Genomic DNA, 71,661 nt, shown 5'->3' with positions numbered 1-71,661 from the left:
ATCTTTTGTCTACCTCAGTCAAGGCCTCCTTGGTCTTTTATAATATGTGACTCCCCAGGCGATTTTAAGTACCTGAAAAGACCGGTCAAGACCGATCGGCCAAAAAGCGGTAGAAAAGCAGCTATTTAGCGGCCAAGATTTTACTTTTACCGGTCCCGCCTCTTTTTCTATCGGCTATGGATCGGCCACTCTCGTTTCACTTTAAAGCGGCTTTCTAAGCGGCCTCTGTCTTTCACGGCCGCGGCCAGCCGCTGTCGATCAGGCTGAAGTCCGGTAAAAAGACCAGTCAATGTGTTTGCCGGCAACCGAAAGAAACAAAACAAACTTTTTGGAAGCTTCATTGACAAACAATCTCCAAAAGTTTTTCCCCAGGGATTTACCACCTTTTTGAGTTCTTCCTTTCTTTCTTTCTTGCGTTCATTCATAAAGATAAAGTTAAAGACCTGAATTATGTTACCTTTTAATAAAATTAGACAACTGTAATAAAAGGGCTGATCCAAAAAAAGCCTCTTTTTATATTATAAACCATCTATTTTTCTGAAGTAAGACCGTTCCTTGTCTTTGCTTTGTGGTCTTCATTTGTGCTCAAATTATTTTCTTTTTACTCTTTTCGTTTTAACGAAAACGAAAAGACTCCCTGCCCCAATACGCCCTCCTCTAATTGTATTTTCCTCGTAAAAAAAGACACCCCTGTCTCAGTTTGACCTCGTCTATAATTTCAATTTGACCTTCGTGACCTCCTCCAATTTTGAATTCTCTCGTAACAAAAAGGCACCCCTGTCTCTCTTTGACCTCCTTTATATTCTCAATATTTAGTGCGACCTTCGCAACTATAAGTTACCCCTACCTCAGTTTGACCCGCCTGTTTAACCCTCTTCTGTTATACCAACTCTGTTCTTTATTTTATATACCGTTTGCTTACAGCCTTCTTTCCTCCTAACCAAAACAATATAGAATAGAAATTAATTATCTTACCTTTCTTCTTTGTCTCTGACAAAAGTGCCAAGTCTTTTTACTCATCATAGTAAATTAATCTCACTTTGCAGCTAACAATAACTACATATGATATAAACAAAAAAGATAAAACCCATCACTACTCTTCAAACTTTTTTCTTCTTCCTCCTTTTTGTTTTGATTTTTTAAAAAGTCTGTCACAACATTCTTTAAAATTTCGAATGCTTTTTGTCTTTATTCGAACGTTTTGAAGAGATTCGAATGTTATGATAAACATTCGAATGTCAATATTCTTGACATTCTCGACAGTCAATAAAAAGTAAAGACACCAGATAATAAAACTTTTTTGCAGTCATACATAAAGCCGGCAAACAATAACAGAATAAAAGCGGCCAGCAAAAACAGCAAACCGGTAACTTGGCCGATTTATAAAGCCGTTAAGGCCGCTTTAATAAGCTGCTTTCTGTAGCGGACTTTTATCGGCCTTTTATATGGCCCAAACGACCTAAGCGGGCAAAAAGTCGGTCACGGACCAGTAAGAGAAAGTGAGGTCTTTGGAAAGCCTGAACTGATAAGAAAGAAAAAGGAAAGAAACGCGAAGAAAATTAGTTCCCGCTTTGATGTTATTATCGAAACAAAAGGATCAGTCACGCCGACATTCCACACGTCAGCAATCTAGTTTTTATAAATATGAAAACTAGATTGTAAGGAAGATTCTAAAAAATAATAGCTATTTTCTTAGACAACTACGTTTATTTCTAATCTATAATTATCATTTTTTAGACCAGCGTCCGAGATTCAAAAAAGGCCTTAAAAATGGTTTTCGTAGGGCACCCCTTAGATCAGGGCAAATTTTTGATATTATGCTCCCAATAGGGTGTAGAATTGACAAAAAAAATTTGCCCTTCGAATCTCCTGCAGTTTTCGAGTGAATCGATTTTTAGTTAATCCATTGAACTTATCACACCTTTACTAACGGTTTTTTCGAAGTCTCAAAATCAAATATCTGAGGCTACCAACGGATTCAGCGTGAAAAGTAGATAAAGAAAATGGGGTTATCTTTTAAGTTTCGACCACCTGGTGTCGAGAAATGGCATTTTTAGGTTATAAAATCAACATTTTGGGCGTTTTTCGATGACGTCAGCATTTTCCTTGGAGTATTTTTAGAGAAAATCATTCTCACAGCTGGATAGCCCTGAATTAGTAGAATCCAAAAATGGTATGGTTTCGATGTCTAGATCTCGAGATATTTTGGTTTAAATATTGAAAATTATCAATATTTTTTGCTGAGTCAGCAGTTTTTCAGATATTTACCCACCTTAAAAATGGATTATCTCGAGATCTAGACGTCGAATGTTAACAAACCATACCATTTTTGGATACTACTAATTCAGGGCTATCCAGCTGTGGGAATGATTTTTTCTAAAAATGCTTTTAGGAAAATGCTGACGTCATCGGAAAACGCCCAAAACGACGATTTTTCGCCTTAAAAATGTCATTTCTCGGCACCAGGTGGTCGAAACTTAACAGATAACCCCATTTTCTTTATCTACTTTTCACGCTGAATCTGTTGGTAGCATCAGATATTTGATTTTCAGACTTCGAAAAAACCGTTAGTAAAGGGGGGACCCTTGATAAGTTCAATCGATTAACTAAAAATCGATTCACTCGAAAACTGCAGGAGATTCAAAGGGCAATTTTTTTTGTCAATTCTACACCCTATTAGGAGCATAATATCAAAAATTTGCCCTGATCTAAGGGGTGCCCCATAGTTTCCTCCCCCCCCTTTATAAAGGGGGGGATTCTGATTTTGGCCCTTTTTTTAAAGTATGGGGGAAAATGAAAAATTGGAAATTTGCTGGGGGAAAATAAAGAGGGGGGAAAACCATAAATTTAGGAGATTTTGACTGGGGGAACTTCACTGATCTCAAGGTGATCTTGTTGCAAAACCTGTTTAAGCAATAAAAATCAGCAATCTTTTGGGGGTTAAACAAACTTTTCATACATTTCATTTTTCCAGCACTTTCAAGGCTATTTTTTCAAGCTTTCCAAAATTTCAAACTTGATTTAAGGCATTTTTATGTTAACCATATCGCCGTGTCAATTCAAGACAGACTTAAGTCCATTTTTTCGAAAATTGAGTTAAGACCATAACCCCCTATTTCAGCATGCACGTTTTTCCAAAAATGGCCTCAAATCCAAGAATTCTTATAGGAAAGTGGTGTATTTTTGCAATTCAAAAAAATAAGAATTAGAATGTTCCATAATATCAACCATAAACAGCCTTAAGTCCTGAATTTTAGGGTAAAAAGTCTTGGGAAGCCTTATGTCCAAATTTTATTTTTCTATGAAGCATTGACATGAAACGTGTAGCCTTAAGTCCAACACATCTGGTTAATGGACTTAAGGCATTTTAAAGCTCGATTTTAGCTTGAAACTTGCTAAGTATGAAGATTTTAAGTTCAATTCAATACAGCCTTAAGTCCAATAAATGCCATTTTAGAACCTCTGGAGCAAGCTATTAAAACCTCTTTTTAACCACAAAAAGATAACTATAATGCCCCCATAATATCAAAAGTATGGACTCTTGGCAATATTTCTTCCTTAATTATCAGCAAATGAAACCTTTAAAGTCAATTATCTCAAAATGGAAAAAATGGACTTAAGGCTGTCTTGAATTGACACGGCGATATGGGGAACCGCAAAATCTTCAAATAGCTGGGGGAATTCAAAAAAGAGGGGGGAACCGAAAAGTTTTGAAATATGGTGGGGGAAATAAAAGAGGGGGGAATGGAGAAAAATTCTGATTTTTAGTGGGGGGAACCAACCCAGGAGGACACTATGGCTGCCCTACGAAGTGACACAATTCACTACCTCGGCCGCTGGTCTATTTTATGCTGTTGACTATTATGGAACACTGTTGACCAAAAAGTTGATTATACAGTCTAAATTGGTTGTCTGTTCCATCATTTACATCAATAAAGTCTTCTGATTTGAAAAAAAAAAATTGGTTATTTTTTTAAGCTCATTTATTAAAAATACAAAAAAATCAATCAAGTTTTTTGGATGGATCCAGACTATGAGCAACGGCTTCTGCGTCAAATCAATGGACCGAAAACACCAACAAAAAACAGTCCTGCAGTAAGTTTCTCATTTTTTTATCGACCAAAATCAATTCGGACCTTATTAGGACCCCCCCGTTTATTAATCTCTAAGAATATTTTCAGCTGTCAAAAAGAAGGCCCACTTATTTTGCTCTAAATAGCCTGATTTTAGCCTAATGTTACCTTATTTTGGGGTTTCAGAAGTACAATTTTCAACCCCCCGGCAATTAGGTCCCCCTCGTTTATTAAAATCTAGAAAATTTTCCAACCCCCCTGTTTATTCGAACCCCCCCCCCCCCCCCTTCGTTTATTTGGAACCTAAGAGTAGTGTTTTACGCAGGCGTTTAGTGTTTTACGCAGGCGTTTAGTGTTTAAACATCTGTAAAAAATTTTAACAACTAAGGCTCAAAAACACCTCAATGTGAACAAGGTAAAATCTTTTCAATTCTTTGGTAAATTTTGGTTTTTACTTTCGATTTTTTTTCTTTTTTTCCCCTATTTTCTCTTTTTTTCTATCCCTCTTTGCTAAAAAGCTTCCTGTTGGTACATAGAGGGTCTGAAAAGTTAAACGTCTGCTATTAACATTAGACTTGTGCGACAACTCTTAAAACGCCAATTTACCATCTTCAACAGGTTTATTTATTTTTTCAGAATTCACCTTTTCGTGGAAGTCCACGACAGTTATTGAGCTCTCCTTCACGAAGTAAGCAAGACAACAGCATTGACAGGTATGATCATTTAATTTTTTACCCTTTACCCCTGAGAAAATTATGTTCTTGTTTATAGAAAGTATTAGGAACCATCATAACTTGTAAGTAATGACTCTACGACATCAAGGATCATTCCTTCCTTTACAGATGAATTATGAAAATATATCAATATTTAATTATATATAAATATATTAATCTTTTCCAGGTTTATACCAAGTCGAGTTGTTGTTAATTTGAGCAAAGGGTTCCTGTCATCTCCATTGCAGGTAAGTTCTTCCTTGTCGCAAAATTATTCCTTTTTTTTCAAATTTTAGAATAGTCCACTCATTCATTACATCAGTTACATTTTGTTTGTTATTGATTTTTGATTAGAAAAAGTTGATGAATGAAAATATTATTCTTCCTTTCAGGAAAATTCCGATCCATCTGCACCATCAAACTCAAAGTAAGTTTTGTTCTAATTGAAAGTTTCACCTTGGAAAATGATTGACAGGGCCCAGCTACTAATTCTATATCTTCATGGTTTGTGCAATGTTATGTGTCATTATTAATATGTTTAGCCTGGATTTAGTTTGAGGGCTTGTGCATCAGGGCTTATGCTGTTTTCAAACTATATATATGATAAAATTGCCTGATAACAAAAATCAAAGGAAAAATATTTGGATGTTTGACACTGTTATGTTAAAATTACTGAATTTTGAATGACCTTTAGTAGTCTTTACCTTCCATATAATGGTGAAAGAGTTTACTAATCATTTTCTTTCATTTTAGAGAACAAACATCAAACACTGAAAACAAAGGTATTTGCTCTAGATTTTCATAATTTAAAAAAGTTTATTCCCCTAAGAATGATACAGGCACTTTTTGAGCTCTAATTTTTAAAGCATTTTGACTCTTTTTATAGCCATAGATAATCCTGAAAAATCTGAAACTTACAATCACATACATAATAAGATAACCCTTCTGTCTGTTCAGAATAACAAACTGTACTGTTACTGTTTAAAAAGATCTAACCTTAGAATTTTTGTTTTTATTTAGAATCACAACTTTATTCATCATTACTACGAAATGAGCTTCTCAGAGATGAAATTGACAGTTTAACGGTATATAAAAAATAATGCTATGTTAATCTAATATTGCTTGATATCAGTTGGTATGATATTATGGGCCTAAGTTTGGCTCAATTAATAATTTTAGTCACTGACTAAGTCTGTTTAAATTATCCCTTTTCTGGGATTTTCTGAATGCTAACAAAAATTATCTTTTAAATAGACTCTCAACGAAGAATATTATTATTAGGTCAACTTAGATCTTTGTTTTAGAAACTTTTTTTAATATTATAGGAAGTTAATGATGATCGTCAACCCTTATCGACACCAAAACACATCAAACGAAACCTCTTCAAGGTAGAATATTTTTACACACTCAAAATAAGATTCGCTTGTTGCCTATTTTAGGTCAACTGTAATTTTGACAGGTTGTGTTGTGTTTTGCCAAATCTTTCATGGGCTTCATTGCCTCGGCAGAAATTTTATTACCAATTCTATAATTGCAGAATTAAACAATGCACAAAGTTCTCTGGTTTCAACATAGTACAAAAAGAAGCTTTTCTGTCTCAAGATTCTTCAAAATTTCTAGATTACTGACTAATTTGTCGTGTAAAGTCCATTTTCTGTTTGAGATGACAAATTTTGTTTTTTAAAAAGTTTTTTTTTTTAATTCGCAAAAATTAAACTTTCACAATTTTTCCATGTTTGTCTCCTGAAATTTCAAACCCTTAGGAAATTGAAAGAGAGTAGTCAAAAAGGCATCATCTCGCAAAAATAAGTCATAGAAAAAAATTCTTTTAAATTTTCTCGCAAAACTAATTCCCTTAAAGTATTTAAAAAGCCATCTAATGTTCAATCTTTTTTTCAGTCACGTCAGAAAAGAAAACTTTCAAACGAATCATTGGATACAACCAGTCCGTACTCACTTTCCCCAATCAGCGCAGACAGGTAACTAACTAAATTGATTTGTAATTGTGTTAATTTATGGCATATATTTCAATAGACTTTGCTTGTTTTTCCCTAAGATAACTGAAATTCCTTTCATCACATTTTCCCATTCTGTTCATTCCTTATTTAAAATATGTTCTACGAAGAGTATTTTTATTATTGATTTTCCTGTCTAGTCACAAACTTCTACGGTCACCCAAGAAAGTTGTCAGAAAAATATCGAAAGTTCCATTCAAAGTTCTTGATGCTCCTGATTTGCAGGTTGGTTCATTTCTCAATTATGCCTTTTACATTACCTTATTACACGAATATTATCAGGCAAGTATTCAACGGCCTTGAAATTTGGACGATCTGAAATTAACGCAAGTTCTTTCAAGGAAACAGCGGTTGGTTTTAATTAAGGGGGTTTTGATTAACAAAAAATGTTAATAAAATGACTAGTAATATTCGTGTAATAAGGTAGCTATTTTCTCATTATGTCTGGCTACAAAAATTAAAGGGCAAAAGCCCTCCCCATTGAGTCCAAAGGCATCCTTTTGCATGCAAATAGAAACTTTAAGATTTTTGCCATATTTGGGACAACAGATTGAATTTAGTTAACTCTTTATTTGTATTCACAGGATACTTTTTGAAATTTGGTGATAGATTTTATTCAAAATCAAACCAAAAAAAATCTGAAGATAGATTTTTCTGGTAGCACGTAATTAGGATTGGAAATAAGTAGCTTATTTCTTAGCAGTACCACAACCTTTGTCATCCAAGGTTGTTTTTATTATTTCTGTAATGATTTTTTTAATTTAAATTATTTAGGATGATTTTTACCTGAACCTTGTGGATTGGTCAGCGCAAAACATACTCAGTGTCGGTCTGGGACATTGTGTTTACTTATGGAGTGCTTATACTAGTCAGGTGAGCGTTTTGCCAGTAATAATATTTAGAAATTGCAAAACCTTTCCAAACTTTGTATACAAAGTCACCTGTAATTTGTTTTTGAGAGCGCAGTTCTTTTTGGGCTGAATTGACATCTTTTTAACTATGTAAGGAAAAATCATTTGCCTACTATTTTTACAATCATAGGTAGAAATAGAGAAGATTTTTAACCACATTTCACTGATATACCGTAGGTCGGTCTAAAGTCGACATCCCTCATCTAATTCTGTCACCCTTCTTTTTCTAACTGAAAAGATGTTTTCTGCCTTGGCTGCCAAGCTGAGTAATAAAGTTTTTATCCGTGAATCAAACCGTCCTTAATTCCTTTCTCTAAAGAATACTGATGGAATTAGAAGGGTATTGACATTATACCAACGGATATAGTAGTAATATATTAGTAAAACTAAGTTTAATAAAATTTTCCTCCGAAATAATTATTGATTTTTCTTTACCAGGTGACAAAGCTTTGCGACTTAACATCAGAAGGAAATCTTGTCACTTCAGTTGCATGGACTGAAAAAGTAAGTGTTTTTTCAAAGCTCGTAGATAATTTTGACTGTTCACAACTATTTGGTTCGCACAGAAATGACCTCTGCAAGGTCTCAGTGGTAAGAGGTATTTGTATTATATGGCAGATTATATTTAGCTTGGAGATGTAAGGTTTGACAAGCGAGGTGATCAATCTGTTATCTCCTGCTTTTTATCGGGACGCCAACTGAAAAAAATATCGTCCAATTTTTCGGTCAATAGATTAAAAATTTGACCCACAATTGTCAAATTTATCACCTCAACAAATCTCAACCAAATTTGTTTGCATTTTTGGACCTACCCCGGTGGGGTGGAGGTCCTATAAATTAACCTTTGTCCGTTCGTTCGTTTGTCCGTTCGTTCGTTCGTTGTTCGTTCGTTAATAGCCTTCCTCGAGATTGGCTCTTTAATTCTTTATGATTTTTTGCACAAAGATGCATAACTATATAACTATAAACCCTCGAATGTGACGGAGCCCGACTTTCAAAAAAAAAATTTTTGGCCAAATTTGGGCCAACAAACGGCTAAAAAACGGGTTTTTTGGAGTGAAAAATTGGGTCATTAACTAGGGTACCATCAAAGGTAAAAGATGGCTCAAGCAAATTTTTTCAAAAACATTTTGTTGGCTCAAAAAACGCATGTTTACTATAAGAATCACTATTAATAAGCATACATCAATGTTCTTAGCCAAATTACTCAATTTTTTTATGAGAGATGTTTTTTTTGCTCATAAAGTCTTGAATAATGAATATGAAAGAACATTTCAAGAGCATGAAATTTTGGTTTCTAAACGTTTTTTTTATAAGAAACAAACGACTAATTTTAATAGATCGTCACTATTTGTGTTCTGAATGATTGTTTAATGGTCACGCTCACGTAGATATCAATTATATATGTGTTAAATGCATAACCAGGTAGGTCCATAAAAGTATCACTTGTTTTATCCGAATTTCCTCATGTCAGCTTTACTCATTTTTTCATCAACTTTTTAGGGTAACCAACTAGCTGTTGGCACTCACAAAGGAACGTGCGAGTTATGGGATACAGTGGCAAATAAACGAGTAGCAGAGCTAGGTGGACACAAAACACGTGTGGGCTCCTTAGCTTGGAACAACGACCTTCTTTGTTCTGGAAGTAGAGATCGCGTGATCCTAATGAGAGACATAAGGTCAGTGAGATAAAATGAATTCTTCAACCGATTTTGAATGAATAATTCGTTTTCTTTTCGAAGAATTGAAAGACTTCTAGCCCTTTTATTCGAAAAGTTTTTACTGCAAAGTTGGTACTGTCAAGACACAGAATTCCACTAATCCAACACACTGCAAGATTTTCAACAATTAAAAATCACCCGTGTTGGCTTGGTTTGGTACATCAGCTATCCCTGAGCTAATTTTTTCTGCGATTTTGTATCGGATTAGTAAAATAAGAAAGTGACAGTTGTCCTAGTTAAAAGATGTGTCACTGCAAGTGTTTGGTTTATTAAAAGTAAGTCTGTCTGATTTTAACTTATAGATGCTTTTTACACCTCAATACAGTTTAGACAAGTTCCTAATAATTAAATCATAATTTTTTATTTCTACAGGTGTCCATCTACGTCACAAAAGGAATTGGTGGGCCATCGACAGGAGGTATAATTTACTCTTAATCAATCCTTGAATAAGAAAGCAAAACGTATCTAAACAGTTGCGCTCCACTATTTTCATTGGAACGGGACTGTTCCGTTCTCTTGCTTTGAAACGTTCCTAAACCAACATGAACACTGCTTATCACTAATAATACCATGATGCCGAAGCGATGCTAAATTGTATTGAACATTGTCTTAGTCTTTCTAGGTTGATTTACAAAGAAAAGATCGAATTAAATTATATTAGCATAAAACCTAGAGAAATTGTCTTTACTCTCAACATTTATCGAAATAGTGTTCTTCTCAAGTGTTAGTTGTATATAATAATGGCTCCTATACGTTTATCCTTCTAGGTTTGCGGTTTGAAATGGTCGCCAGATAAGAAACTTCTTGCCTCTGGTGGCAATGACAACAAGGTTCGATATATGTTTTTTTTATTAGGATATTCCCTTTTGTTAGTTTCATTGTCTTGTTAACTTAAGCGCTTCCACACTATTATACTTTTGGACTGATTTTGTCTATTCGTGAGGCAATCATAATGTGCTTCCTGATAATAGAGTAACAAAGATGTAGAAATATAAGACTAAGTACTGCACTAGTACCAGTTTTGATTTAGGAAAAATGGAAAGTTTTAAGTCGATAAAACGATCATTTTATCACTATTTTTACTATTTTTGTCTAGCTACTAGTATGGAATTTATCGAGCACTACGCCTTACCAAAGTTACAACGACCACTCAGCGGCCGTCAAAGCCATCGCTTGGTCTCCTCATCAGGTATGTAAATATATTGCGTTGAAAGTTCTTCAGTCGCAGGTAGATTGCCATCTCAGTTGAGTATATAAAGAGGCTTTTTCGTCTCTAAATTCTGCATAATTCAACCAACAAATTAATTTCAAAAACGTGTGTTGATGTGCTGTGTAAAATCCATGTTATGTCTGAGACGAGAAAACTTTCCTTTAGCGACTGATAATGAATGATTGTTTTAGAGTTTGTGGTTACCCCATAGTTCATATTCTACCTCGATTAATACGGTTCCGCATTGCCTGGTATTGCTCTGAAACAAGAATTTGGCACTTACATCATTTCTTATAATAAGTTGGTATTTATCGACCCAGTGATATTCATATCTACGTTTCTAGATCTTCCCCGGGCAAAATGTAGAAATGTTTTCTCTCTACTATTTACATCCTCTTTCTGATTCCAAACAGAGATCTCGTCCGATCCAACCTATGAACAATTTCCAATATAAACAAATTATAAGCTTCATTTTGATGAGTAACCGTAATTCATGATACTCACGACGTAATGTTTTACATGGAAACACACCGGTTTTTGCCAATGGTGGTAAATTTAAAACAATTATTTTCTTGTTTAAATTTGCCACTACATAAAAATTCGGGGTGTTTCCATAAATAACTTACATAATAAACGTTATGAGCACATGAGCGTGGTCTTAATTAATCCACCTTCTTCATCATTGACAGCATGGTTTACTAGCGTCGGGTGGTGGTACGATGGACAAAACCATTCGATTCTGGAACACCTTGACTGGACAACCTCTACACCACGTCGATACGGGCTCACAGGTTTGCGACTTGATTTTATTCCTCTCCCAGTCAGGTAGCAAGTACCTCGACCTAATCTGGGTTTGTTTATTCCGTTTCTTGGACGAGAGTTTCGAAAGTTCGACATGAAAAATCGAATGTTTAGACCCATAAAGTGGAATAGCTGTTACTACGCTTCCAAGTGTCAGGATTTGCGTTTTATTTCGCTATACAGAGAGTTAAACTATTGCCTTGTCCATTTTTTTAAGAGTTGTAAATTTTGGAGTACCTCTATTGATTTAATTTTAACGCATTGGGCTGCACGGTCATCACTACGTGATATATTTGATGCTTATATTTTTTCGTTTAGGTTTGTAACCTTGCCTGGTCGAAACACTCAAACGAATTGGTAAGACTCTCTTACGATTTCTAAAAATACCGGGTGCGTCAGAAAAAACTTTGGACGTTTGGTGAGCCACTGGGACCGAGCAAAGTCTTTTTGAAACTCAAAACCACTTTTATTATAAAGAGGATAGTCTAACTTAAATTTTGAGGTATAGCTTTTTAAGTTGGGTAAAGTATTTCTCAAGTTATAAGCTTTTGAAGTTAAAATTCACTTTTCGAAAAGTGTGAAAAACACGTAATAAAAGGGTATTAAATTAAGCATTTTTAAGCGTTTTCGATAAGAATTTTTTTCAAATTTTTCTAAAAACTGACAATTTACTAAAAACTGACTATGTTGTAAACGAAAACTGCTTTTAAAAGTATTTTAACAATTAATTATGTCGTAAAAGTCGTTAAATAAGTCAAATACTGAGCTATTTTTTCATTATTTGCATAAATTTAATACACCTTTTTTTACGTGTTTTTTACACTTTTCGAAAAGTGAATTTTGACTTCAAAAGCTTATAACTTGACAACTACTTGACCAAACTTAAAAAGTTTATACCGCAAAATTTAAGTTAGCATGTCCTCTTTCTAATAAAAGTAGTTTTGAGTCTAGACAAGACTTTGTTCGGCCTCAGTGGCTCGCCAAACGTCCAAAGTTTTTTCTGACGCACCCGGTAGCAACGTTCAAATTATTAAACCAAGGAGTTTTAACTTTTCAGAGCAGAACTTTTCGGATTATACACCCAAATACATTATATCAAAACTTGGTGAAAATTTTGAATAGGACCGGATTCTATCTCGATATCCCAAGTGCGTAACCAGTGCTTAGATAACAGTTATTTTCTTCTCAAAGTCATATATAGCCTATAACTAAACAAGCCACTCTAGGATTGATTCTATCTATATTCTATCTATTATAATTTCAGGTCAGTACACACGGTTACTCGCAGAATCAAGTTCTTGTGTGGAAGTACCCCAGTCTAACGCAAGTGGCAAAGCTGACAGGACATTCGCTTCGAGTATTATATCTGGTATGTTTGAAACATTAAAAATGGACGAACAAATTATTTTTTCATGAGATTACACAGTAATATAGGATTTTCATCTTTGGCTTTGTTATAATTCTTTGAGCTGTGAACTGAACATGAAACATTCTAGATTAAAGGCCGGCGCAAATGTATCTAACATTCAATCCAACATTTCCAATTCATTGTTGGACGAAATGTTGGAAGAAAAAGTCACGTGGAAAAATTCGAAAAGTTGCATGAAAATTCATTTACGCAAAAAAGTCAAACATTTTCATCCAACATGATTACGCGAATGCATCCAACATTAAAACCAACATAAAAGTGACGTCAATCTCATTAAAAAATGCTAGATGAAAAGTTTGACGGTGATCAAACTTTATCCAACATGATTTCCAACAATTTTCTTAAAAAGTTGCAATTTTATGACTTGCGCAAACGAACCCAACATTTGATCCAACAATAATGTTGGATCAAATGTTGGATTCATTTGCGCCGGCCTTAAGACTTCAGTTTTCGGTATCACTCAATGCTGTTTTTCTTTATAGATCCTTTTCGTAACTTTTGTGTTTTCTTTTTCTCTAGAGGAAATAGTTGATAAAAATACTTGAAAGAATATAAAAAGGAAGAACTTTAATAGACGGGTATAATTTTTCGTCCGGAAAAATCTTTTTGCAAACGTCACTTTTATGAAAAATCTTAGTCACCTTGTATCCTCCTTTAAACAGTTAATCTACTTTGTATCGTTTAGTCGATGTCACCGGACGGAGAGTCAGTAGTGACAGGTGCTGGTGATGAGACGTTGAGGTTTTGGAATATCTTCAGTAAAAACACTACACAAAAGGTATGTTTCTTCACTTCTCTCTCTCTCCATCCTTGATTATTCATCTCAGTAGTCTTGTAACCGCAGTCGGAGACGACCCAAAAGGCTCCTATTTCAATAGCTGTCTACCCGAAGGTAGGGGGAAACGCCACTCTTTCTCCTCGGATTGCTCCATTAACCCTTCATTGGACTTTAAGTACTGTTTTGGAGTCTTTGGTATGGCCCGGCTAGGGATTTTTAACTCCCGACCTTGAACATCGTAACTGAATGCCCTTCATTAGTACTACGGGTCAATTCATCTCATGATCGACCTCTAAAGTCCCTTTCCGTGTTTAAAAAGTCCAAAATGGAGCTTTCTCTAAGATTTACCTAAAGCTTTGAACATTGAAATGAGCTTTCGCCAAAATATTTGTAGTCACATTTAAAATCCTGATTAATTATCCCTGATACACCCCCCGAAAGGTTATCTAAATCGTGTTATCTTATTTCCATTTTCGTTTTCCTTTCTTCTATAGGAAACAAGATCGCAACTTGATTTATTTTCACACATTCGTTGATGGTGGAAATGCCGAACTACGCATGCGTATGATAAGCTATCTTTATCATTTCTTTAGAATCACTTTGTTTTCTTTTCTGTTGTTGTTTCATTCGTAGATTCTTTTTCATGACACTAATTAAATTGTCTGCTCGACCTCTAATAATTTGAAAACTGAAAGATTTTAGCTTCTAAAGCACAGCTGCAAACGTGTCATGAAATTTTTGAATTTCTTTTATTGTTGTTTTCAACCAGAATCACACATATATTTTACTTTTGAATCCCCTTTTTTAAAATTAATAACAAATTATTCAATTTTTGTGTAATTATTTTTTAGTCAGATAGAATTTAGTTTTGTATTTTTTGATTTTTTCTCCTTCCGAAACCGTCCATCCTCTCAAAGCCTGCGATTGACGCACGAAATCTCGGATAACTCTCTCATTTTGTCATTGCACCAGGGGGGGGGGCACGCAGTTACTACAAGACATGATGTGTAGTAAGTGCTTTTTCAACAATTTTTTTCAGGACCACCACCCTTTGCAGTTACTACACCTTGGTAGTAACTGTTTTCTGAAAAGATTTCCAGGTACCACCCCTGTTTTTGAGTGATATCATCAAAAACATGCTCGAAATTACCCTAAATTGCGATTATTTTTCAACTTAATACCATTTTGTGCTAGATTTTCTTTTAATTTACTTGGTTAACAGCTGTTGAGAACATTTTAATGATAATTACAGAAAAATAATTTCAAAGTTGGATCTGAGAAAAATTTAAAATTTCTTTTCGTCCATTTATAACAAAAAAAATTTTTTAACAAATAATTTTTTCACAAAAAAATTCATTTTTTGTGAAAAATTTTGAAATTTCTTTAAAAAGAATTAAAATATAAGCACTTACTACATCAAAAGTGCTAGTTTTAGTGTTTGGCACCACCCCCAAACAGCAGTTACTACACTGTGTAGTAACTGTTTTCATAACTTCTGAATACAGTACCACCACGGTAGTAAGGTAGTGTATGGTAGTGTCATACTGTCTTGTAGTAACTGCGTGCCCCCCCCCCTGATTGCACTAGGGTCTAGACGGTACTGGTTTTGAATTTAATTCGAAATCTGTTTGATTGTGTTTTCGGTGTTGTGTACTTGTAGACAATTCTTTTTTTATTTTTGCGTCACCGTAAATTAGATTAAGACTATATGATCATGTACTTTGTTCTAAGTTTTGGCATCGATCACATAGGCCTGATCATTTTCTTTATCAGCCTTTCTGGTAAAATGATCAGTCCGAATCGCTTTTTTACAATCTTTCTGTTTCAATTGTGTATATAAAGTAGTATTATTAGAATTCAATAGAATTTTTGTGGATGAGGTGAAAATTCTTTCAGCCAGCAACCGAATTAGAATAAACTTAACTCTTCTATCCAATAGTCAACTAGCTCTGTCTGCCTTCAGAATTTCAAAGCTTTCTTTTGAATATGCACATCACCATAGATGTTATTTCAAAATTTAGTCTCTGTGCTTCACTGCAGAAAACTTTCAAATCATCTATAAGCAAATACGTTACATTCACAACTTTAATTAAATAGGGAAATTTTAGTCAAAGTTTCCTGGCTACCATAACTAAGATACTCGTTGTCTGCTGGACAAAATTATTTTCGTCTCAATACAGAATCTTGATAGTTTTTTGTGTTGTGCTGGTCCCTTATTTTATCACATAGTATTTTTGTGTACCTCTTTTGAGTTGTAATTATTTTGTACATAAACAAATAATGGAATAAGATTTAAAATATTGTTAGTTTTACACCACCAAAAGTAAATTGTATTATATTAAGAAAAATAACGTATAATTAATGAACATAATACCAACATTGTATACTACATTATATTATAAAAGGAACTAACAAGTCCTTGTTATAAAATAGTATGTCAAAAAAATGTAACATTGAAAAATTATATATTATTGGTTGTATTTGTTCTTGACCAAATTTTTGAGTAAACCTTTCTATTTGATGATTTAAAGGGATAATCACTTCTAATCAGATGGTTTGAGATATTTGGCCTGCAGAAACCCTCTGTTCCTGAGTAAAACCTCCAATTATTTTTGTCCAACTACATTCTAAATTCGAGATTTGAAGCAGGTTGATATTCGTTTTCTTACAACCTTACAACAAAAAGGATATTGGGCTGTTTTGAGCTTTTGCTTAGGACAATAAAAAGATTACACGTTTTTTATTCATAAGAATATTCAAAATTTTTGAAGCCTTCGGATGTTCTTAACTTTTTGATTTTTGAGCCTAAAAATGTTCTTAATATGTTCTTATTTTGGCTAGTTTCTGAGCATTTTTGGCCATTTTCCTAAGAAAATATGTTTTAGAGTCCATCTAGCCTTTAAATGTTCTTAACTTGTTCTTAACATTTTAGCCATTCAAGCCCTATGCTCTTATATAGTTTGTTCTTATAAAAAACAACGTGTAATCCATATTCAAATATTTCAAAACACCTGATTATTCCTTTAAGTTGTACAGTAAGAATGCCTGATCTTTTATTTGAATTTTTCTCTTAGAAAAAACAACAAAAGAAGATAATTAATTACTATGCCAAAAGAAGATTGCACGTTATTTTACAAGAACATCCAAAGTTTTTGGAGCCTTCGGATGTTCTTAAAAACTTTTTGAGTTTGAAGCTTTAAAATATTCATAACATGTTCTTATTTTCACCATTTTGGGAGTATTGTTGTCCATTTTCCAAGTATGTTTTAGAGTCCATCATCTAGCCTTTAAATATTCTCAACTTGTTCTTAATATTTTGTCCATCAAAGCCTTATGTTCTTATATAGTTTGTTCTTATATAAAAAAACAACGTGTAAATGTATTGTATTATATTGATTGATTAGTTTTGGCATCTTCTTCCTAAATTTTCTTTTCTATTTCAGACACAACTAAGCAACAATAAAACAAAGGGGATATTTGTGATTGTATCTCTTCATCATTTTTAATAGCTTTTTAATTAGCAGTAAATGCGTCATCTGATAAACAAAGTCTCTGTAAGAAATGTTTTGTAAATTTGATTTTTTACTGTATTCAAATTTTCATTTGACCTTTTTTTTAGATCTAGCCGTTTTCTGGGACATTTGGATTCGTTATTTTGAAAATTTTATATATTATCATGAACGTTTAAGGAAACAAAAGCAAAAAATATTGATCCATTTTTCCTCCACAGATATGCAGTATAGTATGTGTTTCTGCCAATTAACTTTAGATGTTTCTAATAATAAACAACAAATTAATTGGTGGTGAAGTAATTGTTAAACTTTGTACGTATGTAAGTTATGTATTTCAATCGAAAATTGATTGATTGATTGGTTAATGATTCAATTCTGGTATTCAAAACCACTTTCTTTTTTTCCTTCTTCAGATGGTGGCCTGTCCTGTCTTCATATTGTAAAGGCATATTCTTTTTCATGGAATATAATGTTTTTGGTTTGTCGTCTGCAGTTTGTTACCCTATTGGTGTTGATTTTATCTATTGTTAATGGTAAGATTTTAGATTTTGGTTTTAGAATGTTTTATTTAGAAAATTGAATTATCTTTACTGAATTTTGTCATATTAAATGGTACTATACTCGCTTAAACACTCGTTTGCAAATTCTCATATTTTATACTCAGTAATGTTCGATAACATGGAATTTTTTGACACCCACAATGCTATTTTAGAATTCTCTTCTCTTATCTTCAGATAAGATCATATCATGTCCTCATAAAAAAAGTAATTGGTAATTTTACCACGTTTGAAAATGTTTGGGTTCGTTTGATAATTTTTCGACTAATTACAAAGTATAAAGAGGTTTTGCATTTTTTGTTAATTTACAACTTTAAGAACCCAAACATTTTGAATAGCTGTCATTTTAGTAAGCAAACGTTCGAATCTATTGTGGCAATCCCTTACGCTAATCGAATGTTTGCTTCCATAAATGGCGATCGTTATATAACAAAATATGAAACCTTCTTTATCGTTGATGTTTTTAGGAGTTCAATCGAACTGTTGTCCTAACCCTGGAATTCCCAAACCATGTCCAGCAGGTCAACAAGCTGTTCGAATACCATTCAATGTCCTGGGATGTAATACTCCATGTGTGAATTGGTTTTGTACTGGTAAGATACTTTTTGAGGACTGAAAATAATAAGTTCCATGTCTTATTGTTTTCAATCATGTCGTTCTAAATCTAAAAGATATTTTTGAAGACTGGAAAACGAGTTCCATATGGGACGAGGGTGCTTTATTTAGCTAGCAACATTTCAACATCTCAGACCTCTTTTCCATAGGTGTTAAGACAGCAATAACAACAACGACAGCCTCACAACCAACAAATGATAGGGTCGAACCAACGACAGTTACTGCAACTATCTCAACAACCCTTTCCACGACGCCAGCAACAACTGTTTCTCCTTCTCCGGTCACAACACAAAGCCCAGAAACAACAACGACTACCTTACCAGTCACAACAGACCCTACAACATTGACAACACAATCAACAACAAAAACAGAAACAACAACAACAAAACCATCTAACACAACAACACAACCTATAGTCACCTTACCAATAGCTAGCAACACCACATCAAAATCAACACAAACAGTATCGACCCAACCAACAACTACAAAACAGTCCTCAACCACTAAATCCACACAAAACAACGAATGTGAAAGAACATGTTGGAGTAACCAACCAATAACAAATTGCCGGCAACAATATAATCAGAAGATTGTAACATTAACATTGAAAGTAAACAAATGTGAATGCCAAGCTCAAAAATGTGTTGCCACAGGTATTTGTTCATTAATTTTAGATACGCTTTTTGAGCTTACCCAATCACGTCACTCTTAACTACACTTTTTTTTAAGAAAAAACTATTTAAGAACATAAGGCTTTGATGACAAAATGTAAAGAACAAGTTAAGAACATTTTAAGGCTTTGTAGACTCAAAAACACCCTATTTCTCAAGGAAATGGTCAAAAATATTCACAAAATGGTCCAAATAAGAACATGTTTCTTTCATCATTTATCATGTTATGTCATTCAACAATCATATTATTGACACGGATTATTAAAAACTAAAGTCTATCTGGTACCGTGTTTTTCGCTAAGCAAGTGTCGTCTACTTAATCCAGCTTGGTCGGCTAATTTATAGCTTTCTGTTTCTCTTAAACAATGCACCAATCGTTTATTTAGACCCAATAGACCTTATCGGAGTTTTTAATTGTTCTAGAAAAGCGATGCATTATGGGATTGTTTCGGGAGTACTACAATAAAATTTCCTCGAGGAATTCCTAGGAGGTAAGATACTATTCAGAGCCTGCATATGTTGGAAAACCTTTTTTGCTATTTATTAATTTTTCATCCTTTAATTTCTAGACTCCTGTGTATACAACGATTCGCTAATCCTTAATCATGAAGAATTTCGAACTGATTGCAAACAAGTCTGTGTTTGTGTGAAAGGAAATCTCCGCTGTGTCGCCGCGTGTTCCAGTGAAGAAGCAGTGATAGATTGTTCAGAAAGACGATCTGAAAGACGCCCGGGCGGTAGAAGAGATGGGCGGCGGGAACACCCGGAGAAAGTTTTGGCAAGACGGAGACTGATGAATGAGGAAGTTTCGAAGAAGTGTGGTTGTGAAATTCGAAAATCTGTACGTTGCAAAAGTAAGTTGTTTCTTATCCTATTTTTCTTACTACAGTCAATCTCTATAACTCGAACCTGTAAGGGTTGAGTTAAGAATATTTCGAGTTATACTGTAACGTTTAGAAAGGATTGTTAACTAAAGAGACGAGAAACCTTATTTGAGTTAAGGAGACATTCAAGTTATGGAGGTTCGAGTTATGAAGACTCCATTGTGATTTACATGCAGTATGTCCGAAATAAATTGAGACAAAATTTCAAAGAAATGTATGCTCATCTAATGACTGTTTTTTTTTCTATTGCACATGTTATGTTTTATCGAAGTGATTAAAATACCAAACTTCAGTAGTCAGGCATTTTCTAAACTACTTAATTTACACAAAAATATTTTTTTGGCTGCCATATCTTTTGGCCACAACATTTATTTTCTTGAAAACAGTTTCGAATAGCCTGTATCATTGAACACTGAAGACCTTTCTACCATTAAAATCTTACATGCTTTATTAGTCAAGTACAGGCTCAGTTGCAACTGCCAATGAAAGAGAAAAGTCGTTGATAGAGTCCAAATAAATGGTTTGTTACTAATTGTTGTTGTTTTGATTTGAGCACGCATTTAAACGCCACTTATTTTAATTGCTCGTTGGCATCAAGGAAAACAGTGAAACAGCTTCCCATCATATCCGGATCGAAAAAATAATGACAGAAAATTTCATTCGATTTTCGAGCGAAATTAAATTTTCATCGAATAAGGGAATAATATCGAATAGTAGAGCGTCGTTTATGAGCGTTTCTCGTTAATGATGACTTTCAATATTATTCAAAGTCGTTAGATCGTTTTAGAATTGGCATTAATTGGTTCAATAATAAATGCAAAAATTGGCAATTATACCAACCCGCCTTGCCAAAGGCTGAATATACCTTTGTTTTAATATGATATGACTGTACTGGAAATCCCTTATACCTCCTCAAAACTTCATCAATGATCGTCCTACGTAGATGCTCTTGTCCAGAGCTGTCACGGATATGACTAGCAATTACGAATTTGTGAAAGAATCATACATGACGATTTTGAAATAAAAGAAAATTCTTTATTTGAAATTCAATTAATAATTAAAATGAAGGTATTAATTCGTTAGTAATTAAGAGGAACTTTTGTCTGGTTTTAGGTGTTGCTCTTAGAGATTTTAACTCATAGCTTGAAAATATTGAATCTGAAATAAGGGCCATGCTATATGTCAATGCCAGTTATGAATCGATTAATAAAATCAATCAAAAATTAGACTGGAGTCGTTTATAATCCGTGTAATAAAGTAATATGGGTGTTATACGATAATTGTTAAGGGATAATATCAATTTGTATAATTATAAACTAAAATCTGTTACTTTGTTTTAATTAGTGGTATAGCATGCTAGACTGATTAAAACTACAATCTGTCGCTAAAATATAATTAAAAGAAATTGTATACATCATCTTCATTGATTGTAAACATTGTCTATTTTCAGGACCAACCACAACCGACGATAAAACATCAATGTATCTCTACATTGGTATCGGAATCGCTGCCGTTCTGGTCTTCATTTTTATCATATTGTGTTTTATCAAATTTTGTTGTATGAAAGACCGTAAGAAGGATGGGAAAGAATCGATGAAATGTGAACATCAGAAACATCAACGATTAAGTGTTCGAGTACGGAGGACATCATCTTGGATGAAAACTCGGTCACTCCCGGCAGCTCCTTGCGATGAAGAGGGCTGTATCAACTCGAGATGCCCTGCCTCAGATAACCGAAAATTATTACGTTCGTCAAACAAATCTAAAGGAAAATTACACAAATTTCAAGACGGGACATCAGCCAAGACTCGGTATATGCCATCTCCAAACACTGGCCGCAAATCAAACGAAAGTCTTGCATCTACGAATAAAGCGTTTACATTCCAACCTGCAAACGATGACGAAGGGACCTACTATACTCAACCAAACATGGCATCAATCCCAAATGGAGGAAGCAGCTCATATCTCTCTTCAGCAGGTCCCTTGTCTACATCTATACCTCAAGGAAGCCCTTTATCAACATCCATGACCGGTGCAGGATCACTCTTATCATCTCCTATCCCAAGTCATAAAAACAGTACAGCGAGTATTGAAATGTATGATTTAAATCATGCTGTCATAATTGACGACGAGATTGATCCCGAGAACGACCCGACTTCCGACAATTTCCGAGGAAAAGATCGGTCGTACTCGAAACTCTCATGTATTCAAGATGAAATTTCACATTACCAAGGTTTAGACATAGAAACACAAGATTCTAAAGTTGAATCCACAAAAAACATTGACGACGATACACAATCAGTATTATACCAATCATTAGATAGCCCCCCGTATCAAAGTATAGAAAAATATCAAAAAACATCAAATTTAGAAGATTCTAATGAATATCTTCAAGCGACAGACGGGGGTAGTTACCAAGACATGACTTCAGCTATAGACGGGGGTAATAATTATCAAGACATGAGTGGTGTTTATTGTCAACCTAATAAAATGTCATATCCATACAGTAAAAAATTTTTAAGCGAAGATTTATCGTTCCCGAAAGGACCCTTCAACAATACTGGGAATGTTTTGAAATCCGATTTAAAATCCGGTTTACCGAAAAACAATATGAAAGAGCTACCACCGAATCAAGATTCTGTTGATTCAACGCATTATGAAGTGAGTGATAAACAAGATCCAGACTACCAGAACGATTATGTATCATCCTATTTAGATTTAACTGCACCAGATGAAGAATTGCAATACTGACACTACAGTGTGGTGGACCCTCAGAATGCAGGTGACCCCAAGAATGCAGGTCTGACGTAAATCGTTGATTGCAGGTCGCAAAATGTTTTAGAATGCTTTTAATTGAAAAGGTTTACGAAATACGACGCTAGATCACTGTAGTTTGTGTCTCAGCACGTTGTTTCATTAATGGTTTATACAACGTTGTTTGTACTGAGGTTTACACATAAACCCAGGAGTTGATATCGATCCCGAGTACTCAATAGCGGTGTAAAGCATCTAGAGCGCTAGATCTAGTTAGACATCAGCTAGATGTGTATTAAAAAAAGTCGCACGGCGCGCAGAATAAGCCTTGACAACGTTGGTCACGTGAAAAAACAAACAAAACATTTATGCTTGAAATTTATTTCGTAATTTTGTGTATAATAGTACTGTGTAAATAACATGAGATTATAAGTTTACATATTGTGTACAATTAATTTATCTTTTCATTAGTCTACACAATAGACAACCCCAGGCTTTTAGGGGCTTACTAAGGGTAGGAGTTTTACGCTCGAAACGAAGAAAGATATGACGTAGCCTATCTTTTCATCATTTTTACAAAATTCAAATTAGTAAAATAAACGTTCGCTTAACAGCTTCGTAGGTTATAAGTACAACTTTCTATAATTCGATCTTTAAGATATCAACAATTTTCTAATAACAGGGGGATTCGAATTAGAGAGATAGAAAAATTTTTCCAAATTTAAAGTAGATAAAATTCAATCTTCAAGAGATTAAGGCTTTTAGTTCGAATTAAAGAAAGTTTCGAACTAATGCTTTTAGTTCGAATTACAGAAAGATTCAAATTATATAGGTTTACATTAAAGAGAGTGTAATTTGAAAATCGTTCTTACTCCTAATGGTCAATTCTTATTGTTTTATGCCGTTTTTCCGATTCCAGTTTGATTTTTTGTATCACGTTAAAGCTTGACTCATTTTGTTCATGTATGTCATTCAGCTCAAAATTGTTTTAGTATCTTTGAACGACAAATCACCTTCTTTTGTACTATCCCCATTTTGTTCAGAGCTCATCATTAAAAGCGGGATAAGATCTGCCATTAGGTTACGCCTTGATTGTATGTTGCGTTTCCCAGGACGAACGAACGGTATCGCGTCACGTTTTTCGATATTTTGGAAGCCTGGTAAAATGTTGTAAAACGGTAGCTTAAGCGATGAGCGTTTGTCTTCTGTGAGTAAAGATAAAAGCTGGGCAACCAGTCTTTCATTGTTTTGATTTTCAAGCTGTTTTTTGAGGTATGCCTGTAAAACTCTTTCCAATTGTGCTCTGGGGATTTCTGCCGTACGTTTTTTACCAGCGGGTTTGTACTGTTTCATCAAGCCTGGAGGGATTTCTCGACGCATTGAGGCTAGACCTTCTGCTTCTTCCCGCTCGAGCGCTCGGCAAGAGCAAAATGATATGACCAAAAAGATAACAGTAAATGAGTATGTGATTTCAGGTAAGCTTGACATGTTGTTGATGTGTTTTATCTAAAAATAAAACCAAGATTAGAATATTAGAATAAACCGGAATAGGAAAGAGTATGATAGGTTTACCAATTAAAATTTCAGAAAAAAACAGAGAAAAATATCCAGGCTACTGTCCATATAACGTTAGATGAACGTTGAAATAACGTTGTGTGCCGGCTGGGAAGTATCAAAGAAAATTCACCAACTTTAAGATATGTAAAGTAAGTCTATAGGTCTCTAGCTCTGTCTGTAATTTACTACATATCTTGAAAGTGTGGCCTAAAAATGTCACTGGATTTAAAATAATGGCAGAAACTTATCCAATGTTTTCAAGATAAAAATGTATACCTTTATTAATCTAAGTTGAAAGTAAATGTTGTCCTTTTAGTTTGCTTCAGTAGAATGTAATGATCGACTCCCCTCTGTGGATTGGATTTAAATGAGGGATTGAAGGTCTTTACTCTATCCTTCCGAAAAGCCCAACAATGAAATGGAACTGTCAAAAAAGAAATATTTCCTATACGTGATATGGATGTTTGTCAAACATCGTGTAAGCGCTTTGTTCGGGTTATTACTAAGGTTTTTTCTTTCAATTTTCGTTCAAAGACAATACAATTTTCAATCATAAGAAATTATTTTCAATAAAAATTGTTTTTCAATGAGATTATTTCAAAAGGTTTTGGTTTTCATACGTGTCAGCCAAGGTTCTCAAAAATTCCTAGCCCGATATTGCAATATTGGTGGCTTTCATGGGCGTGATTTTCATGAAAAAAGATCATCTTATAAATACAATATATACACTCTTTGAAAATTCAGGATTTGTTAATCAAAGAATTTTCCTTGATGTAACAGAAATGGTTTTATTGTGGTTGTTCCTCAAAGACAGAAAATCTGAATGCGTAATTCCTTCGGGGGAAATAAGAGACCAAAAAAGTTTCTATGCTAAATGAGGCTTTTTTGAGAACAAATTTATGAGAACACTAGGCTCTATTCTTACAAAGACCTAAGAACAAGTTCAGAACAACTTCACCTTCAGATTTCAGAAGTTGCGTAGAAGCATAGCTTTATCATATCCCTGCTTAGAAATACTGATTTATCTAAAAGTGAATAAAGGGAAAGCATTTAAGCCTGAAAATCACAAGAAAAACAGCCAGGCATCAGCCAAAATTTACAGGTTCTTATAAAAGAAGCGTTCATAGAAGAATAATCCATATATCGGTTTTAAGGACAAATTATTACAAGGGTTTGTCTCTTCTTTTCTTGAAACAAGCGAGGTTGGGGAAATATCTCATAATAGAAATGATATAAAGTTACCGCTGTGCATTATATCATTTTTGTTTTTTTTCCAACAGTGCTACCGGAACCAGCAGAAGCTTTCTAGGTTATACATCCTTGAATTAATTAGACTCGAATAAAATAGTAAAGACTAGATTTCTTTTCTCTCAAAATATTTTATCATTTTTGAAAATATTTCGAAATATTTGGTAATATTAGTAAAACTCTTTCCCTATACATGACCCTGTGTTACAGACCCGCTGGAGCCGCAGCCGAACTGAAAAAATTGGCGAAAATTTCGTCCCGGTGGTAAAAATATCCCAGAGTTACAGTTCACTGTGAAATTCACTTTGACCTTATCCCCATTCGAAATTTAATGTTTAAAAATTGCACTCCAAAACCATCCCCACTGAATTTTTTAATGTTAGAAAAATAGAATTTTTATCCACATTGAGATTTCAATAGAAATTTTTATCCCGCCCGCTGTGGGAAAAGTTTCAACGGGGCTGTGAGACAGGGGTGTCTGCTTTTCTATAAGAACAGCAAGCGCAAAACTTTGGCCATAAACAAAACCTAGATAAAATCAAAGCCTCTGATTTCAGAAATTACAACAGAAATTTGAATTTAAGCCCCTTTTCAAGCAATTATTTTAATCCTGAAAATTTCACCAAATCTCACCAAAGAGTCAAAATAAGTTTCCGCCAAAATTGGGGTAAATGATTCAAGATATTTCGTCATTTTTTTCGGAGACACAGGACAGAAAAGAGTGCGGGAGTTCTTTTATACAACCGCTCCTTACAAAAAAACCATCCTCAGTCGTTACTACAAGGAGTTCAAACAACTCCCATAACACCCAAAATAAATTAGATGAAAGTTAAATATGACGTCTTGTACTAGCCGAGACAAAAGATATTTGTTGTACTGTGACTACGAAATATCATGGATAAAAAGACGAGCGAAAAAAACAGATCAGACGTATATGGTTTAAATTGCCGCCATTTTAAAATCCGTTTCCAAAAAACTCACACCTTAGGTAAAACCCAAGATTGTCTAACAGAAAGATTTTGTCTAATATTCATTCCCTGACCTTAGAAGCTTAGAATTTACACTCCCTCTCTGTTTTTTTTTTGGTTTTCTAGCTCTTAAGGGCTCTAACGACTAATATGATTGACAATTAAATAGACAAATTTGACTTTGACAGGGAAATTTTGATTCTCTTTTGGGGATTGGAGTTTTCGATTAGAATGCAATCAAAATACTTTGAGAGGGAACAATAATATTATCTCGGACATAGCTATAACATTAGAAATCGGCAAATGTCATTTACTTGTGTATTTACGCATGCATAGAGGTGACACCACAAGTGATTAGATATTAGCTTTCATTGTTCGTATAAATAATCACGGTTCATGTTGTCACAAAATTACGCCACGGGACCCGGTCCAGGAATATAGAAGTTTCCGTGCTTCAGTCCATACCAGTCTGTAAGCGCCTAACTAGAGTTAGTTCTCTGGTTTAACATGTGGCAGCCGGTTTCTGGAGATGTATGGTACCCCGTTTCGTAATGTGAACTTGTTCGATCGAAGTTCGTGCACTTGAGATACCCATTGCTCTCAACATAGTTGCTTGATTGTGCGTGCACAGTTAGTACCGTTGATGACCGGTGTACCATAAAGTGCCTTGCTCGAAACCCACCTTAGGGGCTCTAAAGTGGCGTGGTCGTGCGCCCTCTGGGGTCTAAAGGTCTTTTGACCTCTAGGGCAGCGATGCGCTATGACCCGGACACTCTTTTTCATGATACTCTTGAAATATGAAATTTTAGTAGAAAAAAAGAAGAATCGTTGTTTTTTCATTATAATATAGACTAAGAGACTTCAGTTCTTTAAGTGACTTGGATATAGTATTTGATTTCCCATAGAACACCACCTCCCCGACCAACCAACCCACCGCATTTCATTAGCCTTATATATTTTCAATTATTAACCACTTGTGGTTTTTTGTTACGCGTGCGCATTTATCCGCGCAAATTTTGCTCAGTTTGAAATGTAAACCCTGTTTTTTTTTCCGATCATAAATAACGGCATTCATTAGGACTCGAACCTGTGAATGATAAGTTAACCTCTGGTTGCTGCGAAACTCCCCTTACTTATTGCGCTACAGAAACATATTTGAAATTGTGTTAAATGTCTATAATAATATACGCATGAAAAATTCTCGCATGAAGCTTTTTCGCTGGCAACTTTTAAGTAGACGGCAAAATTACCGTGGGTATCACAGGTCAAATTATCTCCAGAGGTCATATTTTCCCTGATTAAAACTTGGCCTCTAGTGCCTAAGGTAGATGGCAATTCTTTTTCGCGCCTGCATGTAATTTTTCTTTATTTTTCTAATCTTCTTTTTAAAACATTTTAAAGAGCGTTTTGAAATTGAGCACTTATTCTCTCTTCTTTTTCATTTTGAAATATCTGATTTTTACATTTTCATATTCTCAAAGGTCACACCTGGGGATCGAACTGTGGACTTTTCGTGTGTGAAGCCTGTGCGCTCTGAGCGAATTTGACAACACTCTCGGGTACCTAATAGCCGGGGGGGGTGTAATAAGCAGGGGGGTTGGAAAAAATCTCAAAATTTAATAAGCGGGGGGTGGGGTTTGAATAAAAATGTCCTGGGTAGAAAATGTTTGAAAAGGAGGCTAATACAGCAGAATTAAGACAAAAAAAGGGAACTTTCAAAAACATTTTCCCAAAAATTAATAAGCGGGGGGGTTGGAATAAGAATGTCCTAGGTGGAAAATTTTCGAAAAATTAATTAGCGGGGGGTAAGGCCATTAGGTACCCGAGAGTACCTTCTCCTACGTGTTCAAGCTATTCATATTTTTAAAGGTGTCACACCTGGGTTTGAACCGTGAACCTCGTGCGTATTAAACCAGTGCCTTCTCCTTTGAGCTAATCTTTATATCCATCTAAACATCTATGAGCATTTTTCTGGGTGTTCATGCTTTATATTGGATCCAATGCTCTTCAAAACTTTCGATTTCCAATTTCTTCGATCTCTATCAAAATAATTCTCCCAATTTTTACTTTCTTTAATAACATCTTTTAAGCGCTCTGACCATAGTCAAATTATCGGTTACGAGATTTGAAGATAAAACTTGTGTTTTGGGTTCCTTTACACTTTCAACAAAAATTATTGTAATATTACCCTCTTTTATAAAAAGTGCTTGGTTTTAACGGGTAATTAACCTTTTAGTTCTTGTTTCAATTTTTTTTTGATTATCTGCAAAAGATTGAGCTATCTAAAATTTTTCAAAAGTTATGACACTTTTTGTACGAAAAACTGGGATGAAAAATTGAAAAAGATTTTGAAACAAAGAAGAATTCACAAAATTTTTCCGAAAATCTGTTTTTATTGATGGTTAAAGATACACCATCTACTGCAACATTTCTAGATTTTCAGATTCAGGAATAGTTAGTCTAACAGAAAATGTATAATATGCAAAAGTTTTGTTGGTTACATCAGTCAGAAAAACACATTTTATACATGGCAAATATGAAAAATTCACTATGATCAGAGCCGAAAGGTCGATGGTGTAAAAAAAAGGCCTCGGCAAATAGGTCGAGGTGTGAAAAAGGATTAAGTAGACTTAGGGAATTTAGCCTCCCCCATTTATAACATACTATAATTCAGGACACAAGTTTCAGAAATTTCAATACACACACCTCTGTCTAAGTGACTTTGAGAGAACTTTTCAACAGTAAAAGAGTTCGGTCAAAGGGATGCAGTGAATCAGAAAAAAGATTCGAATAATAGAAGTTCGAATTAGAGAGAGTTGACTGTAGTTGAAAAAGTGTAAAATTTTCCTGAGTCTTTTGAATATTTTTTTTACATATGAAGAAAAATTCAAGTAAAATAATTAGTATTTACAAATTTATTTATTTTAAAATTTGAATTTTCAAATCAAGTCATAAGATATTTTCATTTCTGTAATTATTATATACACGACAGACCAAGATTTGGTTATCATTCTGAACTCAGCTTGTACTACCATTTCTTTTAAATATGTGTCTACGAGAATGTCCCAATTTCTCACCTAAGCTGTTAAATCTCATTTTGGTTGAATATACATCGTATTGTGATAGCTTTTTTGCATTATCCATTCTTCTTGTTCCCTTGTTCAATTCAGCTTCTCTCTCTTACGGTTTAAAAAAGAAGATCAATGAAGGACGCGTAAATCATTTTAACATCAGTCAAAAATTGCATTCAGTATAATCTCTACATTTGCCGAATTTCCAATAAAGTTTGTACATATATAATCACAATGTGATGGACGTTCCTTCAATGTATGCTATATGTATATTCTCATTTCAGACCACTCCGATACAAGCCATTAAACGTGTTCGATCAAACTCTCGTAAAAATACTTTAAACGGTAGCCTTATCTTTGGTATTTGCTTTAATTTGACATGGATCTTTAATACCCAATAAAAAGTCCTTATAACAATTCACAATCTTATCTTTAGGTTCTGTCACGTAATCAAAATAATGTTTATTGATCACCTTATCCAATATGACTTTTTTCCAGGCACTGTTTTTATCTTGGTATGCCAGCATTGATTTGGCATATTCGACAACAGCATCTGAAACTTTCTTCATACAGGAGTCACCAGAATCACATTTCATGAACTTTTTCAAAAGCTCAGTAGCTTTATACGTTTTGGTTTTCATTTCATTTTTTCCTTCTTCTTCAAGCTGTATATCTTCTTTATAAGCCATAGCAGAGAAATACTCACTGGGTAGATCTTTCTTATTTTTCTTGAAGATAAAAAACAACTCAGCAACATAATCGCGTGCCTTGACTGTTTCCATTTTAGCCTGCTCGCTTAAACTCTCACCTTGGCCAACATCGACTAAAATGTCTTTAGCAGCTTTTAAAGTTGAGTAAGTACGCCATAGATATTTACTTGATTCTGCAATGCATTGTGGTATTGATTGTGGTTTCTTGGCAAGGCATTTATCCATTGATTCTTGGGTATGCCCAAAATTTTCAATAGCTGATGAAATGTAATCATTGAGAGATATCTTGTTGATCATTTCTTTGTGTTTCATCTGTGAGGCAACATTAATGGATCTGATAGCACCAAAACTGTGGTATGATTTAGCTGCTTTAAGATGATTTCGAATCTCCATAAAAATTTCATCAAACATTTTAGCAGATTGGTCATTCCTCTGATCATCTGTTTTGGCTGTTATGATTTCAGCGATTTTATTAAATGAGGTGTAAACTTGTGCGGCGTTTTTAGTTGAGATTCCTTGAAGAAAACTTTTAAAATTTTCTTGAAGATCATCTACAGATAAGCTGATCAAATCGTTTATAAATCTGGAGCTGACAGATGAATCTTGTCTAAAAACAGGAATCATTGCTAAAACTAAGTCAAACCATTTCATATAATAGCTCTTATCTAAAGAAGCTAAAATCTTTTTCTGTTTCTCAAGTTTCGCAACTTGTCCTTTATCAGAGGGATTTGTGGGCAGGAAGATATCAGGTGCTGCAATCTCTAATGCATCTGAACGGATAAGTCCATCAAGCATGGTTTCGGCATTACACGGCTTCTGTGCCCCCTTAACATCACATCTTTGAGTCGCAATATATTTGTTATATTGAAGGACCGCTGTACCGGCTTCTTTTCCAACCAAGCCAAATTCAACGTCTGAGGTACACATTACGGGTCCCGTTTGTACGGGATAACACATCTCCAAAGGCTTGTATATTTTATCATCAGGATCAACCTTACAAAGGCTTACATCACTAGTCGTAATATGACGTAATAGGTAAGTGTAATATGCATAACGAGCACCAACAGCATATAATAGATTTTTACATACTACTAAAATGCCTTTATCAGTTTTCATTTTATCATCCTTGAGCAAGGTATTCCATTCACCAGCTTTCGTGAAAAAGGTTTCAATCACTTTAGCGTAAAGTCCAAAATTCTTTGTCAAAGGACTAAATTCTTCGTATGGTTTTTCAACAAAGGTTGGTAAATTCTTGAATAAGACATAATTTTCTTTATCTTTGTCCTCTGCACGGTGGTCATTTTTGGCTGTTTTTCTCCCACTTGCTGAGCAACCTTGTTGAACAAGGGTGTTTTTTGATTGTTATATAGACTACACAACATTTCTTTTACCATATCAACCTTTGAAACAGTTTTCCAAAAAAATTTGAAAATTTTTTTTGAAAAAAAAATTTCCACGTGACCGAAAAATGACGTCATCAAAATTTTGAAGGAAAAAAACTTCGAAATAGCGTAAAAGTAATACCTTCATCCGATAGCTCTTGATGAGTAGTGTTCGAAAATGGGGTCACTTTTTATATAGACCAATTCCAAAGTCGAGAAATTGAATTTTTAGTTACGCCCATATAAGGTAAAAACCAACGATCGATTAGGCAATTTGGCTTGGAAATGCTTAGGGGGGTATTTAAACAGTATGTTCCCGATAAGCTACAGACTTGAAATTTGGTATGAAGTAAGGTTAAACAAAAGCAAAATTTTTGGGCTTGAGACTTTTTCATTTTAGGCCTTTATCTTGTTGCTAGGCAACATTCTTTAAAAAGACGGGGGTCAAAATCGGGGTTTTCCGGTATTAAAAATCGGGAAATCGGAATAAAAAAAATTCTAAAGCTCAAAATTGTTATTTTCTCATAGGGAGTCTCCCTACCAAATTTGGTGATTTTACGACAACTCTAAGAGGGTGTTTAAATAGGGTGTGGAATTTCTAAAACTAAAGTTTTGAATAAAATAACTTTTAAACTTTAATTTTCTGTAGAAACTCTCATAAAATTCAATCTTTCCGCTTATTTTTTGAAAAAAACTACGCCTTTAACTCTCTTGGAATGTTACTTTATCGAAAGAAAAGATGATTTTCAGTCGTTTAAGCCAATAAAAATATTTTTGACAAATTTTCGACATAACCCCCTGGAAATTTGCCAGTTTTAAATTTAGCAACCTCGTCCCAGTCTTCAAAAAGCTTTAAAACTCGATATTTCGGCTTCAGATTTTTGTAGAAATAAAAGTGACCCCATTTTCGAACGCAGAATTTTCCCCTCCTTCCAATAAAATTGGTTTCAAAATTCAAAAACAACTTTTTAGTTTCGTGTTTTTCAAAAAAACTGCCAAAAAAGGGACTGGAAACGAGTTTTGAAAATTTTCAAATTTTGAATTTTTTTTGGAAAATCATAACATTTATGAATATCCATTGGTTCGGCAACATAAAACAATATATAAGCTAAATTGAGGCTAGTGGGAGAATTTTGACCATATTTTGCCGCCGTGCTGGGTTTGCTTCCATTTGGAAGTCAAATAATTGGATGATACATTTCTTAAAGAAATCCAGAAACGGATCTCGAGCTTCTGTGTACGGTTTGTCTTTGTATTTCTGTAACATATCATTAGCAAGCATGTCACATTCTTCTTTGGCCATGTCTTTACTGGCGTCTCCTGCTCGACGCTCGACGTGATGGTGCCGCATACATGATACTTGGCAGACTGTGATGGATAAAATGATAGCGGCTATGAAGAGTGTCGATGATTTCGAAATAGCCATTGCTTGTTTCTGAAAAAGAAAAGTATTAATGTTACTTAACGTACGATAAATTATCTCAGGTCAGTGGCTGTTTTTTACACCCCCTGCTCCTTTCAAGGCGCCAGGGAAATTTTTGCCTGTGTTTGTTTACACTTTATGGTTTTCAATCGCGTACCCTTTCTCTTTCCCGCCTATCCATTTGAACACCCCTGTGTCACAGGCCCAGTGGGAATCCCCGCCGATGTAATATTTGGCCAAGATTTTGTCCCTTGATGAAAAAACCCTAAAATTTCATCCCAACTGGGAAATGACTTTATCTTTATTCCCAAATTTAAAATTCAATAAACAAAATTGCACCCCAAAATCATTCCAGCTTAATTTTTGATGCTTGGGAACATTGGGAACAATAGAATTTCTATCCTCATTTAATTTCGATAGAGATTTTCACTACCCACTGTGTAGTAAAGAAGTTCCATTGGGGGATGTGAGACAGGGGTGTATTAAAAATATTAAAAGTATCCTCACCTTTTGAGAACTCTGTACCAATCAAGCCATGCCAGAAAAGTATTAGAGATTCTTGAAAGGGTTTCTTTTGATTTCAGCGAGAACAAAATCTTGTACAAAATGTTTACAATTTTACAAAAATCTTCACGCATAGAAAATTGAAAAATAAACTTTTCATGATATTTACATTGTATTAAGCTGAAGATGAGTTTCTTTTACTTTTGATTGAAGGTCTCATGTGCATTCATGCGTTTAAACAATTTGAAACTAAGAAAATATTTAGATAAATAATGACCTTGTGTATTTAAAGTTTTTATTTTTTAAATGTTCCCGTTTCACATCAGACACATTTTTCATATCAGAACAGTGTCTCTATTGTTATATTTTGTGCTGAAGGGGTGCTGAATAAACCAAATAATTGTTTTTCTTTTCCTCTTTCTGACCAATCTTGCTCCACATCCGTATCTCGTTAAGCCTTCTCTTCATTTTCGAAAACGGAAAAGTTTGGCACGTCAGGTATTTAAGTATTTTAAGAAAAATTTACGGTATATTGTATTTGAAATGCTCTCGGTGATGGTAAATTGCCTAAAATGATTCGATATTTCGGTATTTAAAAAACTTTGGTATTTTATTCTTTGCAAGAAATTTATCAAAATATTACCTAAAACGCTAATTCCTTGCAGATGTAGAAAACTACGCCCATTTTTTTCTGAAATCTTTTTTGAACCTTTTTCCTCTAATTTTTATCTCTAAATTTTTTTCTATTTTTTTTATCTTTCTCTCTTATTTTTTTGAATCATTTTTGAATTTCTTTTTTGTGAATCTTTCTCTTTCCTTTGGTTTTTTTTTGGTAGCAATATTCAACAAAAATGTTTAGAAAAAATATATGCAAGTGATAATAAGTGGCCTGGTCTTCATATAGTTCTACATATTGAGGACATTGTTCAAGTACCAAGAAGAAGGTGCCCCCCCCCTGGCTAAGGAGGGCATAGACTAGAGTCTACTTCTGGCTGAACTTTGCTTTTTGCCCCCGCAGGAGCGTAGCGACGAGGAGGCACTCACAGTTTCACGGACGCTGAGTCCAGTGAAGCATTTGGCGAGGTCGCCATTTTGAAAAAAAATGTTAAAAATAAATCCAAATAACAATAAAACTACTTGGAGTTGAAAGATATTATCAAAAATGAGAAACAATTAACAACGATTAAAGGGGGTAGTCATATGAGAAATTTGAAATGTCATTTTTTAAACTTTTTGTTATATCTTGTGAAGTAGTAAATATTTTTCAATGAAACTTTCCACAATTGTAGCACAACTATAAAGGATATGAAAAATTAAAAAAAATTCTAAAAATAGCAAAGACGGGGGTAATATCGCCCAGGGGGTAAAAGCTATAAAAATATTGTGTCACCTTTTTAGGAAAAGCTAAGAAAGCTATTCAAAAAATTTTTTCTTGTGAAGGTTAATATTATGAAAGTCTCCAGAATGAGTGGAAAATTTTTTCAAAATTTCAAGCCAGGGGGTCTGGAACCTAAAATTTGTACTTTTTCAGTTTAAAAGTCAAAAAATGATTTTTTTGAAAAACTGCTTCATTCATCCTGAGGCTTTCCATAATGGAAAACTACCCTGAAAATTTCAAGTCAATAGCTTTTCTCAATCCTGAGAACAGGCTGACAAGGTGCGCGAAAACCCCCTAAAACGTGTTTTGAGAAAACGGCGGAGAAAGTTGAAAATAGAGGTTTTTCTAAATTTTTCTGCGATACATAGACCGTTTTACAAAATTTTTACTGTGGTTGACCAAAATGGATTGACACATAACTTTTAATGTTGAAAAGGTACTGGAAATACTAAAATAGTCCAAGTTTTTTGAAAAAAATGGCCTTTCACGTGCTCCGGGAATCTCCAAGTATTTTGCGTCAATCTGCGTACAACGCGTAAACCAGGCTTTAAGTCAATAAAAGTGCATTTTCTCATCAAAAAAACATATTGCCAACAAAATATATCATCCTTGTGCTCTCTCAAACAGTTACATCAAAATGCCTCGAAAATGTCAATATGTAAATTGCGTAATCAGAGAACGTATGTCTCGCTCATTATAAAAAGGCTGAGACAAACTTTCAATAATTGGATTGTAACATCGAGTTAAGTCTCTTTTGTTAAGTCACCAGGGGGTAAATAAAACAGACCTTGATACATTTATCGTTCGTTTCAACTTGACCATTTGTTTAAAACTCAGCCTCCTAAATATTTGGGGTAGGTAAAATATGTACAAAGAAATTTATACTTTTCCAACCCGGCCAATCTTTAAAAAAGAAGCGAACAATATAATGTAATTACCCTTTCCAAATAAACCTCTTCGGTGGCGAGCGTAGTCAACTCTGACGTAATTGTAAAATTTATGTAATGGGAGTTTGACATAGTAATGTAATGTTGTTTGGGGAATTATGAAGTTCTCTGGGATTTCGATTGCATTTATTCAGGTTGATTTTTTATGACTTCTAATGGTACTTTTTCTAACGAGTTTGATTACTCTGTTCTCACACTTATGTCTTTTTTTTTCGCATCCTTTTCCGTGATTACTTTTATTTATATTTTTAAAGACATTTAAGAAGGCATATTGATGTAACTGTCAAATCTGTTTACATCATTTACAATTGAATTTCAGTGTTGATCTTAGGGAAACGTGTCTTCAGGTTGAACGTCAATCCAGTTAGGGAAACCATCCAGGATCCTGCCATTCTATAAGCCAGCAAAAACTAAATGACACTTGTAAACTTAAGTTTCTTACCATTTTCCATCGAAAACAACCAAAAACATTGCTACTTCCCAAAGCCGGAGACCAAAACAAATTATCTTCCAAGATTATGGCGCCCTTTTGGATCTATTGTTAAGGCCATCTAAAATGGTGGAAAGAGTTGCGGAAAGACAAAGGCGCTCGCTGCGTCGAGGGTGGTAACGCCAAAACGCCCAATATGATCTTCCAACAGAAGGCGAGTTAGTTGCCGCGCGAGTTACGTCATGCACTCCTTCGCAGTGTGTTTTTAAATCAATATCATTAATTATAAGAATATCTTATGTGCTTACTTTCAGTAAACTTCGAGTGCTTCATTAAAGATGAAGAAGGTAAGAAGATAAAAAATGCGCTGGATAATTTTCATTGTAAGAGTTTGATCAATCATCGCTGAAAGTTTGAAAAAGTTTTTCCAACGCAAAAGAAATTGTCAGCCAATTAAAAGCACAGTGTGCTTATACTTACTATGTTTGCTACAACGTCTAGGCTAAAAAAAGTGCAAAAAGACACGAACGCCGTTTTTTATTGAGTGACGTTATGATTTTTTTGATTGCGGCCGCGTACAGGAACTCGCCAAATGTTCCTAACTGCAATCATGCGTAGTTTTTCAATTTTCCAGGATCGCCTCTGGCGCCATGAGTGCCATGATTCATCAAAGACTAGATTTCCACTGGATTTAAGACTCATAATGGATACATCATTGAATGTGTTTGGTTCCTTGCTTCAAACTTTATTCAAAGTCTATAGTCCATCACTTTGAAAAGTTTTTTTCAATGTACAAGTTTTACTGTTCGAAAACATCAGTTCGCAGAATCAAATTGTTGCTTTCACTCAAAATATAGGCTTCCAAAGATTTCCCAGATGTGAGAAATGAAATGAAACATTCAATAATATCATAATTCAATCCAAAACAATACATAAGCTCAGTTTCCATGTCAAAAACACAGCTGACTGCCTCCAAAATGTGAATGTTTTTGAAAATACCACTTCTTCGGTTACCATCTTTAATTACGTCATATTAAGAAATCCCGGGGAAAAAAGGCGGTATTGACTTAGACGCCCAAAAAGGGCGTAAAAAGAGCTTTCATTTGGTATGTCATGATGCTATGTTTAGAGGAGCCATACGGAAATGAGGCCCTAGCAACGGATGCGATTTCCCGTTGCTAAGGAGAAAATTGTATATCAGGGCTCATAAGAAACCCAATATATCGGCAGATATTTATGCTACGGCCTTGAAATTTTCAGGGTATGTTCAGGAAGGATAAAGGATCCTAAAAAGCCCTAAATCCCGAAATTGATAAATTTTTCACCAATTTTCAAAATCTCATATGACTACCCCCTTAATAGTTTTCCCTAATTTCTTTAAATGGATTATCAGGTGGTTTGGGATATTTGGCATGTGGAATCCTTCTATTATCCTGAGCAAAACGTCAAAATATTTTTGCCTAAATATTTCCTAAAAATACAGGCTGTTTGCAGGAAAAAAATAATATCTAACTAAAACTTTCTCCATGCCTTCTCTATAGGATGCTTATGCCTCAGGAAAAAATCCCCTAGTAAAATCCCACTGGTGGAACATTCCTTTTTTGGCAATTTTCCCAAGCAAAACCCTAATCGGAAATTTTTTCAAAATTTCAAACTCATTTTGCTTGAAAGCGAAAGCGACTGGGTTCGAATGTTTATGTCTACAATTGACCTTTGATTTGATTTAAATGTGTAATTGCTTTGCTTTAGTCAACCACCGCGCTCAAAAGCTCATTTAATATTCATCCAAAATATGTATGAAAAAGATCAAAGCGTTGCGTCAACCTGGGCAGATTCACTTACAGAGTCACGGCCTTTAGAGTGAATACGTACCAGCGCAAAGTAATCAGAACAGAATCTGCTCGGAGAAAACATTTTTCATCAAATCAAGGATCAAATGTAGAAATATTTGAAAACTGAAACACGAAAAGTATTACAATTCGATGAAAAAGTTAGTTAGGTCCCCCCGTTTATGAAAATTTTGAAAATTTTCCAACCCCCCCCCCCCCGTTTATTTGGAACCTAAAGAGTATTAGTAACTTTACATCGAATTGTAAAACTTTTCGTGTTTCAGTTTTCAAATATTTCTACATTTGATCCTTGATTTGATGAAAAATGTTTTCTCCGAGCAGATTCTGATACTCTGCGCATGACACGTATTCACTCTAAAGGCCGTGGCTCCGTAAGTGAATCTGCCCAGGTTGACGCAACGCTTTGATCTTTTTCATACATATTTTGGATGAATATTAAATGAGCTTTTGAGCGCGGTGGTTGGCTAAAGCAAAACAATCGCACCAAAATCATAAACATTGGAACCCAGTCGCTTTCGCTTTTGTTTCAAAATAAAGTGTTGTTATATGGATATGGGTGTTACATACATGCTACACTATATATAAAGGATGTCAAGATCAGTTAATGGCCAATTTTTCGAGGTTCTTTTAATATAAAAGGTTAAAATTCTTCTTGATCTTGAAGAAAAGTTGGTGTGAAAATTTTGTTATTTCTTCCGATCTTCCTATCGCATTAGAACAAACAACTTTTGATGTCTTTTTTTATCGATGACAAACCAGTTGCTAGTTTCGCTCAGGAAAGTATGATCGAATCGACAACCAACCACAAAATGCGGTTCACTTTCATTTCAATTCTTATCGCTGGAGGGACAGCACCTGGCGAGGTAAGATAAAAAACTTCAATGTAGAACATCTCTACCGATTTTCAAAGCCACAGCTCTTCTAAATAAAAAATAATCAAGTTAAAACTCAAATAGCTTGTTTGGGGTTATATGTGATCAGAGCAAATTTGACGAGACCATAAACCCAGTAGCGCAGGTTTTATTTTTCATGTATGCCATTGAACACAGATGAAACCCAATAAAGCTCAGTACTTTAATCGAATTAAATTTCGCGAGCGAAACAATCGCAAAATTTTCTGGATTTAATTTCGCGAATAAGCCTAAAAAGAGCTGAAAATAGCCTTTTTTGCTACAAATGGAGACTTTGGATTGGTTTCTCTGCCGAAAATTCAGTTTAAAAAATTTTGCGGTGAATTTAGTTTCGCGAGTCAGGAATCTCACGCGTTTTTGCGAGTTTTAATTTCACGAAAATGGCAAAAAACTCGCGAAATCGCGAAAGTTAATCCGATTAAAGTAGTATAAGATTTTAGCAACGAAACATTTTCCCGATGCTAAGGAGTTTGTAGGCCACGGGAGATGGACAATACTGACAATACTACAAAACGTGAATTTGACTTACCCAAGAAGGAATCTTATTGAGTTGTTTTTAAACTTTTTGTTTTCATTTTCTGTTAAATTACAATTTCTACCTACACCAAAAGAATATAGACATGGCCGTTTATCTACTAGAGTCTACTTCTGGCTGAACTTGCTTTTTTGTTTTTGATCATATTTTGATACTTTAATCGTAGAAATTTTAGCGAGACTAATTTTAGCGTTTTAGCGAGTTTTCCCTATTTTCGCTAAAATAAATCTCGCTAAAACATGCCGAATCGACAGAACGCTAAAATTTATCCACGCGAAATTTCTGGTTATATTGCCTTGATACATTTTTATCAATAAAGAAGGGTTTCAGTGCAAAGAAATGCTAAAAAACGAATTCAGTCAATAATGTAATACGAGTATTCGCTAAAATTTATCCACGCGAAATTTTTTGAAATCGTGATTCGCTAAAATAAATCCAAAAAAAATCAAGATTTTTCTGGCTCGCTAATATGCGCTAAAATTAGTCTCGCTAAAATTTCTACGATTAAAGTAACAAGTCCAATTCGAAAGAAAAACATCAAAATTCCAAACAACAAAAGATTAGTCGGAGTTGAAAAATATAATTAAGAATTGAAAACAATCATGAATTATTAGGAATGGAAATAAAAACATTGCCTGCATTTTTCCATATAGAAGAAGCGTCTTACCGTTTTTCAATCTTCATCACTTGAGACATTTTTGGAAGACTTTCGACGTTTTTTGTTGGGTGGGCGAGGCTTTTTGATTTCTTCTTCTTCTTCTTCTTCCTCTTCTTGGTCTTCTTCATCTTCTTCATCTTCACTTTGTTCTCCATCGCTCTCCTGCTAAAGAAAAGACAACCATCTTATGCTTACCACTTCTCACAGAAAACATCGATGAGAAAAAAAGTTAAACAAAATATCTCCTGACCTCATCTTCGTCGCTCTCTGATTCGTCGGATGATTCATCTTTCCTTCGACCTCCTCCTCGACCGCTTCGCGTGACACGTTGATTCTTTCGCTTGCGCGTTGAACGGGCAGGTAAGTCTGAAAACTCCGAAAATAGACCTTTGCACCTAAAACGTGAACGGCGTAGGGACTTGATTCAAAACTTTCGGTTTGTATGCTACTAAAGGGATGGTATTTACATGCTGACATTTAGTAGGTTTGTTCTTATCATTTTCCATCATACTTTTAGTTGTATTTTTGTTTTATTGGGCTCATTTATCAATATGTTAGGGTTGAAGAAATTACTAAAGCTTACTTTGTTTTGATGTCTGGGTCAACAATGTTCTTTTTGGCTTGTATCAAGGCGTATCGCATGTTCTCAAATTTGAACACTAAAAAGCAGGTTATGTGATCGTTACATTATTACATACAAACCACAATTTGAATCGCAAAAAAAAACTATAAAGTGAATTATTGTTTGCTGAGGAATAACCAGAGCGCCGAGCAAATCTTGACAACATTTTCAATACACTACAGTCATTTCCATAACTCGATGTTTCCGATTGAATAATTATTTTGGAGGTGTCTCGCCAATAATAATTTAATTTTATTGCTAACTTTCCTACCACGCTGAAATCAGAGAAAACAAATTTTCATTGGGGTACAGCGATAAGTAATAGAGCTACCAAAATTTATATAAAGGAAGGTAGGTGCCGAAAAGGAAAATGAATATTTAAAAAGAGGTGACAACTTACATGACTTGTCAGACTTCTCATCACTTTCAAGGCAATGTTTGTAATATTGGTTGAGATGAAGAACCATTTGGTCCAACGTCGGGTTGTGACGACCTGCACTGAAATCGAAGAAGAGAAATTTCAAGGAAGGTAGTGTAAGTTTTCATCTGCAGTTGAATAGAACCTGAAGGTTCCACTTTCCATAATAATCCATCTAGCCTTAACCGATAGCTTCAGTCGACAAGCACCAAGCAGCCTAAGATTTACTGGATGATCTTTCTAGACGAATGGCATGACATAACTGAAGATATTCTTCATAGCAGCATAATGTTCTACCAAAAAATCACAATGTCTTGAAGAGCATGTTGGAATGTACTGTGACCAAAAAGGTGCATAGTTTATTTTGATATGAAAAAGTCAATGATTAACAATAAGATGACGACTTACTTCCCCTTTCGCCTTCCAGAAACAGGTTTACTTAACAGAGTGGCCATAACGTGCGCCAGTTCACGAGCTTCTTCTGCGCACCATGATTTGAACAAACACAAGCTGAAATGTTTTCCAATCCCTTCCATATTCATGCATAGTACAGGGCGAAGGATTTCTTGGTCAGGACTAAAAAAAACAAACGTTAGGATTCAGAAAAATTAACCGAGAGCTGCTTTTTCTGAGGAATTAAAAATCAAAAGAAATTTCATGTTTCAGCTCAAAGTTTTTTTCCGAAATTCTTAAGGATATATATCTTCCTAATTCGCTTTGAATCGATTCGTTTTATCAATTTACCTGTGAGCTCGCATTGCAATGAGCAATCTATTCATTGTCTCCGCGTGTTTGTTTGTTTGCAAAGCTGGCAGAACATTCACCAACATCTCAATCGGTGTATCTTCAGCATTTATCAATTGCCACAAACAAGATTGCTCGAAACTTGACCATGTTAACGAGGTTTCTATAAGAAAGTTAGTCTGGAGATCTATACTCTCTAACAAAAACTTACATCACATAAGCAAAAATCCCATCTAGCCAGCATTCTGTATCTTCATTAATACTCGGCCTACTACTGTCTTTCCTCTGCTTTTCCGTTAAATCCGGTATACACATCGAAATCTTTTTATATAGACAGTGTAGGCCAAGCCTCTCAGCTATAAGAAAGTTTGAATTGACTTGACAAACCAACTGTTACTAAAACCGTGCACCGTTCTAAGAAGCGTGGCGATAAAAAAACGAGGTAATTCTATCTATCTATGTAACCTTACCAAGAAGAGCGCCAACTTGATTTTCACCCACGATAGTTAAGGTGCCCATTACCAGCTCACTCAAGATCTCACTCATCTAAAAAAATCGTACTAAAGTGTTAAAAAGTACGCACATTGAAACGTACCCAAAATGCTATAGGCTGTGTAGTTCTTTTGATTATTTTCTTATTGAAGAGAAAAGGAAAAAAATGTTAGAATTATAAGGTTAAAAGTTTCTGACAGATTATTTAAAAAGCTAAATAATTTCAACTGCAACCGCGAAAAAGCGCTGTGGCAATTGACAGCTCTGCGAAATTCACCGACGCAAAAATTGCAGAATTTGATATTTTTGTCGTTTCCTACAACTCTAAAAATGAAAGAATGGATAGACATCTTTACCTCATCAGGGTGAACAGTAGAAACCAACATCTTGATCATTTCTTTATTTCCAACAGTCAACGTCTTGAACTTCTTACACACTGGAACCAAGAGGTATATGAAGAGTGCAGGGTCGTACTCGTAACAAAGCTGAAAGATAATGATATACATTATCATCAACTAGAAAAATAAGGAGTAATCTGGCTTAAACGATATTTTCCGCATTTTATTGTTTACAATTAATAATATTGTACTCCATTATCCTGTGGTAACTATAAATCAATGAAACAACCCATGAACAAGTGATACTCGTGATACAGACGTACCTGGTTATGCATTTAACACATTTATAATTGATATCTACGTGACATGACCATTAAACAATCATTCAGAACACAAATAGTGACGATCTATTAAAATTAGTCGTTTGTTTTTTATAAAAAAAACGTTTAGAAACCAAAATTTCATGCTCTTGAAATATTTTTTCATATTCAAGACTTTGTGAGCAAAAAGACATCTATCTCATCAAAAAATTGAGTAATTTGGCTAAGAACATTGATGTATGCTTATTAAACATGCGTTTTTTAAGCTGAAAAATTCTTTTTTTACAAAAATCTGCTTGAGCCATCTTTTACCTACTACTTTCATGCAAAAAATCTGAAAAAAAACAATGATCCAATACTTCACAAAGTCCAAAAAACCCTTTCTTTGGCCGTTTTTTAGCTGAAATTTACCCCAAAATTTTTTTCCCAAAAATCGGGCTCCGTCACATTCGAGGGTTTATAGTTATGCATCTTTGTGCAAAAAATCATAAAGAATGAAAGAGCCAATCTCGAGAAAAGCTAATACCTAAGTAATTGATTATGTGCTTATAAAAAAATATCGAATTTGGCAAGTTTTTCTATAAAAACACGCCAAGCAACCAAAATTTCCTGTCTAAACACACATATTCTTCAAAAGTAAGCCCTCGTGAGCAAAAAAACATCTATCTCATAAAAAAATTGAGTAATTTGGCTAAGAACATTGATGTATGCTTATTAAACATGCGTTTTTTAAGCTGAAAAATTCTTTTTTTACAAAAATCTGCTTGAGCCATCTTTTACCTACTACTTTCATGCAAAAAATCTGAAAAAAACAATGATCCAATACTTCACAAAGTCCAAAAAACCCTTTCTTTGGCCGTTTTTTAGCTGAAATTTACCCCAAAATTTTTTTCCCAAAAATCGGGCTCCGTCACATTCGAGGGTTTATAGTTATGCATCTTTGTGCAAAAAATCATAAAGAATGAAAGAGCCAATCTCGAGAAAAGCTAATACCTAAGTAATTGATTATGTGCTTATAAAAAAATATCGAATTTGGCCAGTTTTTCTATAAAAACACGCCAAGCAACCAAAATTTCCTGTCTAAACACACATATTCTTCAAAAGTAAGCCCTCGTGAGCAAAAAAACATCTATCTCATAAAAAAATTGAGTAATTTGACTAAGAACATTGATGTATGTTTATTAATAGTGATTCTTATAGATAAACATGCGTTTTTTGAGCCAACAAAATTATTTGCAAAAATCTGCTTGAGCCATCTTTTACCTATGATGGTACCCTACTTTCATGCAAAAAATCATAAAAAAGTAATGATCCAGTTTTTCACAAAGTCCAAAAAACTCGTTTTTTAGCCGTTTTTTGGCCCAAATTTGCCCAAAAATGTTTTTTTTGAAAATCGAGGGTTTATAGTTACACATCTTTGTGCAAAAAATCAGAAAAAATAATGAGCCAATCTCGAGAAAAGCTGGTAACTAACGAACGAACGAACGGACAAAGGTTAATTTATAGGACCTCCACCGGGGTAGGTCCAAAAATACCAGCAATGTAGGCAACAAAATTAAGGACTTAAAACGAAAAAGACAAGCAGATGTGAGCATAAAACGAAAGAAACCTTCATGTCTTGGATGAGAACGGTTTTGAGGGTTCTTGTTTTGAAGAAACTGATGTAATCTTCGTATACTGAAAATTTTTCTTCGTCCTTGTAACTATCAAAAGAGAATCATTATTAATTGCAGGTTATGAAATTCACTATTTCAACGCAACAAAAATACAACGAAACTTTTTTTAAACAGTATTCCAAGGTGGTGGTGATTGTAGCTCTTTTCGCGCCATACATGGGCGCGCGAAAGCTGAGATGGGCGCAACACCTTCTCTTTGCTCCTAGTTATTCACCGAACAGGAGAGATTTACAAATCTTAGCGGCGACCAAGGATCGAACCCACAATCCTTGTTGCAAGAGAGAAAGCTCTAACCGCCTGAACAACGGATGCAATAGAACAAAAGTTGTTACATTCTTGAATCACCTTGCTTTCAAGAAGAAGAGGAAATGGTATCCAATCTTTGGCTCTTGTTCGTGAAGTGACGACAGAAGGATGTAAAGATTTTCTCGACTCAAATCATCCCGGGACAACGCACAAAGTGATCTGAAAAAGAAGGAAGTTCTAATGAGGATTGAGCTCTGATTGAAAATTAACTGTTTTTTTGCAACAACATACTCTGGTCGAATTTCAAATTTTAGTAGACCAACTTGAGAAGATTTCATTAAAATCATGAAGATTTAAAAAAGATTTGCTTGGATGCCTATTATATAGATTCTCATTACATAATCCTTGTATTGAGAGAAGGTTAGATTTCTAATCCATTAAGACTCCCTGACTTCAAAATGTCAAATATTTTTTATTCCAAATGCACGTACGTACCCTATCTAAGAAAACGAATGCCAATCTGGACTTATTTTAGCGCAAAGTGAATTCTGCCAAATAATCTAATAACCTAATTCGTGAAAGTTTATTCTAGCGAAAAAAAACACTTTTCCTAAAGGATATTATCTTTAAAGCAATTTAAACACTAATTTTGGCACACATTTTAAGCTGATGTAAGTGTAAGAAAGTCAGGTTTCAGCCCACTGTTTCACAAAAGTTAGTGAAAGTTTTGGATGAAAACAAAGAAAAGTTAATGGATCAATTTTGAGCGCTAGTCAAAGTAGAGGACTTTACAGGAATTGGTCTTTATTACAAGTTTGATTTACTTTACACTCTATGATGATACAACTCAGATATAATTACCTGAACAAGGTGTAGTGAGGTCGTTCCAAAGTAGATTCAATGCTCCTGAGAAGGGAAAAAGATAACGAAGTGTATCGGAGTGGCACAACAAAAATTCTGAAGCAATCTCTCCTTCTTTTATGGCTAACAATCACAAAAAGAGATGTGAAAAATCGCCATGCGGATATTTTGCTGGAATGATAATAGGGCAAGCAACTTTTTGAAGGTAGTCTGAACATACATAGCGTTAGCCCCCCTGCTAGTTGGGGGGGGTTACACCCTAAATTTTTCCTAAAAAAGAAGGGGGCTGGAAGTACACCACTTTTTGGGGGGACCTATGTAATTGGGGGGGAGCTAAAATCTCATCACTTAATGTGGGGGCTAAAATAATTCAGCTTAATAGTTGGCTTCAATTACCCAAATTGAAGCTCATGAATCTGAAAAATTTTCGCCTGCGGCACAATATTTTATCAAAAGTGTGAAAAATATTTTATCTTTAACTTAGAACTGAACGCAATTTACATTGGAAAAAACTTTTTTACTGGATCAATTTTTTGAAAGTGTCTGGGTCGAAAGTCCTGGAGGCTAACAAAAAATTCATAAATCTTTAGGGGGACTTAAAACTCAGGGGGAACCTAACTTTTTGCCTGGGATCTAAACCCAGGCTGACGCTATGACATACTTTTCGTTGAGTTGATCAGGGATGACAGGCAAACAAAGATCAGCAGTCAAGCAGTTGGCCAAACAAACACATAAAGGTGTCGCTTGTTCATCATCAAAGTCACCCTGGAAAAAGAATTTAACTAAAAATAAGTGTTGTTGGAAAATAATGAGACAGAAGCTAGCTTGAAACGAGCATTTTTGAAGGCTGAGGAAGTTAATGAGCTTACCAAAGACTCAATGCTTGTGATGATCGATTCCATAGCTTCAACGCGAGAAGATTCATCCCTACAAGAAAAGTTTTACGACATAAGTAGTTTATCTTCTTCCTCAACCAAAATAAAAATCAGCGCTTTTTGCAGAGACAGCAACATTTAATGTCGTTGAAGGAGAGAGAGCAACCGATTTCGAAAGAAAGCATATTATGGGAATCTAGCCGATATTTAATAAATTAATAAGTTACTTTTCATTTTTCAATTTGATGACATTGTCTTTGAGTAAGTTGCTATCGAGGTTTTGGAATTCGTCCAGTTCGGTGATGTCGTCTCCCGCGAAACCCTCATCCACTTTGTTTGCATCGAAGTCCTCTGTTGTCGTTTTATTGTTGATGGGGATGAAAGTGTTAAGGATGGCGGAGGGCGGTGGCGGTGTTTTCTGAAAGCGTAAAATCGTTGTTTTTAAAAAGCAATTTTTTGTGTGATATAGACAAAGGCTTTTTTTGTAACTGTTTACCGTTGCTTAAAAGGAATCCGAATTAAAAACGCAGGGTAAAAAGGATTTGACCTTGTGTATGTACAACGAAGGAAAAATTCGCAAATTCCTGGTGATTTACCGATATAAACCAAACTCGTTTTTCACACTGTAAAATATATTTATAACCATATTCCTAGGATCCAAACTGGATCTAAACTAAACAAGTAGTGCATAACTCAAGTGTCTTGGGTAATGATAGGGGATAACTGGTCATTTAACAGGTAAAAGCACTATAAAATTGTCTTAGGTGTATTTGGCAAATTTCATGATGGTGATGGTGATGGTAGTATATTCTTGATTTCTGACCAATTTCAATCAATTTTCATTGAATTAGAGAGTTTATTGTAATTTAGATTTTTCACTGTAAGAATCATAGTCAGTCCCCTATAGCCAGTGCAAACCCAGAAAAGCATTTGCCTCTTTTCTTTCTTCGGTTTTCTACAGTTCAACCCCAGTACAATCATGATTTAATTTGATGTAATTAAAGTTTTAGCCTAATTTTGCATTGCTCATCCCCAGGCAATGAGTTTACGCAGACGGTAATAAAATCAAAACAATCTAAAAGAAAGCAAATGAATTTTTCCGCTGTTTGTTTTAGCAGGCGTCGAAGATTCAATCTGACACTTCAAATCCAAATGCTCTAAATCCACACATAACAGCGCACTGCGGATAAACCTATCAATGAAATCCACAGTTGGCGAGACTAGAAATTCCTTTTTAGCAACGCACGGTGACTTTAGAAATTATCACCATCAAAACAGAATTATATTTTGAAATTAATTGGCCTTTCAATAAATTTAAGTGACATTTGAAGCCAACAACTTTTAATTTATAAAGATATATTTCGAAACACTAGGTTCCATCATCAGTTTTATTAATCTAAAATTGAAATAAAAACAAGTTAAAACAGGTTAAAATACTGTAAACAAGCATTAGCAAAAATTCTAAAATCTCTAAAAAATGTACAACATACTCCTCACATCATAAAAACACTCCTTGTAATGAAACAAAAAATACAGATACAAAACCCTAGAAAAAATTAGGCTTAGATTAAATTAGGCTTCAAGTCTTTAATAAACAATGCTTCTAGTATCAACAATACGTCCTCTCTCCTCTCTCGATGACGATGCCAAAAAGATGACGTCATCTGATGACAATTCAACTCAAACTGGGCTTGATGCTCTCAAATGCTCCTTAAAGCGTCAATAAAATGTCGGGTAGTTTCCCCAACATAACACGAATTACATCGTGGACAGCAAATTTGATAAATTACACCACTTTTAAGAGCTTTTGTAATTGTTGGTTTCAGTGAAGGAAGTAAAGCCTAGACCTTTCTCAAAGTAAATAGAACTTTACACGGTGCCTCGATTCTTTTCAGAGAATTTTCAAGCTTCTCTGATAGTCTACCCCTATATTGAATCCATAACAATTTCTTTTCGATTGCTTCAGTTTCACTCGAAAACTTGTCCACTTAGGAGTTTCGTGATTGACGAATGAATTGATAACTTTAAAATGATCGGATCATAAAATCGTGAGGGATATTGGTTTTGTTCTAACAACCTTTTGCTTTCTCCAAGCTTTCATGTCATGAACTGCTGACCACGAGCTACATGCTCTCAAAATACGATGTACCATACCCGACACAACAGAACGTTTATACTTCATAGGGGCCAAAGCATGGAAATTCATTGTTAGCCCAGTGTCGGTGCTTTATGTATGCCAAGTAGATGAAAGCTTTCCATTTCGATTAAAAATCAACATGTCTAAGAACGGTAAAGATGAGTCATTTTGCCGTTCAACTGTAAATTGTAGGTAATCAGGGTGAAGATGTTTATTTCTTCAAGTTTATTTTCAATACTTTGGCTTTTCAAGTTGGACAGAATATAATCAAGATATCTAGCGTATAAAGCTGCATCTCCTCTGATCAATGGGTCGAATTTGCCCAGCCAGCCATTTGCGAGCATAGGTGCTGACCATAGCTAAACCATCAATTTGTTGATAGTAGCCATCGTTGGTCAACATTAAAGCGTTACAACTTCAGATTTCAAGAAGAGTTCTGAAAGTTTCCTTATCAGTAGGTGGTTTTCGATACTTTCCAGAATACAATAATTCTGTACAGTAATCAATAGCCTCGACGACAGGGACGTTAGTATATAGTGATTTCACGTCAAAGCTTACAATCTCATCTCCTTCTTCAAGTTGGGTATCTTTCAACGAATTTGCAATAGTTTCAGTGTTAGTATTAGTTTTACACTCATCTACCACAGATAACCGATCAGCTACATGTACTGCGATTTTATAGTACATTGAACCAGGCATTGATAAAACTGGTCTGACTGGAATGTTTGGCTTGTGTTAATTTTGGCTAAACCATACAGTCTGGGAGGCTACCAACTGGTTTGAGTTTACAGTAAAGTTATTGGTTTATTTTATCCTTCGCGTTTAGTTCTTTCACTTTGTCCATAACACGATCTTCCTCTTTTAACACAGGATTTCGTTCATTTTTACGTGAAGGAGGAATCCACTTTTTGAACTGTGGTAACCCAATTATGTCCCTGATTTTTGCGTCGTACGATTCCTTTTCATTATGCATATGCCGATGCCTTTGTCGAACGGTATGGCTAACAGATTATTTTCTTGAAGGTACTTTTTGGTCATCTGTATATTCCGAGGAGTCTTTTGTTTTTTACATTTTTTGATGTAATTTAGAGTCTTGATATTAATATCAGTCATAATATCATCCTCAATGTTTTTCGTCTTTGCAAAACGATAAAAATTGATCAAGCTGGACAAGTACGTCATTTTGATTGAATTTTGTCAAAATCTTGGACTAAGCGAAGTGTTATGTTGGGGAAACTCCCCGACATTTTATTGCACGCTTTAAGGAGCATTTGAGAGCATCAAGCCCAGTTGGAGCAAACATCACACGTTGTGACGTTGAATTGTCATCAGATGACGTCACCTTTTTGGCATCGTCATCGAGAGAGGACGTATTGTTGATACTAAAAGCATTGTTTATTAAGGACTTAAAACCTAATCTGAATAGAAAGAATGAATACAAAAGTCACGCATTGGTCATTAAGATCTGATAGTTATTCTTTTTTTTATTCTTTTTTTTTACGACTTTTCTCATGGGTATTACGAAATTTTTAAATTTTTTCTAGGGTTTTGTATCTGTATTTTTTGTTTCATTACAAGGAGTGTTTTTATGATGTGAGGAGTATGTTGTACATTTTTTAGAGATTTTAGAATTTTTGCTAATGCTTGTCTACAGTATTTTAACCTGTTTTAACTTGTTTTTATTTCAATTTTAGATTAATAAAACTGATGATGGAACCTAGTGTTTCGAAATATATCTTTATAAATTAAAAGTTGTTGGCTTCAAATATCACTTAACTTCAAATGCCACAATGTTTTTACCCTTAAAATTACTTTCAATAAATTTTAGAATATAGTTCTCGATTAATAGAGCTTGCAAAAGATTATTAGTTATAGACAGAATACAATGTGAGAAATACTATAGAAATGTCCAGCTCATTTACCTTGCTTTCCTTCTTTTCATTGGGTAGCGGAGGCGGTGGTGGCGGAGGAAGGGCGGTTTTATTGTTCTCATCTTCCTCGTCAGAGAAGACCGCTTCATCCGTCGAACTCTCGTCATGACCATCTCCACTTCCTTTCAAATAGAAAACGACAGTTAATAACATTGTAGTTGGCTAACCCAGAGGAATGTAAAGAGATGGAAAAACAGCTTCTTGAAAACAATGGAAAAACGGCTCGTCATATACCAGGTATCTTGCCCTTAAGGGAGTTTATGTCGAGTAAATATGTTTCTTTTGTTGTCGCTATAAAAAATCTGCACAATTAGCGTGTTGTGACAAAATTCTTTTGTTTCAAGCCTGATTATGCGCATTCCATCTCTTTACATTCCTCTGGCTAACCCCAAACTTTAGTGTTCAGGTTTACTAGCTAAAATAATATTTTTGATTTACGGAACGCTGTTGAATTAGCATTGGTATGAATTTTACTCACGAAAACCATCAGTCAATTCTCTTGGCACTACGTTCTAGAAGAGTTGAATAATATTTCACTTCGAATTACAGAAAGATTCGAAATAAAGAGGTTCGAATCAGAAAGAGTCGACAAATTTCAAGCATTTTTTACCGAGGGGAAAAACATGCATCAAGAAATTTGTTATTGAAAAAACATCACGAAAAATGTCACTTATGACAATTTACCCGTTGAAGGCGTTTGATGTTCGTTTGATGAGGAATTAACGCTAGCAGGGGGCGCGATAACCAGTGAAAATGAATTGTTATCCGAAGGTGACGAAGGGGGTGAGTCTGTTTGCTTGTTCGATGATTCCTCGGAAATCCCACTTGCTGGAAACAGAAGTCATAGTTTCCATAAATTATCAAAATAACACTAAGCAGGGGAAGAAGTCAAAGACGGAGGGAAATGAGATTCGATTCGATGAATTTTACATCGCTCGAGTACGTCCTATAGACCAGCTATCTAGCCCGTATTGGGAACAAATTTGAGAAAGGCGTGGGTTCAAGGAACCAATCGTTCTAGCAGAATTTAATTACACAACATCAAATGCTACAGATGAGGCTTTGGCACTGCAGATACGAAATTTTTCAATTCATGTTAATAAAATGACTAGTAATATTCGTGTAATAAGGTACGCACCGCTGCCTCATAGGCCATTCGTCAAGCATCAATATATTAATCGGATTAAATTTCGCGAGATTAAATTTTGCGAGCGAAAAAAATTGCGAAATTTTTTTGGATTTAATTTCGCGAGTCAGAGTTTCGAAAATTTTTGCGTGGATTTAATTTCGCGAATGAGCCTGAAAACAACTGAAAAATAGTCATTTTTTGCCCCAAACTTTGGACTGATTTCTCCGCTGAAAATGCGATTTTAAAGATTTTTTGTGGTGGATTTAATTTCGCGAGTCAGGAATCTCACGCGTTTTAATTTCGCAAGAATGGCAAAAATTCGCGAAATCTCGAAAGTTAATCTCGCGAAAGTTAATCCGATTAAAGTAGTAAAGATTTCTTGGGAGAGTGATCAGGTTTTTTGGCAAAAAAAGATGATGAAAATAAATTGCTTACCAAGTCTTTCAGAAGGGCCACAGAAAGGAGCTAGTGTTTCCGAGACTAGTTGTTTTAGTTCTTTGTCAATGCGAATTCCCTTTAGGATGGGACTCAACGAACTGAAATAAAGAAACGAGAAAATGAGTTGGAGGGACAGCACTTTGATACGAACAGTGTATGCTAGAGAATAAAATATCTTCAGTCTTCAAATGATGAAATTTAATACTGACCTGACAACCCTTTTATCCAGAATATCTTTGAATGAATTATACAACCCTTGTTTGGTTATATTCACAAATTGTGGACAATAATTGGTTGACATCTAAACAAGAGCAAAGTATATCAAAGTGATTTTATAACACAAAACACCGACGTTTGCCGAAAAGAGAAAAAATAATACTTCAATCTTGTGTTGTGGTACTCACTCGACAAATGAAGTCCAATAGACTCATAGTGATGTTGGAGTGAGCGCGTACTGAATTGTGCATAAGAAGAATTGCTGGTTCTAAAAGGAAAAGTAAACATATGATTCATCAAACTCCTTTCCTTTCTTTAGAATAATTCATGTTCAGAGCAATGGGCTAACAATTTAAATTGAAAATCAACTTAAAAACGAAAGTGAAAAATTTCTATAAGGTCAACTTTATCAACTTCATTCAACTCGACGTCGCCAACATCGGGAAGCATTTTAGTCTAGATGAGTTGTAACCTTTGAGGGACGTATGCAAATAGGGTATAGCAAAAAAGATCGTCAGTCAGCGTACCTATATTCATAATATTATCTTTATCTCCTTGGTAAAACAACCAATCGAAGAACAATGCTAGCTTCATGTTTGTTTGTGATACAGGATTCTAAAAAAGTGTAATATAATAAAGCAGCACTTGGGCGCACTGATTTTGAAAAATGAATATGGTAAGAAGTGCGACCTAAAGAGTTTTTAATATTTGTAGAGGAATCAAAAATATCTTTCAGGAGAAATTTATACTTTCTAGGTTTGATTCAGTCTTTTGTGGTTTTGAAATTCAATTACCTGGCATATAGTGTACAACCATCCAAGAATGGCCCATCTGGGGATAACTTCTGATCCAAGGATTTCATTGGGAGGATGAATGACACCGCAAATAAACCTCACGATATCCGGTAAAAGTGTTTGACTTTCCGGTGCTGAAAGATACTGTTGAAAAAAGAAAAGTGTGAGAAAGTTACACCCAAAAGTTTTCGGCTTACTCAGGTTTCAGGTTTGTTTTACACCGTATTACTCTGCGAAACTGGTGACGTCGCAAGGCTCTGGTGGTTTTAGAAAGTAACAAAGACAATGCTGACGCACAGCTCTTTTTTTCTCTCAATTCACATTGGAACAACAACAGTTTTCGAGAAGAAGCCTCTTTTTACCTAATTTCTTTTATTTTCCCTAAATTTTTTATAATTCTCAAGTACTCCTAAGAGGAATTTCTATTAAGTGAAGGAAAGCAAAGTTCTTCTAGTCAACTTCAATGGACTGGAACATCAAAAAGTATCAAAAGCAAAGTTCAGCCTAATCTCCGACCATTCCGATACTCCACGCACGACACGTATTCGCTCTAAAGGCCATGGCTTCAGTAGGGAGTCTCCAAAGGTTGGCAGACCGTTGTGTGATTATCAAATGAGTTTTTCTGAACAGTGATTTGCGAAAGTAAAACAATTTCACCAAAATCAAATGTCAATCATGAACATGATTAAAATCAGAACCTACTCACTTTCGCTTTCGCTTTCGTTTTCGTTTTCGTTTTAAAGTAAAAAGCAACGCGGTTCTGAATGTTTTGGTGGAGTACGCGTTCAAATCATCACATTCACCACACGTCCTTTTAGAACAAAGCCTGGTGTACACAGAATTAAGTAAGCCAGAAGTAGACTCTAGTTTGAAATTGTTTGACCCATTTCAAACCGAATTGACTGAGTACTGGCCAAACTGAAACTTTTCAAATCATTTTAATTTGTTAATAAATATCACTGGTCAAAATTCCGAGGCCTGCTTAGATGTTCCTCGCATAAAAAATTATAAAAACATAACACATTTTTTGAAACGATATCATATCGTTTCAAAAAATGTGGTATGTTTTATTTTGATTTTGTTGCACATCACAAGGCTTTTTTAAGAAATTATAAAGATGTTCTACTATTAGTGTAGCAAAACTAATGACTAAACAAGCCACATGCTGAATGGACCTACCTAACGATGAAAGTTAGATAGCAAAAAGAGAAAAATGAAAACAATCAGTCAGAAGATATAGTGTTTAGCGAAAATGCAAAACACATTAAATTTCATCATTGATTGTTGACGGGGGAGAGGGAAGGGGAGTAGTAGGGAAATAGAAATGAAAGTTCCGGTTGCAAAAATCAGTTTTATTGACAATTGAATCATGTTTGATGGAGGACATTGTTATCAATAATGTTTTAGTGTGAAAAAAACAAAGAAATGTAAGGAAAAGGTCCAATGAAAATCTGCAAAAACGGCGATTTTCGGCAGATTTCCGGTATTTTCGGCCTAAACAAAAATTTTCTCAAAAAGCGGACTCGACCATATTTTGGGCATTGCTAATACGCATCTTTGTGCAAAAAATCAGAAAAAACTAAGGATGAAAATTCGAGAAAATGTCAAAAAACCGGTTTTTCCGGCATATTTCCGGCATTTTCGGCCGGAAAAAAATATTTTTTGAAAATCGGGCTCCGTCACATTTTGGGTCTTGTCATTTTGCATCAGTGCAAACTTTCATAAAAAAATATAAAGTACAGCTCGAGAAATTCAAGAAATACTCTCTTCCCGGCGAAAATAGGTTGTTTCGGCGATTTTTAAACAGTTCCAGCTTCAAAAATCAATTTTATTGAAAATTGAAACATGCTTGATGGTGGGCATTGCTATTAATAATGTTTTTGAATGAAAAAAAAACCAATCATACGGAAAAAGTCCAATGAAAATCAAGAAAAACGGCGATTTTCGGCAGATTTCCGGTATTTTCGGCCTAAACAAAAATTTTCTCAAAAAGCGGACTCGACCATATTTTGGGCATTGCTAATACGCATCTTTGTGCAAAAAATCAGAAAAAACTAAGGATGAAAATTCGAGAAAATGTCAAAAAAACGGTTTTTCCGGCATATTTCCGGCATTTTCGGCCGAAAAACATTTTTTCTCAAAAATCGGACTCGGCCATTATTTTGGGCATTGTTAATACACATCTTTGAGCAAAAAAACAGAAAAAACTAATGATAAGATCTCAAGAAAATGTCAAAAAAAACAATTTTTCCGGCATTTTCGGCCGGAAATTTTTTTTTTTCGAAAATCGGGCTCCGTCACATTTTGGGCATTGCTGTTTTGCATCTTTGTGCCAAAAATCAGAAAAAACTAATGAGCCAATCTCGAGAAAAGCTGGTAACAGACGGACGGACGGACGGACGAACGGACAACGGTTAATTTATAGGACCTCCAGGTAGGTCCAAAAAGGGATCTTTTGATACGGGGGGAATGGTACGAACCTGTCGGAAGAACCATTCCTGATATCTTCTTTGTTGACCCCATTTCACTTTCAATGTTAAAAAAGCCAGCTTGTTCTCCATATCAGGGGTCATACGACTTGCTAAAAACTTTCTGGATGTTCTCGTGCTCAACAAGTGTGGTAGGCCTAACCAAGAAAATCACAGTAAATTATAAGGGATAGATTTTCTAATTCAAACTCATGGTTAAAGATGTGTACATTTGGTATAAACGTTTCAAAAATTGAATTATATAAATGAATTTTCAAAAGAAATATTAAATGAGAAGCCGTAAATGAAATTAAAGAATCACCTGTAAATTGAGGAGTTAACGTTTGAGGTCGATGCAAAATGTCCTTCCATAACTTCGTAAATTCTGGAATCCTGAACGAATATTTATGGACATTAATCGCAAAAAGTTTTGAACGGGAAAAAAGTCAAGTACAGTGCAGTACAGTAAGCAGCCACCGAAAATTCTAAATTCTTCAGTGGATGCTTTCGAAAGTAGCGGAATGAAAAATTCGCACCTGAAAACATTCTGAAGCACGCGAACCAAATCTCTGCCAATAGGTATCATTTCATTGAACTAGAAAAAATATCTTTACGTTATTATTCTTTGTTTATATAGTATGGAATTACACCTTTTCTCGAAGTTTATGATTTCACATCTGGGCAAAAGCGTTAAAAGGGTGTTTACCCCCCGCAATATAAATTTAGTTACAATAGGCGTAGTTACAGTTATATCGTAGCTAACGAGATTTTTCAGCTAGATCGAGACTAGACTTAAGAAGTGGGTGCTATGGATGAGGGTCAGCGATCAAAGTGTTGTTCACATACATGTTCCCTCATGAGAGATACGATGAATTGCACTTCCATTTGGCGAAGACTTTTGAACCTCGCTCCTTCATGATCTTCGATCACGCGAATATATGTATAGACGAAGAGCTGCATCGAACCTGTGTTCTTCACTAACCAAGCCCTGAAGAATGAAAGAAAGTATGGACTGAAACGAAAAGAATTTTCAAAAATGACTTTGTTGACATTGCAAAGCTAAAACCGAATTTTTATAGACTGGAGTTTGTTAAGAGTTTTTGGAGACTTTTAATTTACATGTAGGAACAACTTTCAGATACCCGTCAACTCTCGTGATAAGGAATAATGCTATCCCAATGAGGAACACTATGTGGACGGCCCCAAAACCCGTGGTGTTTAATGTTCCTTATTGGGATAGCAATACTCCTTTTCCTTGAAAGTTGGGCAATAATAAGCAGCAGAATGAGTTCAAGCATCAGCTGTGTAAAATGATCTCACTTGTTAGCTTTCATGAGTTTTAAGACATTTTCAGCAAACCAAAGATTGATGTTACTTGTGTCTCCTCCTGAAAAGCGAAATAACAACGAGTAAGTAAGTAAGTTTCGGATCAACATACATAATAATTCTAAAAATCAAACGTTTTACTCATTTAGTTTAAAGCCCTGAAAGAGCTCGAGCTGAAACTTTCGGATGCAAAATAAAGCCACTTATCTCATCCGTAACAAGTGCCCTGCGTTGTTTGTTTTCACACAAACACCGGGCTGATAGCAAAATATATGGCGTTACATCTTAAAAAATATGCCAAGTGAAAACAAAAAAAGCGCTAGCTTCAATCGGTCATTCTAAATGTTGTGCAAATCTTAAAGTTTCACTTTTTCTTGCTTGATAAAGATTCCACTGTAACTTTAGAATGAAGGTTGTCTTACCAGCGATCTGTCTGAGCAAGGTATGGACAATCCCTTCCAAACTGCCAACACTGCTTTTCATCATTTCACCGATCAGCCAAAGCAACTAAAATAATTATACTCTTTTATCTATTTTTCTAAGGATTTCCAAAGTTATTATCACGAGAAAATCAGTATGAGCTCAAATTTTTCATAAAACGTTCTTCTAGACATGGGCGAGGTAAAGGACATCTCGGACATATATATTATTTTGGTTTATGAATGAAAAAGAGGGAGCAATTGCAGCAACAGACGACTTTATAAAGGCTATTCATTTTGTTTGTTACCTGTCCCTTTGGAACATCGAGAAGACGCTGAAACTTTTCCATCAATATTTGATGGAGTTTGCTGACAATGATCGCCAAGCCATCGCGCGAAACAAATGATAAGTCCCGATAAACCTATAAAAATGAAAGATTGGTTGTTTGAACAAAAAATGTTTTAATTTGCTTAAAACTTAGTTTGTACAGTAATGCTCGTTTTTTTTTCATAAGCAGTTATTGGACAAAGTCGAATCCAATATGCAAAAATATTGGGCGTGCGAGAAAAGATATTGAACGAGGCTTCGCCGAGTGAGACTGCGTCCAAATAAATGGTTTATTGTCCGTTTATCGCTAAAATATTTCTCGTTTTCAAACATAATTCCAATTTATAAGCTCTTAAATCTGGTTTCTTGGTAGTTTTTTATTCAAAAGTCTTATTTTTATTTTGTGACGTAACGTCAAAAAGAAGATGCTCAATTGTCATTGAACTCGTTGTGTGACATCAATTTTTGAAATATGTAGCCTCCATGGAAGCTATATATTCGGAAATATTGGACAGCAAAGAAGCCAATGAAATGTCGCTATTTACGCACGTCGGATAATAAAATGAAATATTCATTCTATTTGGTATCAATGACTGTTCCTCGATTCTTTTTTTAATGGTATTTTTTAAGAATACTTTTACTCGTGAAAAATCCCTCAAAGCATTTTGTTAACTTGAAAGCATCAAACGAGTCTATATATTAATACGCTAAAACGTGTGTGTTTACAAAGTTTTGTAAAAAGTTTTCGAAAATCTAAAATAGCTCTACAAAGCCTCCTCTTCATGGCGTTGAACCATTATCTTTTTGCAGATTTCCTACCACTAGACTAACTTTGAGACCCCAAGATACTATTTTCTATACAGGAAGTTTGGAGGTAATTGGGTTAAAATCAACTTTCTTCCTAAATTTTATTTTTCATATGAAATTCTCGTCCGAGAGTTACCTCAAATTTGGCGTAACCAAAATTTGCATAAATTTACATAATTTCGTCACATCCAATCAAAGAAAAAAAAAAGAAGTCATTGTATTGCTATGATGCATAATCAAAAAAGAAAAAAGAAAAGACGGGGGTAAGTTGGGACAGAAATATTTTAGACGATACGCATCCCCTATATCAAATCATATCAGATGGGATGCGTGCAGCCTAATCATCAATCGGCCGCTATCTTTCTTCCGTTAGAGTTTTTTTAGATGTGTAGTGATTCACTGGATTGCGAAACGCAGCGTGCGACACTGCGCATACGGCTAGTTTATATTCACAGTCAATAATAGGTAATAACAGGTTTTAACAAAGAAGAATCCTTATTTCGTTATTTGTGAGAGCTTTGAAATAATTTCATTATAAAATCCTTAGCATGGAATAAATTTCGCAAGTATTCGACCTCGTAAAACTTGCTACTCTCGAAAGTGTGTACATCAAAGTATCACCCAAAGTGGATACCTTTTGGGCGAGAGAAGGTTCAGTGAGGATGGTATAGAGCAAACCAAAGGAGACTTCTTCGTGTTCTTTCATGCTTTTACATACCTATTGAGAAAAAAAATCACACAAAGTTGTATAGGATACATCTCGCGTTTCAGAGTGTAGTCATCTTATGTTGGTAGTGTTGAACACTTTGTTCTATTCAGATATTATTAGTGTTGATATTATTAGTGTTGATATTTTTCTGGTAAGGAAATAGAAGTGATTTTCATTTCAAAACTATTAACAATTAAACCAGAAAAGAAATTTGTTAGTAAGAACAGAAGAAGCCAGAATAATGCACGAAGAGTCAAATTCTTTGCTTCAATCATAATTATGGGTTTCTTTCTCTGGCAAAAAATATTGTGTTTTAATGTGTCTTTAAAATTTAAACACTTGTATTTCGGAACGAAGGTGAACCAAAGCAAGGTGAATGTAATATATCTTACGATTTGAGTGAGGGCATCGTGTACTTCTTTTTCTGATAATCCACTAAGCACTCCCGATAAAACACTATGACATCTTTCAAGTTTCTAAAGATGTTAAAATTAATAAAAAAACATTAAGATGAAAAAATTGTCACTGCAATGACACTTGTCTATTATGTATCAATTATGGATCAATTTCCTTGGCTCAAAAAGTTAATAAGAACGAGTAGGGTACCTCTTCCAGTTCATCCTTGTGATGCAAAACATTCGCACTAAACAATTTGACTTTGACATTTTTGTGAAGTTCGATATTCTCGTTTACTAATTGTGTCATTTTTACTATCTTGTAATGATCTTTTTGGTTGAAATTATGTTTTTTTCATTTCCATTTCATCTTTCTGCCTTAGAATTTTTTGTAATGCTTCTAAAATAAAAATAAAATACAATTTTAGAAAATAAATTCAACAAAACCAGGTAAAAAAAGAGAAAAAAGAGAAAAAAGAGAGCTTGATTTGAGAACATTCATTGAGGAATACCATTTCAAACATTAATCACCAATATTGTAAATAGTGAAAACATGAAAAGTTACCAGTTACTTTTTATAAATTAGAAAAAAGTAAGGCGAAGTAGGAAATTTTAAAAACATTGGCACCATATTAAAAAACCTTACCAAAAAAAATCAAAAGGAAAGGTAGGCAACACATGGCCGCTCCCCCCAAAAACAAATTGAGGGTTAAAATACCTTTTCTTGAATAACGCGAAAAAAAGAGTTAATATACAATAATTTATCAGAATTTATTTATTTCCATAACTTATTGAAAATTCTTTTCACTCACTCCTTCTATTCTAGATACATCAGGCAAAGTTTAACTCTTACAAAACAAAGAAGAAACTTAAATTTTAATGGGTGATTTATTAAATTGAGTAAAGTGACTCGTAAAATAATGCTTATCAGACAAGGCTCAAAAAGTAGAAATCGACCCATCAAATATTAGATTAAAAAATGGCAACAAAATAAAGATTGGTACAGTTCTTCAAGCAGTTCATTTTTCATTTTTCCGGATTTTTCATCTTTGTCTGTAGATATTTTTTAGTCTTACTATTTTTATATCATTCCAACTATAAACATCTTTTCCTATTTCGAACTTTTTGCTTCTGCAGATCATTTTGAGATCATTTTTTTTGCAGATCATTTTGAGACAGACTTTAATATGAAAACAAAGCATAAAAGTAAAAAAAATCGTTATTTATTTACAATTCTACAGAGCAAAACACCTTAAATAAATATCATTTTCTTTTTGATACATACCATATTAATATTAATACCACCTTTAATGTGTGTATTCAAATTTCAATTTTTTCGATTTTTCAATAGGTTTTCAATGAAAAACTCTCCTGCTTTATAAGATGAGCGCACGAGTGGTCCGCTCGCTGTATACGCGAATCCTAGTTTGTTTCCAATTTCTTCCCATTCTTCAAAACGACTTGGGTGAACAAACTCTTTGACCTTTGCATGGCCTTTGGTTGGTTGCATATATTGCCCTATTGTGAGGCAATCAACTCCAGCATTGCGTAAATCTTCCATGGTTTTGATAACCTCTTCATTGGTTTCACCAAAACCAACCATAATGCTTGATTTGGTTAAGATATTAGGGTGCGCATCTTTCACATGCTTCAATACATTCATACTTTGTTTATAAGTAGCTCTTGGGTCCCTCACAAACCAGGTCAAACTTTCAACAGTTTCAATATTATGGGCGAAAACATCCAAACCAGACTGTGCTACTTGTGATACATGGTCAAAATTTCCTGCGAAGTCGGGTGTAAGGCATTCAACCAGAAGGTCTGGGTTATGAAATTTAACTTGTTTGACAACTTCAGCAAAGTGACCTGCACCTCCATCAGGGAGATCATCTCGATCAACCGACGTGATAACAATATAATTCAAATTCCAACTAGCAATTGCTTTGGCTGTATTCACAGGCTCATTTGGATCTGGAGGTGGTGGACGCCTGGCAGTTTTAACAGAACAGAAACGACATCCACGGGTACAAGTGTCCCCTAAAAGAAAAGAAGTTGTCTTTTCAAAGGACTAAAATATTGTTAGAATAAAAAAGTGAATTTTTCAACCACCTCTTTCAATCATAAGTTTATAATGATAAATGTGAAGATTTAAAAAAAAATTTAATCTTAACACCTCCTTCTTATAGACCTGGTCGGATTTTTTTGGGGATAAAAATAACGGATTGAAACTTGATGGGAATTGATGATATTACCATATTTTTTATGGCTGGGGATTTCAATCCAATTTTTTTCAAGTCAGAAAATTCAGCCAAGATGGGAAAAATAGCATAATATTTTACATTGAGGATTGATTTAATGGAGGATAAATTTCCACCAGAGACAATATTCTTTCCAATTTCTCCAGTGGGAAAGGGTCCCAGTGGACAATGAGAAATTTTACTTTACCAGAGCAAGCAACACATAAATGTCAATATTATTACTGTTTGTCATTGATAAATAGAAAAAATAAATGGCGAAGTCCTGTCTGAACACATACATTATACAAATATCATACCTAAAATCATGATTGTAGCTGTAGCAGTCCCCTCTTTGCCACCCCAGCACTCGCCAATATTTGGGCATTTAGCCTCCTCACACACTGTAGCAAGATTTAAAGAGCGTAATGTCTTTTTCAACTTTGCATAATTTTCACCTGACGGGATTTCAGTTTTCAACCAAGGCGGAAGACGTAATCGTTTGCCTCTAGGTTGGCGCACTAAATCCTCATTTTCGATGAATTCATGTAGATCAGGTCCATCTTTTAGAGACTTTTTATGACTTCCTGTTTTAGTTGAGTACATAAATGTACAAGTCCCATGTCGCAATATTGAATGTTTTGGAAAAACCAACAATCTTTGAAGCATGATTTAAATTTAAATTAGCTAAAAAAGAACTCTGTTAATGATCAAAATTAAATTTAAAAAACATGGAAAGCTTCCATTCAGTTGGCTGGTTCTATCATTGGTTCTGTTCGATTGAGATTGCCTGGACATGACATCGCAAATAGCAATCCAATATATGCTGTCAACATCAAAAACAAGAATATCTGGAAATGAAGTCTTTTCCAAGAGGACCCTCACTTGCTCAATACCTTTCCCAGACCAATAAGAGATTTGACAAAATGCCCCAAAGAAGTCTTCAAAAATCACCTAACTAGTAACTGTTCCGCACACCACTGCTTGACTGACTCTAACAGCCTCAAAGAAGTATCAAGGCATCAGACTCCATGAGTTGGATGAGCTATGAAAACAGAAGCCACAAAGAGGAAGGTATCACATTTTTGCCTTTCCTTTGTTTTTAGTAATGATTCCATAACATTATATACCAATCAAATATTATAAGAACATCCAAAATTCTTGATTAATCAACTTTTTGAGTTTAAGTCTAAAAATGTTCTTTAACATGTTTTTTTTTAACTGAGTAGAATATATTTTTGTCCACAAGCCTTAAAATGTTCTTAACCTTTTCAGTCCCACAGCACCACACGGCTGTTCCTTTGGACCCATTGTTATTTCCCAGAGAACAGCCAGCTGTTCTTTACTTTCTTTATGATCTGTTATTTTTTGACGTGCAAAATATAGAGTATTGTTTATGTAGCTTTAAAATGACATAACATAAAAGCCTGGCATGTGCAAAATAATGCATGATCAAATGTAAAGTTTTGTTTACACAGACAACCAGGGGATGTCAACCAAACCCTATCAAACTGATTTTCTTCTTCGAACCATGAAACTGAATCTTAGTAATGAAACTTAGCCGCACGCAATAATATCTTGATTAGTTCAATTAACTTGATTAAAAATACAGTTTCAATTTATTCGATGTGTGTTCAAGTTGTTCGACGAGTGTACGAGTAGTATCTTGGTGCTTTCCGGAACCATTCCACTATTTTTCTCAGGTATACTAGCAAAGATATTGCAAAATTGGCCTAGAAAAAAACGATACTCTTATTGAATGACTGTCAAACTACAATCGAATCTATCAAACTATAATAATTGAATCGTGATTGAACAGTGACCTTTTGTCTTTCCATCTGCCATCTTGAATTGTATGCAAAAATACAGGAATGAAAAAGCCGTGGTTGGATTTAGTTGGAAAATATGCAAAACATTTGCAAATTTACACAAAGATTAAAAAGACAACAATGCATCTTATAAAGAAATTTTATAATCATTAGGCGAGACCAATTTAATTTGTTGTTCTACGGACAGATTGTTAGCAAAATATGGGTCGGTCGGTCGGTAAAATAAGAATAAATTTTTCATTTATCAGGGTTGGTAAAGTACCGAAAATGTTTTCTAAAAAATATATGAATCTAAAATTCACTTTTTTTTAATCTTCGATGAAGATCATAATAAAATCTTAGTGTATGGAATGCTTGATTTTCTAAATTTTTCAATTTCTTGAATTAATTTTCAGCTTTATTCAAATTGATTCTTACAAATAAGTGTGTAAAATATATTGTGGTGGAAATTTAATATTATTATTTTTTTGATTTTAGCAAAAATAGGGTCGGTCGGGCCCGTAAAACAACAAATTAAATTGGTCTCGCCTTAGAACAATAAAAGATGGAATTTATTAATCCAAAAAGAAATATTTACAGAACAACAAAACCCTTTTAGAAATTTGTTCTTAAAGACATAGCATACTGAATCCGGTTTAATGCCATTAAAAAATTCCACTAAGATGGAGTACACACATCAAACTTTCAAAACACGCAAACTGAAAGCAGTACCGTGAAGTCGGGTAACTTGCATCGAGGGAAACTTGCATAGCCATCAAATGACTGACCAATTAAAGCAGCAAAATCTCAAAACAAATGAACTACGCAGCTTTGCTCGCAGCTCTACTCTACAATTTTTGTTTTGATTAACTTTATATTTTAATGACCAGTCAGCTTAGACTGACTTAACAACTTAGACTCAAATGAATGTGAGGGCTATGCCAGTCTAAGCTTAAACTCCTATATCAGGATTAGAAACTAGGCTAGTCTTACCTCTTTTATCTTTTCTTTACAACAATACAATGCTGGTAAGTTGACACAACACATGTGTAAATGTACATTAACAAGTAAATCCCTGAGAAAAGTTTATATCGAAATCTGGAACAAAAACGAAAGTGGTCTCTTCTAAGTGATTGCTTCCCAGCGCTCTTTCGCAGCTGTTTATCAAATTTCCACCAATGAGGTTGTCGCATTTCAAACGACCCTTCTTTTTGGCACCTGTGGCCTCTCAGTGTCTTGCACGATGGGCGGCTGTAAAATCCCACTCTTCATATATTTGTTTCAATCTGTGATCCGTGACTTAGGTTTTTTCTCATCTTCAATTTACTGAAGAAAGCAGGAATTTGATGCGAGAGTTAGATTGTCAACAAAGTGCCATAAGAAATCATTGAATAAAAGAAGAATTTAAAATCTTAAATATTTTCATTTTGAAGAATAGGTGCAAAAAAGTGAAACATAGAAAAGTTTCATTTTTCATTGCATTAATCGAAATGGGGGATTTGGAAAATTTTTGGAAAATGCTTGTTCTAAGAGATGTGCAATTATAATAGACCTTTTTGCCTTTGATGTCATTTATATGCAAGCAGCCATTTTTTCATACAAACCATAGATTGAAAAAAGATAAACCATTTGGAAAATGACGTCATTTATATACATATATGCAAATCTGTTTCCGCAATCTATGATTTGTATGAAAAATGGTTGCGTATAAAATGACATCAATGGCGAAAAGGTCTATTATTTCTAGTTCTTTCTAAGATTACACTTCAATATAATGCCAATTTTATGCACGTACTGTCAACTGCTCTAACTTGGGACTATCTGACAAAACATGGGACGGCCATTCAGCCACCATTTCACCGAACGTCCAAAGTCATTTAATTAACATACCTGGAATCACAGATTGTAAATAATGTGAATACGCTACTCTCACCAGGCACGCATTCGTGCAAGCGTTCAAACACAGATATAAAAAAAGCCCTTTCATCCGCGGAAAATTGTGAGATCTGTTATCAACACTCTGTTTCTTTGACATGTTAATCAATCATATACACGCTGGAAAAAGTCTCTAGGGAAAGACAACACAAAAAAATGGCGTCAAGATGTGAGCAGTGTGAGTGTGAGTGTGATCGATTAAATCGTTAATTACTTCTTCAAATTAAATGTACTTTTAAAAATATAAAATGCTTTGAAAATACATTTGGTTGTGATAATGGGATGGTGAAAGTTTGATTGATAAACTTGGTTGAAGTATCAAAACAAACTTGCTGTCAAAGAGATTTAAACAGTATATGAAAATACAGCCCAGAAATCAACCGACCCAAGATTTGATAGCCTGGATATCCAAGCTCAAAATTTTAGAAAAAACTAAAATTACCTCAACATACAAAGTTCTAAAATTATAGAGCTTGGTCTCCCGAGAGAATGAAAGTGAAAACCCATGTTTCCTAGTCAACCCAGGGCAGCAAAACAGAAATTAATAAAAAGCAGTCCTACAAGATCTAAAACTATTTAAAACATCCAAAGATTACACCAAAGTCCATAAAAAAGTTTGCATGCATTATCATGACCAACCATGTTTTCTTGGAAAATGAACCTGCCTCTGTTTTCTTCTTTTTCATGTTTTCATGTAACAGAAAGCCCTATCTTCACTAGTAACTGGAGGACTATCCTATTTTTGCTTTAGAATTGCTCCGCGCTGTGTAGATTGGCCCTTACGGCTTTAGCGAAGTGAGCGCAAGCAAGCGGACTGCATTCTCTTAAAGAGAATGCAAATCGCTCTAGGGAGACCAGGCTGTAAACCAGAACATAAAAATATCAAAAACTAGACTGTGAAATAGTTTACAGCCTGGATATCCAGGCTAAAGATTTGACTAATCGTCCGTAATTAGAGCAGTTGACGGTATATAAGTTTTATATCAATACTTTCTTTTTGCACAAGTTTTGCATATTTTCAATACAATGCAATCTCACTACAGCAATTCGGCCACCATAATTTTTGCATACAATTCAATTCAATATGGCGGATAGAAAGGAGAAAAGGTCTATTAACAGATCAATCTAACAGTCATTGAACTTTACTGAAATTTCTTGGTTTGATTATACCAATTATACTATGTTCGATTTGGTTTGGGTAATCCCAGTTTGCAGCAGAGTGTGACACGTTTGCTCGAGATCTCGAGTGCACAACTCAGAAAAAGGAGAGTGCAGGTGCAAAATTAGAGGCTTTCAGGTGCAAGTGTAGACGGTTTTTTAACCTAAAGCCAAGTGCAGAGTTTCGCTATTTTCTCCTGTATGTCCCTCAAGTGCAGCTAATTTTAGCAATTTTTTTGCCTTTTTGGGCCAATTTCTGAGGTATAGGTGCACCTTTTCCCCCGGGGGGGGGGTACTACCCTTGTCGGCCGACCAGGGTGCTCCGCTGAGGTTCGAAAAATGGACCCTACGTAGGACTCGAAATTTGCAAAAAAAGTGACCCTGAACAGGAATAAAATTCCAAAATGTTCTCATTTTTCTACTTTTTCCCCAAATTTTCCAAAAATAGGCACCCTACGAGGGACTGATTTTTCTATTTTGGTGTTTTTGCGACCCTACCTGGCCTGGGACTGTGGAGGTTAAAAAAGGTACCCTGACCAGCGGAGCATTCCCGTAACCCATCTTGCCCTACTAGTACTCTCCCGGGCCTTTTCCAGACCAAAATTTATCAGGTGCGCTTTTCCAGTGCTTGATATTTCCAAATTTTTCCGCAAGTGCAGCTTTGTGCCATACTCTGCAAACTGGTGATCAAACAGCCAGTACAATTCAGTTTGATTATGACGGACACAAAAAGATGATTGACAATTTCAAGCTGACTGCTGAAAGGGTTAACCCAGGCGTAGTTAATCGATATAATCGATAATCTTGAGTAATCGATAAATAATCGATAAGTAATCGATGGATTAGATAGCGATTAGCCGATAGAATCGATAGGTAATCAGACCTTCAAAAAATCTTGAGTATAGATCAGCGATCGATTATTCCCAAGCTATCGATTACTTATCGATCACATATCGACTACATACAACCTATCGATTATTTATCAATCATGTATCGATTGTTAACAATCATTGATTACTTATCGTTCATGCATTGATTACTTATCAATTATTTACTTATTTTCAATCACGTATCGTTATTGATTATATATCGATCGTGACCGACTATTGACTACATTACCCCCAACGAGCCCAAAAATAGCGCTAATAAGGTCCGGCGTAAAAAGGGGCAAGATAAGGTATTTAATGAAGTAAAGAAAATTTCTGGAATTCGCCAAATCTCATACCAATCGTATTACTTTGAATAAACGCGCCCGCTTTCGAATTAATAATGATCCTCCAAAAAGGCAAACCATTCAATAACATCCCTTCTCTAAATAAAACGGTAACTTTGTTTTTTTCTTAACTTTTTTTGTTCAGCCTTTCAGAGGGTTTGAGAATGCTTTCAGCCGAAATTTACTGTATGCTTATAAAAAAATGAGTTACTTACTTGTGTTACTTGTGTAGTTGTTTGAGCATCCTGCTTCAGGTAAGGTTCTTGGTGAACCACGCCTCTGTGTGATCAATCTGTCGAGAGAAAAAGAATCTCAGCAGATATTTTTCATGTCAATTATTGAATTTGAATTAGCTCTCCTGCACCCAGTATATCCATGGATCTGGGGTTCATCTGGGATAGACTTAAGGTGTGTGTCCAGGGCTCTTTTGAATTTATCGATAGAAATGTTTTTGAGGTTTCTGATGCTCTTTGGCATAGCATTAAAAAGTTTTGCACCTTGCACTGCAAGTGTGCTGTCTCTAAATTTTGATGTTTGGTTCTTTGGAATTGACAGTGTACACATCCGGCCCAGCCGGGGGTTTTCAGTGGTTTTGATACCATTTACAGTAGGTACAATCTTTTCCATCACCTTCCAGACATACATTATTCTGTAGCGTTCTCTTCGCCTTTGAAGTGAGTAAATTTTTGTCTGTTTTAGACACTCCCAATAATTGTTTGGGGTGCCATTTATCTTTCGTAAGAAGGACTTTTGAATATCTTCAAGTCTCTGAATGAGACCAACTGCATTTGGGCTCCACCAAACGGAGCAATATTCTAATATTGGTATCACCAATGATTTATATAGTACGATCATACAATTTAAAGATCGTGAAAAAAAAGTTCTCAGGATCCAAGATGTTAAGTTTTTAGCCTTTTCGATTACTGCAGTAATTTGCTTCTGAAATGTGCAATTACTGTCCATCAGGATTCCAAGGTCTTTCACAACATCTTTGTTTTCAATCTCAACACCAGACGGTGATGTATAGCTTGTTTGAGTCTTGATCTCATGGTTCTTTCCATAGCGCAAGAGTTCAAATTTTATATCATTCAGCTTCATATTGTTGTCATCCATCCATTTATATATTCTATCAAGATCATTTTGAAGTAGGACAGCATCTTCTAGAGTTTTGACTTTCTTTGTGGCGCGAGTGTCATCAGCGAAGGATTTGAGAAAGCTGTGCACCACTTCCTTGTCAATATCCCCAATCAATATGAGGAAAATCAAAGGTCCCAAAACACTACCTTGAGGGACTCCTGAAATGACCTGTTGTGATTCAGAAGTGACACCATTCACTAGCACTGATTGTTTTCTCTCTGTTAGGAAGGACTTTAGCCACTGTAATAATTTTCCATCTATTCCTAGTTTCTTTATTTTTCGTAGGAGAAATGAATGGTCTACTTTGTCAAAAGCCTTTGAAAAATCTAGGTACACAACATCCGCATTAGCATCTTCGTCCAATATATTTAGTATCAGGTCATATTGTTCCAAAAGCTGACTCAAACATGAACGCCCGCTTCTGAATCCATGTTGATTGGGATTGAACAGATTATTTTCATCCATGTGCTTTACAATATGTGCTCTGAGTACTTTTTCAAATATCTTGATGACATGGGATGTTAGGGCTACTGGTCTATAATTTGATGCCAGTGATCTGCTACCTCCTTTGTAGATTGGTGTGATTGTGCATCTTTTAAGTTCGTCTGGGACAATCCCTTTGTCCAAAGATACAAAGAGGAATAGAAAGTTCTTCTTTGCATTGTTTGAGAAAGGTTGCAGGGAAACCATCGGGACCTGGTGCTGCAGTTTGGGACAGATCGTTGATTGCTTTTATTAAATCATCTTCTGTAACTTGTAGATCTGAAATGATATCTAAGTTGACTTCATCATTTTCACTCTGCATTATATCGAATGGTTTTGGTGCACTGAAGACGGAAACATATTGTCTTGACAGAATTTCGGCCATTTCTTTGCTTCGTTGCGTCAATTCACCATTTGTGTTCAGCAGAGGGCCAATTTTTGTTTTTATCTTTGCTTTCTTTCTCGCATAAGCAAAGAAATATTTTGAGTTTTTCTTTATGGAATTGATTGCTATATTTTCAACATAACACTTGGAATCCCTAAATGATTTTTGTAAGTCCTTTTCAATTGTCAAAAGTTCCTTTGTTATTTTAGTCTTCTTTGATTGGGACATGCATTTTAAAAATTGCTTTGTAATTTTTCTTCTTCTTTTCGTAAGAGAGCGGCGATATCTTTCAACTTTTGATTTCTTCCTGGTATCTTTGGTTGTTCTGACTGGTATTCGTCCTCTGCATACGTCCAAACATATTTGATTGATACTTTCAAGAATTTCTTGTGGATCATCACTGTTAAGTTTTACATCCCAGTCAATTTGATTCAAATCTTCTTTTATCTTATTCCAATCAATTTCATCTGAGAAGAAATTCAAAGCGTTGAATTTGGAACGTGGTTCTGGTTTATCATCATTACTAGCAAAATTTTGAACTTTGAGCCTAGTTGATACCATAACAATACTGTGATGTGAAGTGCTTTGTAACACTGGTAAAATTGAGTAGTCATGTATAAGATCTTCATTATTTGTGAAGACAAGGTCCTAGTGTAGTAGCTTTTCTAGGTCCTATGCTACCAAGGGATTGGATTCAATTCAAAAGTACATCCCAATCGAGATCAGCGAAAAATGTTGCTTTTAATTTCGCGAAAATGGCGAAAATTCGAGAAATCGAGAAATTTAATCTTGCGAAGGCAAAAGTTAATCCAATTAAAGTTCCACTCCCTAAAATCTGATAAATAATCGATCACGAATCGATAGTTGATTGATTAACTATTTGATCGATGATTAATCAATTTTTGATCGATATGTAATCGATCAAAAGCTGTGATCGATAGCCGATCGATTTTTAATCGATACTTAATTTAATCGAAGTATAATCGAAGTATAATCGATCTATAATCGATAAACAATCGCTGACAAAATTGATCGATAAATAATCGAGCTTTGAAAAAATCTTGAGTATCGATTACCTATCGATTCTATCGGCTAATATAATCGATACCGTAGAGTCGTCTAATCTCGACATACGTCTTGCAATCTCGACACCGGATCTGTAAAATAATCAAAACAAACCTTGAATGAAATTCTTGGTATCATTCTTATCGAACAAGTTCATCCATCAAACTAGAAGTTCAGTAAACATTGCAATCCTTTCAATTAAAAAAACAGCCAAATTATAAGCAGTTTTACACAACACACGAAACGCATGCAAACTTCCTTGTAACTTTCTCGTGTCCATCATTAAAATTTTACAACTTTATTACGCTTCAAGTCACGTGATAAAAATAATTTGCGCA

The 71,661-nt window shown here is 34.8% G+C and overlaps 4 protein-coding genes across 7 annotated transcripts; 2 read left to right on the top strand and 2 right to left on the bottom strand.

Annotated features, from left to right (window-relative positions):
• The first annotated feature begins 3,965 nt into the window (after positions 1-3,965).
• LOC136815209 (fizzy-related protein homolog) lies at positions 3,966-14,800 on the top strand. The gene is made up of 20 exons (XM_067071658.1): positions 3,966-4,095; positions 4,710-4,786; positions 4,974-5,034; positions 5,179-5,213; positions 5,540-5,568; positions 5,807-5,871; positions 6,112-6,174; positions 6,686-6,765; positions 6,942-7,026; positions 7,576-7,674; positions 8,151-8,216; positions 9,216-9,391; positions 9,806-9,851; positions 10,201-10,263; positions 10,530-10,622; positions 11,333-11,434; positions 11,763-11,801; positions 12,709-12,813; positions 13,559-13,651; positions 14,146-14,800. The coding sequence occupies exons 1-20, from the start codon at positions 4,021-4,023 to the stop codon at positions 14,185-14,187; spliced, it is 1,494 nt and encodes a 497-aa protein (XP_066927759.1). The 5' UTR covers positions 3,966-4,020; the 3' UTR covers positions 14,188-14,800.
• A 2,716-nt stretch (positions 14,801-17,516) lies between these two features.
• On the top strand, positions 17,517-23,582 carry LOC136815197 (uncharacterized). Its single transcript, XM_067071648.1, has 5 exons — positions 17,517-17,696; positions 18,188-18,313; positions 18,485-18,988; positions 19,576-19,860; positions 21,341-23,582. Exons 1-5 carry the CDS (start codon positions 17,528-17,530, stop codon positions 22,639-22,641), a joined length of 2,385 nt encoding a protein of 794 aa, XP_066927749.1. The 5' UTR covers positions 17,517-17,527; the 3' UTR covers positions 22,642-23,582.
• Positions 23,583-38,709: 15,127 nt separating this feature from the next.
• On the bottom strand, positions 38,710-60,305 carry LOC136815164 (integrator complex subunit 3-like). Of its 4 annotated transcripts, none has more exons than XR_010847682.1 (32): positions 60,117-60,305; positions 59,903-59,986; positions 59,436-59,519; positions 57,975-58,088; positions 57,670-57,754; positions 57,242-57,308; positions 56,768-56,909; positions 56,458-56,516; positions 56,244-56,314; positions 55,934-56,079; positions 53,454-53,597; positions 53,187-53,274; positions 52,848-52,927; positions 52,653-52,744; positions 52,441-52,541; positions 51,561-51,704; positions 50,868-50,998; positions 47,036-47,226; positions 46,803-46,860; positions 46,595-46,698; positions 45,934-45,978; positions 45,172-45,291; positions 44,760-44,853; positions 42,849-42,977; positions 42,471-42,546; positions 42,001-42,163; positions 41,665-41,832; positions 41,232-41,336; positions 40,800-40,875; positions 40,467-40,611; positions 40,226-40,381; positions 38,710-38,967 (listed from the first exon to the last, which is right to left on the bottom strand). XR_010847682.1 is itself a non-coding variant. In XM_067071617.1 (32 exons), the coding sequence occupies exons 1-31, from the start codon at positions 60,213-60,215 to the stop codon at positions 40,232-40,234; spliced, it is 3,348 nt and encodes a 1,115-aa protein (XP_066927718.1). In that variant the 5' UTR covers positions 60,216-60,305; the 3' UTR covers positions 38,710-38,967; positions 40,226-40,231. The 4 variants fall into 4 exon arrangements, 2 of the variants coding, with proteins under 2 accessions (XP_066927718.1, XP_066927726.1); XR_010847684.1 differs by having other exon boundaries at positions 40,226-40,378; XM_067071617.1 differs by having other exon boundaries at positions 41,239-41,336.
• Positions 60,306-61,146: 841 nt separating this feature from the next.
• On the bottom strand, positions 61,147-62,867 carry LOC136815187 (lipoyl synthase, mitochondrial-like). Its single transcript, XM_067071639.1, has 2 exons — positions 62,460-62,867; positions 61,147-61,942 (listed from the first exon to the last, which is right to left on the bottom strand). The coding sequence occupies exons 1-2, from the start codon at positions 62,806-62,808 to the stop codon at positions 61,233-61,235; spliced, it is 1,059 nt and encodes a 352-aa protein (XP_066927740.1). The 5' UTR covers positions 62,809-62,867; the 3' UTR covers positions 61,147-61,232.
• Positions 62,868-71,661: the final 8,794 nt, after the last annotated feature.

Source organism: Clytia hemisphaerica, unplaced genomic scaffold (assembly GCF_902728285.1).
Source record: "Clytia hemisphaerica strain Z4C2 unplaced genomic scaffold, Clytia hemisphaerica genome assembly, whole genome shotgun sequence".
NCBI classification, from domain to species: domain Eukaryota; kingdom Metazoa; phylum Cnidaria; class Hydrozoa; order Leptothecata; family Clytiidae; genus Clytia; species Clytia hemisphaerica.
This window is presented reverse-complemented; position numbering and strand designations above follow the sequence as displayed.

Coding starts and splice junctions, on each gene's coding strand:
- LOC136815209 (XM_067071658.1), top strand. CDS start 4,021: ATGGATCCAGACTATGAGCAACGGCTTCTGCGTCAAATCAATGGACCG. Junction 5,035..5,178: donor TCCTGTCATCTCCATTGCAG/GTAAGTTCTTCC, acceptor TCTTCCTTTCAG/GAAAATTCCGATCCATCTGC. Junction 8,217..9,215: donor CAGTTGCATGGACTGAAAAA/GTAAGTGTTTTT, acceptor TCAACTTTTTAG/GGTAACCAACTAGCTGTTGG.
- LOC136815197 (XM_067071648.1), top strand. CDS start 17,528: ATGATTCAATTCTGGTATTCAAAACCACTTTCTTTTTTTCCTTCTTCA. Junction 18,314..18,484: donor TGTGAATTGGTTTTGTACTG/GTAAGATACTTT, acceptor TCTTTTCCATAG/GTGTTAAGACAGCAATAACA. Junction 19,861..21,340: donor AAAATCTGTACGTTGCAAAA/GTAAGTTGTTTC, acceptor GTCTATTTTCAG/GACCAACCACAACCGACGAT.
- LOC136815164 (XM_067071617.1), bottom strand. CDS start 60,215: ATGACACAATTAGTAAACGAGAATATCGAACTTCACAAAAATGTCAAA. Junction 56,517..56,767: donor TATCTCTCATGAGGGAACAT/GTATGTGAACAA, acceptor TATTTTTTCTAG/TTCAATGAAATGATACCTAT. Junction 47,227..50,867: donor ATGAAAAGAAGGAAAGCAAG/GTAAATGAGCTG, acceptor TTACGCTTTCAG/AAAACACCGCCACCGCCCTC.
- LOC136815187 (XM_067071639.1), bottom strand. CDS start 62,808: ATGCTTCAAAGATTGTTGGTTTTTCCAAAACATTCAATATTGCGACAT. Junction 61,943..62,459: donor AGCTACAATCATGATTTTAG/GTATGATATTTG, acceptor CTTTTCTTTTAG/GGGACACTTGTACCCGTGGA.